This window comes from Nicotiana tabacum, chromosome 23 (genome assembly GCF_000715075.1).
Source record: "Nicotiana tabacum cultivar K326 chromosome 23, ASM71507v2, whole genome shotgun sequence".
Classification (NCBI taxonomy): Eukaryota; Viridiplantae; Streptophyta; class Magnoliopsida; order Solanales; family Solanaceae; genus Nicotiana; species Nicotiana tabacum.
Genome location: NC_134102.1, coordinates 124,544,481 through 124,616,569, shown reverse-complemented (window position 1 = coordinate 124,616,569; position 72,089 = coordinate 124,544,481). Strand labels below are relative to the sequence as shown.

Here is a 72,089-nt window from a genome sequence, read left to right as displayed (position 1 = left end):
GAATTGTGCGACCGCAGAAACTCCCGAAGGGCATTTTTGTCCGAAATTCCCAGCCTTGTATAAATAGATGAGTTTTACAAAATTAGGTCAACTTTTTGACATCAGTAAGTCCTGTAGCCGTTCTTCTTTGCTTCGTTTAGTAGTTTTCTATATTTTGGGATATTTTAACATAGATTTTATCATTTTGACTTTATAATATGAGTTTAATTAGTATTTCTTCTATTTATTCAATTTCAAGCATGAGTAGCTAGATTTTTACTAGGGTTGTGACCCAACCTTAGTGTGTAAACCTTATGTGTATCTAATTAGTGCTTGTTTATGATTGAGTTTTTATTATTTAGCCTTGTTCATGCTTTAATTTATGAAATTAATGGTTGCAAACATTAATTCATGCCTATTTGACTTAGTCTCTACTTGAGAAAGAGAGACTTAGTCTAGAAAAACTTGGTTAACAAGAAATTGGGTCAATCGAGAGATTGATTAACCCACTTAAAGGGTTCAACCTAGAGATAGTAATAACCCGACTTGAGCTTTTATCAACCGTTTTGTGCAATACCTATTTGGACTTGAGAAAGCCAAATTGGGCAAAATCACTCTTTGACCAAGAGGTATTGAGTGTGTAATTGAGAGTTGAGAGCTATAATACACTCTGATTAACAAAACAAATATTAAGGTTTATATCCCATTAGGCAAACACCTAGGTGATGGTCATAGCCCTAAGTGTTTTACAAACTTGAAAAACAACAAAAATAATTATCTTAATTTTTAAAAAATAGAACTAGAAACAAAACCAATTTGTGGAAGTGTAAATTAAGATAGTTCAAACTCATGACTAGAATATTTACTTCTAACTCCCATATAAACTCCCTGTGGATTCGATCGCGACTCTTTGTTGGGTTACTATTATTGGCTTCATGGAATGTGTGAACTCTTTGCATGGGATAGGGTCGTATAACTATGCACCCCGGAAACTTTCCTTGGATCTTGAAAATAGGAAAACTCCTCCTACAAAGCCTTCAATTGAAGAGCCTCCTACCTTGGAGTTGAAGCCATTGCCTCCACATCTTCGGTATGAATTTCTTGTCCCTTTTTCTACTTTATCGGTTATTCTTTCCTCCTGTTTGACTAACGTGGAGGTTAACTCTACATTGGCGGTGCTAGACAAGAGGAAGAAGGCTATTGGGTAGACTTTGACAGATATTTGGGGAATAAGCCCCGCATTTTCCATGCACAAGATTAACTTGGAGGAAAATGCCAAACCATATATTGAACATCAAATGAGACTAAATGAGGCTATGCAAGGCGTGGTCAAAAAGGAGATTATCAAGTGGTTGGATGCCGAGGTTGTATACCCCATTTCCGATAATTCGTGGACTTCTCCGGTACAATGTGTCCCAAAGAAGGAGGGCATGACGGTGGTCACCAATTACAAGAATAAGTTGATTCCCATAAGAATGGTGACCGGGTGGAGGGTGTGTATGGACTATTGCAAGCTAAACAAAGTCACAAGTAAGGATCATTTTCCACTTCCCTTCCTTGACCAGATGCTTGATAGGTTGGCCGGTCGTGCTTTATATTTCTTTCTAGATGGATATTCAGGCTACAACCAAATCCTTATTACTCCATAGGATCAAGAGAAAATAACTTTTACATATCCCTATGGTACTTTTGCCTTCAAGCGGATGCCATTTGGTTTATCTAATGCACCGACGATTTTTCAAAGGTGTATGATGGCGATATTCACAGACATGGTAGAGGACTACCTTGAAGTTTTCATGGATGACTTCTCGGTGGTTGGAGATTCTTTGATGATTGCTTGGAAATTTTGGATAGAGTATTGACAAGGTGTGAAGAAATGAACTTAGTGCTAAATTAGGAGAAGTGCCATTTCATGGCCGAGGAAGGAATTGTCCTTGTCCACAAGATCTCAAAGAATGGCGTAGAAGTCGACAAGTCAAAGATTGAGGTAATTTCTAAACTTCCACCTCCGAGATCGGTGAAAGGCATGCGGAGTTTCTTAGGTCACGCAGGATTTTACCGGCGCTTCGTAAAGGATTTCTCTAAAGTGGTGAACCCATTGTGCAATATCTTAGAGAAAGATGCGAAGTTTCACTTCAATGATGATTGCATAGGAGCCTTTGAATAGCTAAAGTTCAAGTTGATAACCACTCCCACTATCACCGCTCCTAATTGGAGTATCCCTTTTGAGCTCTTGTGCGATGCTAGTGATGTGGCGGTTGGGAATGTTTTGGGGCAACACATCAACAAGATTTTTTATTCGATCTACTATGCTAGTAAGACCATGAATGGTTCCCAAGTCAACTACACCATTACGTAGAAAGAGCTCCTTGCCATTGCGTTTGCAATTGAGAAGTTCCGCCCGTACTTGATGGGTGCAAAGTTTATTGTTCATATGGATCATGCGGCACTTCGCTATCTTATGAGCAAGAAAGATTCAAAAGCTCGGTTGGTGATATGGGTGCTATTGTTGCAAGAGTTTGATATTGACATCCAAGATCGAAAAGGGAGTGAAAATCAAGTGGCGGACCACTTGTCTCATTTGCAAGAGGAGGGGAGGCCGCATGATGGCCTTGAAATCAATGACTCCTTCCTCGATGAGCAACTCTTGGCTATTTTAATGAAGGAGATGCCATGGTTCGCGGATCTAGCAAATTTCCTTGTGTGTGGAATATTCCCAGATGAGTTCTCTTCAAATCGAAGAAAGAAGCTCAAATAGGATTGTCAAGATTATTATTGGGATGAGCCATACCTCTTCCGGATTTGCATGGATGGGGTAATTAGAAGATGTGTACCGGAAGAAGAGCAAAGTGATATTCTTGAGGCTTGCCATTCTTCGCCTTATGGTGTTCACCATGGCGGAGCAAGAACGACGGCCAAAGTGCTAAGTTGCGGTTTCTATTGGCCCACTCATTACAAAGATGCAAGTGATGTGGTGAAAAGATGCAATGAATGTCAACGGGGCGGTGGAATCTAGAAGAAAAATGAAATGCCTCTCACTACCATTTTGGAGATTGATATCTTTGATGTGTGGGGTATTGACTTCATGGGGCCCTTTGTGAGTTCTTGTGGAAACACCTACATTTTGGTCGCGGTTGATTATGTGTCTAAATGGGTTGAGGCTATTGCTCTACCCAACAATGAAGCGAGAAGTGTGGTGGCGTTCTTGAAGAAGAATATTTTCACAAGGTTTGGTACTCCGCGGGCTATCATAAGCGATGCGGGGTCATATTTTTTACAATAAGGCTTTTGACACTTTGCTTAGCAAGTATGGTGTCACTCATAAATTTACGACTCCTTATTATCCACAAGCTAGCGGTCAAGTGGAAGTCTCCAACCGAGAGATAAAGAGTATTTTGTCCAAAACAGAAATGTTAACCGGACGGATTGGTCAAAGAGGTTTGATGATGCATTATTGTCTTATCAGACTACTTTCAAAACCCCTATCAGAATATCTCCATACCGGTTGGTGTTATTGTCATCTTCCGGTGGAATTTGAGTACAAAGCTATGTGGTCTCTAAAGAGGTTGAATCTTGATTGGGATGCAACCACTAACTTGAGGGTTGCACATTTGAATGAATTGGATGAGTTCCGGTACCATGCCTACGCAAATTCATCCATGTACAAAGAGAAGATGAAGTACCTTCATGACAAATACATTCGGAACAAGGAGTTCAAGGTGGGTGATCTTGTGTTGTTATTCAACTCACGGTTGAGGATGTTTCCCGGAAAGCTGAAATCTAAATGGAGTGGTCCCTTTAAAATTGTGGGTGTGACACATTTTGGGGCATTGGACTTGAAGTACAAAAATAATGAAGTATTCCGAGTCAATGGTCACCGGGTGAAGTACTATTTGGGAAAGGTTGATGATGGCCACGTTGTGGCGGTGATTCATTTCAAATGATGGTAATTTGCGTCGTGCCGCGACGTTAAATAAGGCGCTTCTTGGGATGAAACACATGTTTCTTTTTCTTTTCTTTTCTTCTTTGGTAGATAGGTATTATTTTTATACTAACTGGATTTGAAGTGTGTCGTAGGGATGAGTGTACTTTACAGGAATTGTGCCCAGAAAATTGGCTAAATGTGAAAAGAATTGCGGACCACAGTTGTATTGTGCGGACCGTATAATTTTGGTTGCTACAGCAAAAGGTTCTCTACGGACGCACAATTACATTGCGGACCGCACAAGTTGAAGGTGGAAAATGTCAACTCTCAGAAGTTAGTCCGTCAGAGAAATGGTCGATCTGCGGTCGCGACACGAATTCTGAGGTCCGCAACAAAACTTGCGGCCGCACAACTAATTCTGGGGACCGCAAAATTCTAGGGCAACTGGGCCCTCAGGTAACAGAGTGCGGACTACAATGGGAATTGTGCGGCTGCACTCAAGCTCTTTTCCCTTGCAGAACCCGTTGACTATATATAGCAGAAGCTAGGGCATTGTTTCCTTTTTCCCTCTTTGAGCTCACAAAGTGCATAATTTGAAATTTCGTGTTAAATTAGCTTCTCACAAGCCTAACAACTGTTGATCACTCATATCTTGCACAAATTCATATTTGGTATGGATCATCATCTTGATTAATTTCTTTTAATTTTTAGATTTTTAGTGAAATTTTGGACCATTTATCTGATTGAATATATTTGAATAACCATGTGGGATAAATATGTAGTGGGTATCCTAGTAAATGCTCTAAGGGGAATGGGTAAATTGACTTTCATGCTTAGATGTTGTTTCCATGTCAAAATTGTGCAAAAATTTGAAGCCCTAGGTGAAATACGACCTACTACTCATAATTTTTGGAATCTGCGGCCACATAAGAAATTGTGCGGTCCGCAAAAGTTAAAGATTAGGGCACTATAGTAAGGCATGGTTTTGTGACCGCAATGAAAAATGTGCGGATCGCAGAAATCCCATTGCGGCCGCAGAACAACGTAATCCCTGTGATCAGAGAGTTGTCAATTTGGTGACTCTCAAGTGCGGCCGCAAAGCAAATTGTGCGGACCGCAGAAACCTAATTGCGGCCGCAAAACAACCAATTCTCTGTCATCAGAGAGTTGGCATTTTGGTGATATCTCAAGTGCGGCCGCAAAGCAAATTGTGTGGGCCGCAACCCAGTTCTGCGGCCGCACTGGAAAAATGTGCGGTTCGCAATGCCTATTCTGCAGCCGCAATGACAATTCTGCGGACCGCACATCCCTACCCTGCAATCATGTTTCTACAATGTTTTTCACTGCAATCTTTGGTATGTTCTTGCATTCTTTCTTTGTCTAAATTGAATTACAAATAACAATTGCCTTTGTTAGGTACTGAACGTGGTTTGATTTAGAGGACGAGGTGACACTTCAAAAGGAAGGGGTTACCCTTCCCGGCAATGAGGGAAGATACCCTTGCCTAGTGTCCAACAACTTGAAGTTAGAAAGAAGACAGCAGCTGTAAGAGGGAGAGGTATAGACCTTTCCGAGACTAGTTCTTATGCCCCATCTCGGGAAGCATCAGAGGGCAACTCAGCCTCTGTACATGAGCAACTAGCTATCCAATCAAGGCCACCAGGGAGATATCAGCTCAGGGATGAGCCGTCTTCATCACATAGCACCTCCGAGGGTTCGGAGAGTGCTAGTCAGGCTTCAGAGCCTTCCACTACACCTGCCCCCCCAGGCACTAAAGACTTCAGTTCAGGACATCCAGACGATGGCCAAGGGGGAGATACCACAGTTGCCGGTCTTGAGCGGTCGAAGAATAAAGAGGTGTGGGAGGACAGGTTTGTCAGTTTGACTACCTTCTCTAGCTTCTGTAGGTTGTGGCCGGTGAGGTCGCTCACACTTGAGCGACAGTTCCAATTGAAAGATCTAGAAAAGTACAACCCTGCAGTCTTGAGGCAATTCCGAGAGCACAAGGGATGGATGTGTTTCACCCAGAGCGTGGTGGATGCAAAGAAATACCTTGTCCGGGAGTTCTACGCCAATGTGGCACATATTAAGAAAGGGACAAAGGTAACAAAAGTGAGGAACCTCAAAGTGCGTTTTGACCATCATATATTGAACACCTACTTGGGATTTGATGATGTCGAGCCAACAGAGTATTTGGAGAAGTTGGCACTTGGGGATGAAGCTTCCCCGTGGCTAGCTAAAATTCTAGCAGCTCCTGGGGCACCACCACCATGGATCGTGTGGATATTGACGGAAACACTTTGAGTTTTTAGGCAAAGGGATGGCAGACCTTTGTATGCAGCCAACTAGACCCGTGTCTGAATGAGACAAATCTTTCGATCCCGCGGACAGTTCTAGTCGCCTCCATCATGGCCGGGTACCCGATCAATGTGGGTGTCGTGATGTTGGCCAACATCTCTGTGGCCTCCAGGCAGGCTGACATATCCTATCCGTATCCCAACACCATTACTGAGTATCTTACGGATGCGAGGGTGGAGCCGAGAGATTTTGATACGAAAGGTGCGGGCGAAGAAGACCTTTTCATGGTACTCATTGATGGATGCACACAACCCTAAGAGAAAGGGCCAGCCGACTACTACTACAGGCCAGTCTGATGATCCATCGGTAGTAGCTGCAGAGGCAATTGACATGTCATCCACTTCAGCCGAGCCTTCAGCTAGTGCAGCAGCTATGCCTCCACCTCCAACCTCAGTGCCTACAGCAATCCCTGTCACAGGTTCCACCTTGGCTTTGAAGCCGGCGCCGATGCCTAGTGCTTCACTCTCTGCGCTGTAAGTCTCCCAAATATTGGCGAGTCTCTACAACTAGATGCAGACAGGCACCACAAAGTTGTCTCACATATTCAGTACTGTTGCATCACAGTCCTCCATCTCATCACCTCAGATGCCCCCAACAGTGGAAGAAACATTGAAGAAGCTCCTAGACAACTAGAACACTATTATGGCTACACTGGACATCATGGGTCAGTGATCGAAGAGCTGGGGAAAGAAGTTAAGAAAATGAGAAAGACCCAGACCTCAAAGAAGTTAGTGGACAAGCTCCGGAGATAGGTTACCAAGCTTACGGCAGCCGGAGATATTCTATTTCATATGCTGATTGACCCACACCATCTAGGCCCAGATCCCATAGCACCTACAACACCAGCTGGCCAGTTTGAGGAGCCAGATTCTGTTACTGACACTGCTGAGGCAGTGCGTCAGATATTCACCAACCCAGTCACTCCTAGAGTTAAGGACGATGAGATCCAGTTGGAAGAGACTGAGGCTGGTGATGTTGTTGTGGACATATAGATGGCCAGGGAGCCATAGGGAGTTTTCTTCACTCTTACCCTTCCTTTACTATTATTTTGTTAAATATTGGGGACAATGCTTATTTTTATTCGGTGGGGTGGGGGGAGGGGGGAGTTTATTTGATATGATTTGATGATTCTGAGACAATTAGTTTGTAATAACTGACAGTATTTTCTTCTTTTTCCTTATTATGTATATATTCCCTCTTCCCTTCTCTCATTATGTATATATCTTCTCTCATTGTGTATATTCGTATTGCTTTCAATAATTTTTCTTTGTAGCTTCTTTATGTTTGGTTCTCTTACTAGTTAATATTTAATTTAGTAGCTTCTTTTTGATTCAGTAGCCTCTTTTCGATTAGTTGCTTCTTTTTATGTTTTAGTGGATAATAAGACTTTGGTTTTCTTAATGCCACGGTTCTTTCCAAAGGTAGTTTTTGTGTGAACCGGATGACTCTTCCCAACAATGGATGGCGTGACAACCTTCTTAAGGGACTGAGTCCGTTTTTGGTGTTTAGGTAATAATAGTAGTAGTAATTAATAAAAAGACCTAATTAAGTCATGCTCGAAGAGTCAAACATGCTTCACTTGGCATCAACACACTTAACTACGTGCTTATGGTAAAAAATAAGGTTTTTGGAAAGAAATAGCTCTAGTTAGTGACTTTGTGACTCTTGTATTAACTTAGGTAATCATTGAGTGGTTTAATCGAGCCATGATGATTTTCAATCTTGAGTATGGTCGTTGTGGGCCCTTGACTCTATCCTCTTTAACAATCCAGTTGCGTGATGGGTGAGGTATTTTTGTTGCTAGTCTAAGCACCCGTGCGAATGGTCTAGAACTTGCCCCGAATGTGTTTAAGGCTAAAATTTTAAGTTTTGCTTGGTTTGAGAAGTGATTGTAAGCTTTCCTTGATCCGCTTAAATTTTTCTATTGCCTACCAATGTTGTTATCCCTAGTCAACCTATTTGAGCCTTGAGCCTTTCTCATTTGATAACCATGTTACAAGCCTCCCGTTTTGTCATGACCCTCTCTTGGCACCCAAGCTTTCCTTAACACTCTTGTGAGACAATTGGCTAAAAACGTAAGTTTGGGGGAGAGACGAGGAACTTGAAAGAGGTATCAAAGAATAAAAAAAGAGAAAAGAAGTGATGAGAGGCAAGAAAAGGAAAGAACAAAAAGAAAAATACAAAAAGAAAGTGAATAAGTGGAAAAGTTGAAGGGATTCAAAGAAGAGTAATGATACAAAGCATGGAGAAATCAAAGAGGGAGAAAATGAATGTCATGATCAAGAAAGAGTGATGTTAAGTCTCTCTAGTTCCCCAAGGAAAAGAAAGTGCTTCAAGGAATTGGCAAAGCATGAGCCGAGAATAAAAATGGAGTGCTTAAGGAATGGTGAACTCACTCAAACATAGTGTATCCAACCTTGGTCCAAAAGCCTTCATTACATCCTGAAAAATCCCCACGTGATTTCACGCCGAGTGAGCTTACATTAGAGGCGATCTACATGAGGGGAAAGCCTATGGTACTTGAAGCCGTACTTGCGACATTCTCTTGAGAGAGATGAATAAACCTTTCACAAATCTTTGGATTGAGTGCTAAAATTCTTAAGTGAGCTAAGAAAATGGAGAGTAGAAGGGGAGGAGTTTGGGATCCACAATTACCTACATGAAAGAGCGAGCTTCCTTGATGAATAAAGTCAACTCTTGATACTCAAGTGTCACGTTAGAACTATATATGCATAAAAGTTTAACTGGCCACCTTGTTGATAAAACATAAGTAGTGTGGGTAATTATTGGTCCCAATTGATGTGTGAATGGCTCACTCTTGATTGGCTGGAATGGCCCTTAACTGGTGGAGGTGGAAACTATTTTATTTGCTTGAGGACAAGCAAAAACTTAAGTTTGGGAGAGTTGATAAGTGGAGATTTTGACTGCTTATTAGCGCCTTTCAGCTTTTGTTTTAGTGTAAAAGCATTTAATTGTGTTCCAGAAACTCATGAAAAATTACAGGAAATGTTGGAAGTTGGACTCCCGAGATGAAATCCGAATCAACAAGAAGTAATCAAAACACAAGGCAACAAAAGGCACAAGGGCTTGCAAAGTGCGGACCGTAGGATTTCATCTGTGGCCGCAAACAATGAAGAAAAGCCCAACAGGTTTCCTAGCAAACTGCGGACCGCACAAAAATTGTGCAGCCGCAAATAAAGCATTGGAGATGAACTTCAGAGGGTGTGCAAATTTCCAAAGTCCAAGTCCCTCAAGATTCGGGACCGCACAAGAATTGTGCGGCCGCAGAAGACTAGGTTGCAGCCATAGTGATAAATCTGCGGACCGCAGAAACAATGCCTTGCGGCTGCAGTGGAGAATTATACGGCCGTAGAATCGCAACTCCTGCAAGATGAAGACTTATGCGGACCGCACATGGAATTGTGCGGCGGCAGAACCTCCCGAAAGGCATTTTTGTCCGAAATTTTCAGCCTTGTATAAATAGATGAGTTTCACAAAATTAGGTCAACTTTTTGACATCAGCAAGTCCTATAGCCGTTCTTCTTTGCTTCTTTTAGTAGTTTTCTATATTTTGGGATATTTTAACATAGATTTTATCATTTTGACTTTATAATATGAGTTTAATTAGTATTTCTTCTTCTATTTCTTCAATTTCAAGCATGAGTAGCTAGAGTTTTACTAGGGTTGTGACCCAACCTTAGTGTGTAAACCTTATGGGTATTTAATTTAGTGCTTGTTTATGATTGAGTGTTTCTTATTTAGCCTGGTTCATGCTCTAATTTGTGGAATTAATTGTTGCAAGCAATAATTCATGCTTATTTGACTTAGTCTCTACTTGAGAAAAAGAGACTTAGTCTAGAAAAACTTGGCTAACAAGAAATTGGGTCAATCGAGAGATTGATTAACCCAATTAAAGGGTTCAACCTAGAGATAGTAATAACCCGACTTGAGCTTTTATCAACCGTTTTGTGCAATACCCATTTGGACTTGAGAAAGCCAAATTGGGCAAAATCAATCTTTGACCGAGAGGTATTGAGTGGGTAATTGAGAGTTGATAGCTATAAGACACCACGATCAACAAAACAAGCATTAAGGTTTATATCCCATTAGGCAAACACCTAGGTGATGGTTTGAGCCCTAGGCTTTTTGTAAACTTGAAAAACAACAAAAACAATTATCTTAGTTTTATTTCTTAACTTTGCAATCTTAGTTTAAAAAAAAATAGAAATAAAACCAATTTGTAGAAGTGTAAATTAAGATAGTTCAAACTCACGTATTAGAATATATACTCCTAACTCTCATAGAAACTCTATGTGGATTCGATCTCGACTCTTTATTAGGTTACTATTATTGCAATCGACCGTTTTATACCCTTGTTTTGAGGTATGATTTGGACGAGATCAAGGGTCATGAACCAAATAATTTCATCTTATTATTATTGATGTGCGGTGTATATTTTGATTAACACCATAACGCATAAAGATGGATTTCCAAAGTTGAGGAAGAAAATTAGTTTTTCTAACATGAGGGGGAGATATGATAGATAGTTGAGAAAAAGTTACATGGAATGAATTATCATTTGTATATCTAGATGCTCGAATAAGATAATATGAACTTAAAATTCATAAAAAGATAATTCATCTGCAATGCAAAGCATGCCAAACGCATTTGCTGACCCAAAGAGAGTAACTATATTTCACTGCAAATGCTCCTATTAGAATAAGTCCTAGAAGGACAAAATCTATGGTACGTTTAAAGCGTATAGACAAACCGGTTTCAAATAAAATTCTTGATAAAGAAGATGAGCAAATGATCATAATAAGAAGGCAAGTGATCTAAAAGATCACATGACATAACACTTCATAAAATCTTTGGAGAGGTTCAGGTGTCTGAAAATATAAATTGAGAGATTTCTATGTTATGTCTTTATGAAAAAAAAGAGATTGGAACCGATGTAAGATGTTCGTCGACTACATCTATGATAGCGCTAAGTATAGATGAGGATCTTAAGTTTGTCGAATACAAACACAAAATTATTGGCCAAATGAAAGTGATACAATTCGAATAGAAATGGTTCCATATGAAGGACATATAGTTTTGGACATGTAATTCAAACACTTGAAAGTATAAAGTCAATAGAGTGTGCAATCACTTTTATCTATCTTATATGTCTAGCATGCCATGAAAACTTGATATGCATCTAAACTCTATTTATATGGCTTATATGACAATCTCTGAAAGATTTAAATCGCTTAAAGCATATACAATTCTTGGTCCTGAAGTACCACATCCTAAATGTAAATTGTGCACATATGTATCTTGCTATAACTATAAGCATGATAATGTGATAGCAAAAATTTTTACCTTTATAGAGATATTGAAAAGATCATTCCACGACATTATATGAAGACATATTTATCAAGAATGATGATTTCAAGGTGCAACTTATTTATTCAAGTTAATATGGCTGATTTGTTTATCAAATCTCTACCAATGATCTTTTGAAGATGATGAACATGATTGGAATGTGAAGGCTCAAGGATGTGAATTGATGCTCTCATCAGGGGAAGTTAATATGCTTTGTACTTTTTTTTCCTTATAAGATTTTGTCCCACTGGATTTTTCTTGCAAGGTTCTTAATGAGGCAACCAAAACACGTTGTACTCTTTTCTCTAGAACTTTTTTCCCACTGAGTTTTATTTTAGTTAAGGTTTAACGAGGCACATTATCTGTTGAATAGACATTCAAGGGGGAGTGTTATAAATAGAATTATATTTAAGGTGAATGTCTATATTTTAGAGAGATTTTAAGGTTTGTTACTTGGTGGCTAAGTCACTTTTCTCTATAAATAGAGGGTATCTGTTCCATTGTAATTCATCCCAAATCAATAAGAATTTTCTCTCTACTTCTCTATGCAATACTCTTCTTCCTCTTTTATTGTTTCATAACAATGCATTAATTTTTGCATTACAATTCATATATTCCTAATCTTTGAATAATTTGTCATTACACCAAACATCACATGAAGGGTACGTGCACTTTTTTTTTCCGCGGTACGTGCAGGGGCGTATCTAAGCCTAATTTATGGGGACCGTGAACCTATGGTCTCTCCGCCAAACTAGATATTTTATGTACATATTTTTTCAAAATTGATCTAATATTATATGGCGGCACCCATGCTCCAGAACAGCTAAATGGTGCACTTGATTGAATGTTGAGTTATTCACCTAAAGGAGCAGGGATCAATTCCCACTTACTACTTTTTTCCCTTCTTTCTTTAGTGGTGCACTCATGTTATAAAAATCCTAGACCCGCCTCTGCGTACGTGCACCTAAATGGGTATATAGAGAGACAGTTGAGCTATTTAACTTTTTGTTTGAAATTTTTGAATTTGAAATTTATGTTCTTTCACATAAAAATAACATATCTAACATTTGATACATCTCATATGTTCTCGCACTCTAAAATCCACTACCGACCGTCCGGGTGGACCGAATCCAGATGTGATTCCAGAACTGGAATATATGTATATGTATATCAGTGGCTGAAAATTATACTATATAAATAGGGTAAATTTTTTTATTTATTCTTATATGTGAGCTATTAAATTCCCGTGGCATAAAGAAACATTCATGTATTGTGTTGAAGAGCGTTTAAAAGTTGCTTTAGATTATAGGCTTAAATCCCAACTATGACATTTTTTTTTTTTTTAATCTGCTTGTATAAATTTTTGGTTCCAAAACTGACCTATACTGTTAAAGATATAAAATGTATCAATTATCAAATACACAAAGATCCTAGGTACTCGCGTTTTGTTACATTTTTCTGTTGGAGTTTTTCATACTTTCCTAAACGGGAGTATATTTTGCACCGACTTCTTGATAGCACGTAGTTGGATCCACGTGACTGTAATTAGGGATATTGTTCGGAGTCGATTTTTTCCTAAAAAGAAACCAAACTAAGTAAGTCGTTTTTTCAAATATTTGAATCAAATCAAATCAATTAAGTCGGTATTTTATCGATTCGGTTTTTTTGGTTTTTTTGATTATTTATCGGGGGTTTTCTTAAATATGAGACACACTACCAAACGCATATTCCGGCGACCACATTTTTAATGTAACACTATCAAATCAATTGCTCTTTGAGAAATCTACTATTTACCGAGACATATTGATGATAATTAAATCAAATAGTGATGAATAATTTAAGTACTCAGTTAAAAATTGATTATTTTTAACATTAAATAAATTTTTGTACTTAGCAAAAGAAAACTACCAATCAAACTAGAATGTAAAGGCATTGAATTAGATTAATATAATAGCAAAGAACTAGACTAAAAATACAAATGACTAATATGTACCATAAAATTTTATAAACTTTATATAAAAATATACATATATAATAATAAATTTAAATAGCTACTTTTATAGTTGGGTTGATTCGTTTTTTTTCGATTATTTTTTGATTAAAACCAAACTCAAACCAAATAAGATCGGTTTTTAAAATTCAAAACCAAAACCAAACCAAACCAAACCTAAAAATATCTTCTTCTTTTTTGTTGGTTTGGTTCGATTTTCGGTTTGGTTCGATTTTTCGGGTTTTTCTGAACACCCCTGACTGTAAGAAAGAAAACAATAATTAGTAGATGTGACAATCGCTTAGGTTCCTAAATCAATGAATTAATTACACATAAGATAACTTATATAATTAAATAAGTGACAGAATGAAGCTTTGTTGGTAACTTAATTTTTCCTACTAACGAGCTTTGCACGCTGGATGGCTCGGTTAATTTTATAGGCATCTACTGAGATTTCCGTCATAAGACAAAAATGTTCAATTATTTCAAACTTAAAGGATCAAATGGGTTCGAATAATAAAATTTGGGCAAAATTAAGCATATTTCCTAATTAGAGGAACCATTTGGGTTACAGAACTCTCTTTTGGACACTGATATGATAAGTTAAGTCATTTTATACAAATTGAATACTAAAAGCTTATAACATGAAGCTACCTTCCAATGACATTCGTTTAGAATATAATATTTTCTCCGTCTTAATTTATGTAGTACTTTTTATTTTTCGATAGTTAATTGGACTAAATTTTGAAGCTAAATTAGATTTGATCAGCTCAATATTTTAAAAGTAAAATTTTGATATTTAAAAAACTATATTAAAAGTACTATAAGTTGTAATTTTTCTCATGTCAAATATGATGATAAATATAATTTAAATATTGGTCAAAGTTTACCTAGTTTAAATCTCCAGAAATGAAAGTTGACATATAAATTAGGACAGGGGAGTACTAAGTTTTGGTGATAGGTTAATGTGAGATGTCAAGTACTACTAACAAAATAACGTGGGACTAATTTCGAATTAAGTTATACTTGACGGACTAAAACAACATTTTGCATAAACGGAAGAACGTTTGCTTTAGAATCTATTTGGAAAGCCATCGGGTAATTGGATTTGGTGTAATTACTAGGGTAATAATTACACAGCCTAGTAATTATACAGTTGTGTAATTACGACGACCTATTTGTTTGTCATAGTGTAATTACAGTCTAATTACAAGTTTACTGTTTGGTTGTACAAGTGTAATTACACAGTTAGATTAAATTTTAAATACAGTAATTATCAAAACTTAAAAGGTAATATAATAAATGTATGCCTATAAATGTTTATAAGTATAAATGATATTATATTTGGTATTTAAGATATATATTTTTTGTGAATATACATTAATTAGTAATCATATATTTATAACTAATATTGTAAAAATAATTTATATATATATATATATTCCAAATTAATAATATTTAATTTAGATACTTACAAAAACTAAAAATATATGTTTTGTAAGAACATCATGGAATTCATATTTGATAAAATAAATTTATATTTATAAATATGATGTCAAACATTAATGAAATGTTTGATAAAACTAATCTATCAATTCTAACTAAAAAATGAACAACATGCAATGTGAGGCAATATTGCTAAAATAAGTAAATTGGAACCATGAATATAATATAATATCAAAATTCAAAAAAAATAAAATAGTTTAACATATGTCAAATTCCGACATAATAATTGTAAGTTCCACTACAACTTAAGATTAGGAAAGATAATAAGCTTATAACCACATTCAACAACGAAATTCCACTTTAATTGAATCACTCATTATATGCCAAATTTGTTAGTGACTCTAATATTATGAGGTGTAGTTTCAAAAAATAAAATAATAAAATAAATAAAAATAAAATAAAATATAAGCAATTACGTGGAATCACAAAAAGTAAAGATAGAGAAATAAAAAATAAATAATGTACAAAGAAATTAAAAAATAAAAATAAGATTTAAAAAGTAAAATAATAGAAATAAAAATTAAAAAGAAAATAAATAAAATAGAAACAAAAACTAAAAAGCGTGTAATTAACACCAATTCTCGGAGATTCTAATTACAGCCGTTCATAGAATCTGACTTGTTAAAGTGGACCGTGAGCTAAAACTTCGCCGAAACGCAGCTTCTCTGGAGCTTCGATAGAGCCATGGACGCATTGGCAAAGCTGGAGAGAGTCCAGACTCGACTCCTCAAACGCCTATCGAACCTCGAATCTTCTCTTCTCTCTCAACATTTCTCTCAAAACCTCTCTCTATCAACTTCCACCACAACCGAAGATCGCCTTTCCGGCATTCTTCGCGCTAACGGCGTCGTCGATTTCAGCTTCAAACGCGTCCCCTCTGATTACTATGATTTGCCGCTCGAAGCTCGTCGTGACATTGTCAGTGCCTCATCCATTCAACATCTCTGCAAAAGCATTGTTCTGGTACCTTCTCTTTTCGCAATTCGTGTATTATTTTATCGGATAATTAACTCGTAATTGTACCTATGTTTTTAAATCAGTCAATGCGTAGTTGTACAATTCATGTGAGAAAAATGTGAAACTTGTTTTCTCACTTTGGATAAGCAGCAGAAGGTTGCTTGCATTTTAGTACAAGCGTTGTATTGCTATATATAGCATTGTATAAATGCAACTTACTGGACGAAATTTAGCCTTTTTGGATTATGAAAGACGAATTTTTTAGATGATGTGAGTTGGGATAGGGAAAATGTAAAAAAGCGGTAAAAAGTTACTGTGTTGCCTTGAGCTATATTAAGTTTTTGAATCAAATATGTATATGAAGCTTTCTAAAGTAGCAGTGAAGAAACAACCCTTGGTGATCATTGAGATAGTTCTGCCTCTATATCTTCTAACTCATTTTAAAAAAACAAATAATAAAAAGGAAGATACTTCATTGTTTTTTACTACTATAAGATTTGGTTTGTATCATTCAACCGTGCTTCTATTGAGACATGTCAAACACAACTACAGTTATCTTAATCTAAATGATTTTGTATCTGCATAGACTGATACTTGGTGTCATCTAAATCTGCAATTTTGATGGTGAAAATTGTAGGATATTGAGCCTCCTTAACTTTGAATCCATTCATAGTCTCTGATACTCTTTGTCTTCAATCCATGTCGAAATCTTTATAAATTAATAATGCAGGTAAATACTCAAGCCGCATCCAATATTACTGATTGTAGTGATCGTAACAACTCAAAATACTACGTCGTCGTTGTACAGGTAACTATCTGCAACTTTTGTTCAAGATCTAGGAACACTATTCCAAATACTACATAATGTTAACTATTTTGATTAACAGTATGCTGCTCGATTTAATGCTGAGGCTGTAAAGAATTTTCTGTACAATCTCAACGATGGCAAGATAGCCAAGAAAAAGTTCAACCGTAAGTTATATCTCTATATTACAAAAACATGCATTTGGTCTAATACTTAAGGTAATCAGAAAACTGAATTGGATTAGCATACAACTTCGGATAATCGTAACTGTGTATGAAGTTATTGAACAAAGACTGTTATTCTTTTGTAGATAGATCAATGAGAACTGTTTTATTTTGATTGTACCAAGAATAGACTTCCCAGAAAAGTACATTTTAGCTGTATAGATTATCGACCCATACATAAGCAAAATTATCGATATTTATATGAGGATGCATATATTGCAAAACTGAGTGTTCTGCTCTTGTTTGAGTAATAAAAATTCTAACCTTTTCTCTTTCTCAATTTAGTTACAATCTTTAGAAACTTTACAAATCAAACGTTGACCTTGCATATCAAGAGACAGACTGAGAGATGCGTCCTGAACGAGGTCCCTTTTCCACCTATTTAATGGTCAAAATGAAAAGAAAATCGGATACATTTGAGTGTACTCGTGACACACTTCTTTCTTTTGTGGGGTAGGACCATAGCAATTATTTGGGCATTACTTGATCTTGGATGCATTTTTGTTTTTGCTTTAGTGCGTTAGGGAACCCAATGAATGGTAGTTGGAGTGGTGTTAATCTAATATGTTTAGTGCAACTCATGAGTAGGAATGGACCCGGAGTAAGGATAGCAGGTCTACTATCTAATTTACTGCAGTAGACTAACTTCTCGCTAATGCTACTCTTAATTTTGTGATGCCAAGCTAGAACAGCAGGCCATTATTTAAGTTTGACATTGTTAATGGTGTCAGCAGGCCCCTAAATATGTTAGAAGGGGTGTCTGGCAGCATGAAGTTCAGGAACAAATTGTTATTCTAATGTCTGGATGGCCAAAAGAATCTCACGCTGGAAAGATTTGATTGTGCTTCTTTACATAAATGGTTTACTTTAACTTGCTGGATTCATAAAGTTCCTTGAACTCATGTCAGTAACTCTCTTTGAGAAACTCTGAAGTAAATCATTGAGAGGCGCAGTGACTGTTTTAACTGTATTTGGCATTTGGATACATTGCTATACTACAACAAGAATGACTATTGAAAAGCATACTTTTTGCTCAGGGAACGTTGAGCAAACAACGGAGGTTATGATGATGGACTTATTTTGTGCATTCTTCCTCTTCATTCATATATCTTTTAATTACTGACTTGCTATAACCATGTCTTTACTGGGAACAAATAGAGTTTGATGCTCCAACTTTATGAGGTGTAATGTCTTCTGTGGTGTCTGCATTATGTTTGAGTACTTCATATAGAATAATGTTAGCCACTGGATGTTTTTTGCAGTGAGACTGGCTACTGAGGAGACATCAGTAAAGCTGACTGGTTATGAACACAATGCAGTCACATGTATTGGCATGAGAACCAACATACCGGTACTCAGTCTCTTTGTTCTTTCACCGAAATTGTCATAATGTTCCCCAGTATTCTTCTGTTTACAGTTAACATATGAACTGTTCCCATGTCACTCTCCACTTTAGTTATTGAAATGTTGTGCAGCTCATCACACTCATTACTTTCTCTAATGCTGCAGCTGATGTAGCTAATGCCATATCAGCTAGTTTCTGAGCTGCTTCTAATGAATGCCAATATTTGTGATGACATTCTCTAATGCTGCAGCTAATGGTACCTAATTTCCATATCAGCTACTTCTGAGCTGCTTCTAATGAAATCCAGGATTAGGTGGATAATCACACTAATGAAGATATTAACTTGACTGGAACACTCCTGTTGTAATCATTGATTCCTCTAAAGTATTGTTGGTTAAACCACAAAACATCTGTCTCTCTTGCCTCCTGCACTCATGTGCATTACATCAATGTGTATTAGGTAGTGCAGCCTTCTTGTACACTGCTGTTTGCTGTAGCTTGAACAAATTGGGCCCTGAGATCTAGTTGCCTGTGTCTTGATTCCTGTCACTCTCTTGCTTACACCAATTGCTAATAATATGTGATATATGCTGACGGGTCCCCGGTCTACCACATTTAGATGGGAAGTGGACTAATTGGTATGTGTTTTACTCTCCATCATTCTTTTTTATTAATGGACTCTATGCTATTCATTGTGCCAGCTTCTCACTGTTCCTAAAATCTGTATCTGTCAATGTTGTTGATCTAGAAATGCAGCCTGCCAGTTTTTCTCACTTCTTCATTAGCTCAGATTAGAGGCCACTTCCTTGAAGTTTTAGACCCCTTTGTAGAACATTACTACTCTTTTGCCTATAATTAAATTACATAGAGAAGCTTACTTTTTGCAACTAGTAGGCAGACGAGCAAAGGCCACTGAAACTTGCTAAACTAAAGAGTTATCTATAGTAGCTAAACGTAATCTTTAAAGTGATAGGCGAAGTACTTTATTGATGATTCTCTTGCTAGTACGTTATTAAATTCTTCAGCCATAGACATCCACGGTTTAAGCCGAACATCAATTTCTTACTACTCAAACTTGTAATTATTCACCCGATACCTGAGGTTCGCGTTATACTTTCTGTTGCAGTGGAAAGTCCCAACTATTGTGGAAAATAGTGCTTTTCTACTATATCTTGTACTAATTCTTACTAATTTTAACAGGTGATTTTGGATGAAGCAATCACCAAGCTCAATCCTGACTTCTTCTGGTTCGGAGGTGGCGAGATTGATCTTAAAATGGGGATCAGGACATCAGAGTTCATCAATTTTTTGAATCCATTCATTGTCAACTGTAGCAGTGGTTAAAGGTCTCCATTCAGACAAAGTCAGACTCAAAGAGGGAAAAAGACGGGTACTGTCACATGCATTTTTCTCCTCGAGACCTACACAATCCATACACAGTGCTTCTCTTTGATTTTTGCTCCAAAATTGATTTCCAGGTTCACAAAATGATTGTAGTCCGTCAAATAGTTAGGTCCCATTGCACCTGAATTATCATCTCGACCAAATGGATCAATGATCGGTTTAAACGTCATGATATAAGTTGTCCTGCGCTCAGGTTCTTACAAATGGAATTTATTAGGTGCATTTTAAATTACTTTTCCCCTCCTTGTTTCGCATAATGCGATCCGTAGTGACAGCAAATGCTTCTCTCTTTATTGATGTTTGAATTGTAAATTAGAATAATTATTTTACGACATCTAAACCTTTGGTAATTAGGATTTAAGTAACATAACTGTAATTGCAAAGAACTTTTAGTCTATACTGTAGTTTAATGTGTTGTAGTAGGTTACTCGTTACTTTTTTTCAGGTTACCAGTCCTCAATTTAGGAAGTTATTTGTAATTTTTTTAAGTGACTTGATTATGTAAATATATATTCATGACACCCCATGTGAATCCCACATTGATAAAACACAGGAGACATGCTGGATAATTGAGTAAACAAGCCTTAAACCCAAGTGATGTGTTTTAAAATCGTGTGAGCCTAGGCTTAGAACGAACAATATCACCAGTGGACTTGGGTTATTACATATGATATAGGATTTGAACTTGATTAGAGCTTTATATGTTAATAGTGTATAAAAAATTAGACGATTACTTAAAAGTAAACAAGAGACAACAATCTGCAATAAACGTACATAAATATATATTAAGCGTACGTGTTGAGTATTTTCACATTGTCAGTAAATAGAAATTAATTCAAACTATATCTTCGACCTCAACCATGACACTCTTCCAACCCCAAGGCTGCGCGCAAATTGGAGTGTTGCGAACTAAAATTCAAAGACAAGAGTGACAAATAGCAACTTTGTTTGCCTCCCTATGGTTGTGCATATGATAAATGACAAGAATAGATTTGGTTTCTTGGATATCAAATGCAAAAGACCAAAGAAGGGACAGTGCAGAAACTAACACATAACTCTACATCATTAAATAAGAAAACCAACCAACACATTCACGGCAGAGAGACCACCACTCCATTTCACTGCTATTCTTTTTCTACTAGTATATATTTATTACATATACACTTTTTAATTCAAGGCAACAGTTGATTAAAACAACACAATAATATGAGGGACCATATCCACCCACATCATGCCCTAAAACCTCAATCACCATGCATTAATGTAACACGTGACGATAACACTGATATTTCTTGCTAGGGCTTTTGCATTTCTTAGAATTTCTATTTGTACATATATGGAATATCGTATCATATACGAGTATTCTTTCTTATGTAGGATTCTCCTTCATTTGCGAAAAAAACAAACTGAAAACCGACAGACTCACGTATATATATAAACGAGAAAGCAAAATACATATAAGTATGTTTTTTCATCTACTAAGATATAAATATATAAATCTAGTGTTTAGTGTTGTGAATGGGTGGTTTTCGATGGGGTTGAGCATAGTCCATAACCACCACGTCTTCCACAGGGTCTTTTTCAATGGAGTTCACTGCTTCTTCCTCATGTTGTGCTGATGGTGGAGTTTCTAGAATAACTCGTGACTGCCTCCACAACGTCTGCATACAAATATGAATTCTAAATTAAACATTTTCTTTTGTATAAATATTCATGCACATTTAACCGAAGAGTTTGAACTCGTGTAACTTTTATACTATGAACTCACTTAAAAGATAATTATACGTAACCGTCTATAAAAAGTGAGATTAATAACTTAAAAAATAAAGTGAAATACTATGTAGTATATAAGTGAAATACTTAATATAAAGTGAAATACTATGTAGTATATAAGTGAAATACTTAATATAAAAGATGGTCTGTTTACAAGCGTAGAGATTGGATACTTATTGCTCTTGACTTTGTGCATGTCAATACACAATATTGAAAGACGGGATTGTTATTAATAGCTAAAAAGATCAATATGCGATATATTACAAGATGTAAAATCAGCTGAATTTTAAATAGTTTTATTCTTCCTAATGATTAAGTAATTCTTGGGTTACAAGAAAATTTTACTCTTTCTCATAGTATTTGAGTCTAACACTTGATTCCTTCAAGGTATACTCTGTCATACTAATATATTTTCAGTGGCATAAACACCAATTATATCGTGTGTGTGTATATATATATATATAAAGAGAGAGTTAGAGCTTTACCTTTACTTGAGCTCCTTCTTGAATTGTCATGACTTTGTTTCCTGTTATAAGTCACACCACATATTTCGTCATTTATAAAAGTTAAAGGGTTAGAAGTAGGAAAATAAAGAAGTGCATTCATGATCACTTCGAAACGGAAGCAATGAGTTCTTTTCTCTTTCTTCCTTCTCAACGTCTCTATTTATAACTTGTTGAAAATATTGTCACTCTTAACATGGAAAAGTGTGAAATTGAGTTCTAAAATATCCAAGCAAGGATAGTTTAGTTAAGTTACAAAGGAAGAACTATAATGCTACATATTTTAAAATGTGTGGATGTTTTTGCATAGAAAGAAGAAACTCAAACGGAACACTAGAAACTATGAAAATTGATAGGTTTCAACAAGAATGGAAATATTTAACGTGGTGCAAATTAATGAACTAGCTAATCTTATCCAATACCTTTAATTTCTTCTCCATCTTCCTTTCGTGAGACATTTGATCTCTTTTTCCACATAAGTTTTGCATCATCCCGACTTCCACTTCCATTATTTTCAGACGTGATTCTTCCTTCTGTTTTAAATGTGTCCCTTGTCAAAAATGTTACATCCTGCAAACAAAAAGTAAATTATAGTCAAATCAATTTTCTTAACTTACCTAATCTCCACACCAAAAGAAAGAGATAATATATATAAGCTTCAAACAAGAAAATAAAAAAAGAAATATTTGTAAAGCAAACCTTGGCAAAGAGCTGTATTCTGTTTTCTTCATCAGTAGTTGTTGCAAGTGGTCTAGCACTGCATGCATGGAGAGAAAGACAAACCAAAAGATAAACAAGAAACTTAGACATATTGACAATTTTTTCCCCTTCTTTTTCGTTCTTTGCGAGAGCTTATGAATAGGGTATTTATCAGATTTGAGAGAGAATAGTTGTAACTTTGTAATGGTAGCTAGGGTTGTGGGATTGGCAATGAATCATACTGGGGATATATGTAGTGTGGAAAAGGGCAATGAAATGCATTAAATGCAGGTTTTGTAGGGAGGTGAACGTAGTTGTGTCAAGAGAACATGCAGGTGATCCCTTCACAACAATTTTGAAGATATTGGCGGCCTCCCCATGTCCCCTCCTCCTTTTAATTTCTCAATCAGCAAAGGGCCCATTATTTAGACCTCGTAAGAATGTGTATAGTTGAGGTGTGCGCAAGCTGATTTGGACATCATCATTTTTTATATTGTATTGATCGAGAGATTGGACTGTTATCTCTCGTATGATTTTGGGTAATTCTTTGGCACGAGTTAGTTAACTATTAATTGAGTTAGGTCTAATATTCATTTTCTAAACATGTCCATTTTTTCATATGCTACATGTGTTAAACTCATGCTTTTTATTGTGTTTCTCGGTGTTGGACACCATGTTGTGTTATTAAGGGGCTGAACCACACTGTAGTTACGGGTTCGACAGTGTTAAAAAGTTCATTTAGTATGTACAAATAATATATTCAGAATTCAATAAGCAAAATAAATTAATAATATATTATAGTCCAAAACCTATAAAGTAAAAATTTTGGCTCCATCTTTGATATTTTCCATACTCCAATTGTCCAGCTTTAGGCGTAGAAGACTGTTGGACTCAAATCTAAAATAATATTTGGCAATTCTCATTTCATATTTTACGATTGATTATGCTCAAAATCTATTTTCATGGCACCATGTGTAAATAATAATAATTTTTTAAAAAAAAAAAAAAAGAAAGAAAAAAAGAGGAAAGACCTCCAAGATTTTTTTAAAAAATACATAGGTAGAACCATAAGAGCTTCTTCGAATCATTTGCTTAACATCGCACTCTCTTGCCGACAGTGGAAGATAGAATTAGAGTTGGAGCGAATTTTCCTTTAAATTGCCTACGGGCTACATTTTGAGTGAATATCAATTCCTTTTAATAATTTGATCAATCTTATTTGTTATTTAATACATGTTTTAATTAGGTCAATCTTATTACTGGAGCTCAACAATGACAAAAAGAAAAGGAAAAGGGCTAACGAGGGATCTGGAAAATACATGTCAAACACAAAGGTAATTAATGTAGTCAAAATGTGACTTATGATCTGACATGTTAGTAAAGACTTATGCTGTTCTTGACGTGATTGGACTCCTTTATAACAACCCTATCTCCATGTAAGATGAAGCATTTAATAGTATTGCATAATTACATTGATGAATGATCATAACATAACTCATACAATAAATGTAAGAATAAGAGAATTCTAGGACCTGCCCCATGTGTTTCTGCAGGTTTCCTATCCTTCATATCTTTGAGTAAGATTCTCAGCACGGCTATCGTAAATGGCACACATTAATTTCCCCTTATTTTGTAAGTAGTAATTACCTTTGCTATATATGGTGTTTCCTAAAATTATATTGCACAAATTTTGTTATCTTGCTAACGAAGGAGAGTTTTGGAGGAGCAACGATAAAATTATCTCCGTGTGACCCAGAGGTTCGAGTCGAGCGGTGTGGAATCAATTGTTGGCGCTTGTGTTAGGGTAGACCGCATACATCATATAAACCCCTTGAAGTGCGGTCCTTCTTTGGACCTTGCGTCAACACGCCAAATGTTTTCGTAGACCAGATTATCCTTTTTGTCATCTTTCTAAACTTGTCCTATATAGCCCTTTTAAGGTTGGAAAAACTGGTTCACTTGCACATGCATTTGTTCTTTGCTTCTCAAGTTACTGTTCAGATTTGAGATAGGAAATTCAACAGTCTGTTTTCAAATATAAGGATGATTCCTTAATCTTCATCAGTTCGCTCAATATCAGGTTTGAACATAGAAAAGAATATGTAATGAAGTCAGTGATTCAGTTTAATTTGCTGCTTAACTATACAAATGTATTTCTCCTTTCCACATAATAAGGATGTCAAGACTTTTTTTGTCAAACAGTTGGCAATACATTAGATCGACCTGCTAACCACCGAAAGATTTGAGGATGAGAAGAAGCTCTTTGCTCTAGCCTAAAAAACAAAAGGAAAAAAAATAAAGAAAATAAAAGAAACCGAAGAAACAGCCACTCCTCCTTTAATATGCTCGTCATTTCTTTGCTAGTCTTAGACTTGACCATAGCTCATGCAACGCCGACGTCTAGAGGCGGAGCCAGGTCCGTTTAAGTTATTGAGTTCCAAATTAATAATTTATACATATTTAATAAATTTTTAAGACAAATACAGAATCAAAGCTACTGAATTCGGCCGAACCCATAAGACGTATGCTAGCTCCGCCCCTGCCGGCATCATTAGTTATGCTTCCCTTGGGATACGTCCTTTCGGAGACATTTGATAAAATTAAAATGATACAAAGAAAATTAACATGCACAAATCGAGAAATTCCTTTATGTGATAGAGTTCCCATGATATTTTAACACTAACCCTCTCATTGTTGGAAATATTTATCATCCTCGTCAATGCAAAGAAATCTAATTTATCATCAAAAGATTTTTATAAGCACTACTAGCTAGTCTCGACTCATGTTATATTTTTCCTTTCCTCGAATAGATGTTAATACACGATCAAGGGGAGAAGATAAATGGTTCGTTTGCTCTGAATGGTAAAACAGAAGTAAAGAATAGTGCAAAACGAGGACGTGGTTTGTGGTACAATTGACGTTTGTTTACACCAGAATACAGTATATATCACGGCTATAACTATGGGAGCCCATGTGGAATTTTGCAGGCGGAACAAGGATTTCATCCTTATGGGTTCTGATCAATTTTAGAACGACGACTTCAAGTATTAGTGTCAGAGTTCGCAATAATCTAATATTTGTACATATTTAATGAATTCTAAACACCAAATATATTATTTGGGCAGAAACTACTGGGTTCAGCCAAACCTGTAGTTCAACTTGTGCTTCCTCCTTGGCTGCGATAAAAAGGTTTAATTAACTTAATTCTATGTGCATATTATATAAAAATATATATACAATCAGATTATTCATAATGTAATTACAGATAAATCTTATGATAAATACTATAATAACATGATAAAAGTGATAATTAACATGTTATAATAGCTAAAATTACACGATTTTTAAAAAAAATCTTACTTCATAATGTAATTACAGATAAATCTTATGATAAATACTATAATAATAATAAGATGATAAAAGCTAGCGGTAATTAACATGTTATAATAGGTAAAATTACATTGACTTATTTTAAAAATCTTACCTATCAATATATATATAATTTAAATCCCTTAAAATTGAAATGAAAGAAGCAAAAGATGAGTAGGCTTAACATATAAAAACATATGGGACCCTATAAGGAATGGGAGTTTGGGACCTGAGGCTGAGGGAGAGGAAATTATGATTTTTGGGAGACAAAGTAGCATGGCCATACCGCCATTGGCATTTGGCACCCAACACTCCATGACATGTGGGTCCCACTCAAGCATGCCACGTGGCATGTAGTCCCATGTGCCCTAGTCATGTGAAAAATAAACAAAATTAATGGCCAACCTCTCCTACTATACTATTCCCCCTTCTTTCTCCAACAGATGACCATTTTAGTGAATCAAAGAAAATCTCCATTGGAAATCCCTTAATTTGGTGTTTTTGGCTTATTGTTCTTTTGTTGTTTGGTTGGTCTGTTCAGGTGGTATCACCCAGCAGACAGAGTAATTAGTCCTTGTATATCTTAACAATATCGTGAAGGAGAGCTTCAAACGATAATATTCTCTTTGTATGACCTCTATATAGAGTGATGGAATCATTACTAAATACATTTGTGTCGGTGTAGGTTGACTACAACAGACTCTCTTGGAATGCGATCCTTTTCAAGATCCTGCAAAATACGAAATACTTTATTCACTCACAAGCTGCCCTTTATATCTTAAGGGGTAGTTTGGTATAAAAGATAAGGATAATAATCTCAAGATACAATTTGGAATTGTATTTATTCCATATTTGGTTATAAGTAAGTTTTATGCTAAACTGATGGGATAGATATCTCATATATATTCTATCCTTATTTAGTTTACCATTGTACCAAACAATCCCAGATTACAATATCGTGAATGATGTGTACTTAAACTTATAGTGTTCCTGTTTGTGCGAACTTAAGTAGACAAAAGTTGACATTTACCTTCCCCGTCTTTATCCTGTTTTGCCTGGAAATCCCAGTATTATTAGTCCTTGTGTGTATGTCTGTGTATATATGGATAGACTGATAGAGTAATTAAGTTCTTGGTACTGATAATTTTAGTTTACGTATGTCAACCAATAATTTTTCACAAGAAGCCTAATATTGTAACTTAAAAGCTAGAGTATTAATTTGTTATATAATATAACTGATTAAATTGTACTGGTAGTATAAAATTCTAGATATTATCAATAATATAGTTCCATTGCTTGAGGATGAGCAAGAGTCTAAGTGTGGGGTGTTGATAATCGGCTTAATGTATGCATATTTTGATATATACTGCCTCACATTTTGCTCATGTCTCGACGATTTGAGGTGTTTAATATGATTGTTTGTACTAAATTTTGGTATTTCTATGTGTAGGAATCATTCGGATGCAATTTGGGACGAAAGGGCGCGAATTGGAGCGAAATCGGGACAAAATCGCAAAAATGGAAATTTGAGGGCCACAGCCAGCGTGGGGCGCTGGCTGTGGCGCACTTTACAGAGAACAAAGAGTTTGAGCGCCAGGGCCAGCGCCCCACGCTGCCCTGGACGCTCAAGACGGGAAGTCTCCTTTTTTGACTAGGACTCGGTTATTTCGACCCCTAGACGCCCCCAACTCATATAAAAGCCAACCTAAACCTATTTTTAAAAGGGGGACCGTGATTTAAAGGAGGGAAGAGGCACAAAACACTCAAAAGCAAGGATTTGATCAATTCTTCCATCCCTTTCCTAGTATTCATTGATTTTATATTTGAAAACATGATTTTTGATGATTGTATGAACATGAGTGGCTAAGAAACCTATTGTTCTAGGGTCATGGGTATACATGAATGTTGATGTTTGGTGTTTAATTTGACAAAGTTGATTTTATCATATTGGGCTGTTTATTTAATTCTGTTTTTAATTATTTTACTGAGTAGCTAACAGTGAAATACTATCTACGAATCTAGAGTTGAACTCGAAAGTGGGAACTCTAGATTGCATATAGAATTAAATAGAGCAAGTTCTTGAACTCGGACATCGGGGAACGGATTCACAATTAGGATAGAAATATACCTAATTGTCTTGCTTGATTGAAATACAGGAAGTGTAAATGCATTCTTGTTAATATTAATTCCATAGACATATAGGCATTAAGTTAGCTTGAATAGGCGAGTAAGAACTTGACAGATTCTTATGAGTAATATCAACCCTGTCAATCAACAATCCAGATAAATCAATTAGTTATTTTAAGCGAAGAATGCAACATGATTGTTAGATAACTCGTGACCCTGGAATATTATCTCCCATTGATTGTTATTTAAAATTATTTTAAGTATTGTGTAGATTTTTAGTATTTTATTACTTGATAATCTTTAGGTAGTAAATAAGACAATTATCTATTTTATAAGAAATCGCTTGAATCAATAAGCTATTTGAGTTGAATTAGTCAAAAGTTAATCATAAGTGTTCGTGGGAACGATACTTTATTCACTACTCTATTACTTGACGATCATGTATACTTGCGTGAGTGTGTTTGGTCGCAACAAGTTTTTGGCGCCGTTGCCGGGGACTTAGAAATTAGCTACTTGACTGAGTTAAGCTTTTATTACTTTTTAGTTCAAGTTTTAATTTTCAGTTTGCCTTGTTTGTGTTAACGCAGAATCTTCTCTTGAATGCGGAGGACTAGAAGTGCAAACAACCTCCTTCCTTTTGATCCAGAGATTGAACAAACACTTCATAGAGTGAAGAGAGAAGTCGAAGCTAGAACGAGAATAGAAAGAGAGTTGGACATCGTAGTTCAACCACAGCCAATAGAGATGGCAGGTAATGAGGAGCGTCCGGTGATAGAAGCCGCAAGGCCCGATCTTGCTAATATGACTCAGGCTATCGTAAAGCCTGATATCATGGGGCATTTTGAACTCAAACAGTACATGGTACAGGTGATTCAGTCCACAGGGCAATATGTGGGTCTATCTCATGAGGACCCGCAGAGGCACATTCAAAACTTCTTGGAAATTACGGACACTTACAATTATCCGAACGTTTCCAAAGACTATGTCAGGCTGACACTATTTCCCTTTTCATTGTTGGGGGAAGCTAAGGAATGGTTGCAAAAGGAGCCTGCGAACTCAATCCAAACTTGGGATGATTTAGCAAGAAAATTCCTAATTAAGTTTTTCCCTACTAAGAAGACCAAATCGCTGAGGAGCCAAATTCTTGGGTTCCAACAACGGGATGGCGAGACACTTCATCAAGCTTGGGAAAGATACAAGAAGCTACTCAGAGACTGCCCACATCATTGTCAGACTGATGAGGTATTGGGTCACACTTTTGTTGATGGGCTAGACGAGGCATCAAAGATGAATCTTGATTCAGCTTGTGGGGGTAGTTGCATGGAAAGGCCGTATAGTGAAATACAACTCTTGCTAAATAACTTCACTGCTAATGACCATAATTGGCAAGGAGATGGGGACACAAGAAGAGCAATTAAACAGAAGGCAGCCGGGGTGATTGAGCTTGATGACTTCTCAGCCATGAGAGCAGATATTGCAAAGCTGGCAAATCAGATGAACAGAATGACAATGCAACAAACACAACAGATGCAGCATGTACAACAGATGTCTATTTATTACGAACTATGTGGTGAAAGTCATATGAGTGACATATGTCCCACAAATCCTGAATCTATATACTATGTGGGGCAACAAAACAGAGGTCCGATGAATCAGCATGCACAATATGGGAACACTTACAATTCAAGTTGGAGGAATCATCCTAACTTCTCATGGGGAGGAAATCAACAGAATCAGAACTAGTATAGGCCCCAAGAAAATTTCAATCAACCTCAAAAATCACCCCTACAAACAGAAGAGAGTACGAATGACTTGCTGAAGAAGTTGTTGCTTGATAATCAACAGCTCAGGACCGATTTCAGAAATCTTGAGAGGCAAATGGGACAGTTAGCAACAAATCAAAACACTAGACCTGCAGGCGCTCTTCCCAGTGATACATAGAAGAACCCTCAAGTTAATGCAGTTACACTCAGAAACGGGAGGGCACTGGAAGAAGTGCCAAAGAAAAGAAAGGACAAACCTATACCTAAGAGGGAGCTGATTCCTAAGGCAATAAACGAGCCAAAGAAAAATGATGCAAGTTCAGAGCGAATGGAGGCTGCAAGGCCACCACCACCTTTCCCCCAGAGATTGCAGAAAAAGAATGACGATCACATGTTCAACAAATTTCTCTCTATGTTGAGTCAGGTTCAATTAAATATTCTATTAGTGGATGTACTTCGTGAAATTCCAAAGTATGCTAAGTACATAAAAGATATAGTGGCTCACAAGAGGAAATTGACTGAGTTCGAGACAGTTGTACTTACTGAGGAGTGCACTTCAAGGGTCCAAAACAAGCTTCCCCAAAAGCTTAAGGATCCTGGCAGCTTCACCATTCCAGTGCGAATCGGTAATATTGATGTGGGTCGTTCTCTTTGTGATTTGGGTGCGAGCATAAATCTGATGCCATTGTCCTTGTTTAAGCAATTGGGTCTGGGAGCTCCAAGACCAACCACCGTGATGTTGCAATTAGCTGACAGATCCATAGTCTACCCTGAAGGAGTGATTGAAGATGTGTTGCTGCAAATTGGGAAATTTATCTTCCCAGCTGACTTCATTATTCTAGATTTTGAGGCTGATGAACAAGTTCCAATCATATTGGGACGACCTCTCTTGGCTACTGGTGATGCAATAATTAAAGTGCGAGAAGGAAAAATGATTATGAGGGTAGACAACGAAGAAGCAGTCTTCAATGTCTACAAAGCAATTCAACTTCCCCGCCACTATGAGGCAGACTCCGACTAATAGGGAGTTCTTTCTTTCCACCTTACCTTATTTTTGAATTTATTAGGCATCGGGGACTATGCATCGATTAAGTGTGGGGTGGAGGAAATACTCCTTGAATTGTATAATACTCCTTGAATTGTATATAATTTTTAGGGTTATTAAAAAAAAAAATTCTCTCTCTCTTTTATCACCTTTTAGCTTAGTTTAAGACTAACATAGTCTAATTAGCTAAAAAAAAAAAAAATAAACAAAAACTTGGGACTTTTCCCGACGATGGATCTATTGGATAATTTTCTTGAGGGATTAAAGTCCGATTAAAAATACCAAAAAGATTTTCTTTTGTTTTATTTTTGATAGTTAGGTAGTATCCCTTGGTTTTTCTTTGGACGCCGGTTCTTTTCCAAGGGTGTAGCTCGAACCGAGTGTTTTGTTTTAATTTTTTAGAAGTAGGATAAGGGATAAAACTGAGATTGCTCTGAGGTACCTGTTGACATGTTTGGTGTTGGCAAGTTAAGTTAGGGCATGCGCTCTGTCTTCATGCATATATGATTTGAATTGTAATGCCCAAGTAAATTAAGTAGCTTACTCTTTGACGCCTTTTTCTCAGTTGATTGACTTGTATGCCACCTAGTGCAGTGTTGCTTAAAGAATTCTCAACTTGACATGCTTGCTTGACCTGAGAGTCACACATAACCGTCTTAAGTGAGTCAAGTACCATGTGTGTGTAAGGATTATTGATATTCTGTGCTACCCTGTGTAGTCTAGAACTTGCCCTGTGTGTTAATCAACGCGAAATCATTAAGTTATGCTAGTCTAGGAGATGACATAGGCATTTCTTGCTTGACCATAAAGGTGTTTGTCACTGACAAATAGAATTTTTCCATTGCTATCCCCTTTGAGCCTATAGACCGCTTTCTTGGCACCCACATTACAAGCCGTACTCCTACTTTGTTCTTAATGTGAGATTGTTGAACCTTTACCTCCTAAGGAACTTAGTCGCTAGAAGAAGTAAGGTGAGAGAATGGGAAGTGACTTTCGAGTGGAACCATGGAAGGGCCCTTAAGGTGCACTAAAATTGTGAATAAAGGTCACTAGCTTATGAACTTCAATGTATGGAGTGTGTAAAAAAAAAAAAGAGAGAAAATTTTTGGCAAGAAAGAGCAAACAAAAGTTCAAATAATGTAGAAAGACACACCTCCTAATCCTTCTCACTCGTGCTAGTGAAACCATAGAGGTGCTTGATGGAAAAAAGGGCTATGTTAGTTATGGTGTATGACAAGTGAATGGGTTGAGAAGATATTGCGCTTGAAGTGTGAGTGTAGTGTATTAAAGTGCTTAGGAGGGTTAGTCACTATTCCTAAATGTATCCTACTCGTCCCTTAGCCTACATTACAACCTTAAAGTCCTAATTGATCCTAAATTTAGCTAGCTTAGATTAGTAGAGATGTACACTATGGGCAAGCTTATGGTACGACCACGGGATGCACATGAATTCTTTGTGAGAGTGAGTGAATGTTGTTCAATTGTGTGATGTCCTTAATTTATGTTCAATGACATATTTAAATTTACGGACTACTTTGATATTCACTCTTTTACTTGTAGTGAGGGCACTTGATTTCATGACGGATTGGTGAAATTGTACACTTTCTTGTGTTGGTTAAGTGCGTGTGTTGAGGATGCTTAGTGGTAACGAGTCTTCTCTTGAGGTAAGGTGGTTGTGGAGAGGTTGCTTGAGTTGGTTGAAAAACATTGAGTATACTTGAGCTATTTAAAAACGGGAAGAATGTGAAATTTGTGTGTCCATGCCTAATTGCCAACATCGATCATAGTCAAAAGGTAGGTTGTTTAAGTGAATTAATTGTGAGGTCATCTTTCATAGTGCTAAGCACGTTTTGGGGGTGCTAATATAGTTCCATTGTTCGAGGACGAACAAGAGTCTAAGTGTGGGGTGTTGATAATCGGCTTAATGTATGCATATTTTGATATATATCACCTCATATTTTACTCATGTCTCGACGATTTGAGATGTTTAATATGATTGTTTGTGCTAAATTTTGGTATTTCTATGTGTAGGAATCATTCGGATGCAATTTGGGACGAAATAGCGCGAATTGGAGCGAAATCGGGACAAAATCGCAAAAATGGAAATTTGAGGGCCACAGCCAGCGTGGGGCGCTGGCTGTGGCGCACTTTACAGAGAACAAAGAGTTTGAGCGCCAGGGCCAGCGCCCCACGCTGCCCTGGACGCTCAAGACGGGAAGTCTCCTTTTTTGACTAGGACTCGGTTATTTCGACCCCTAGACGCCCCCAACTCATATAAAAGCCAACCTAAACCTATTTTTAAAAGGGGGACCGTGATTTAAAGGAGGGAAGAGGCACAAAACACTCAAAAGCAAGGATTTGATCAATTCTTCCATCCCTTTCCTAGTATTCATTGATTTTATATTTGAAAACATGATTTTTGATGATTGTATGAACATGAGTGGCTAAGAAACCTATTGTTCTAGGGTCATGGGTATACATGAATGTTGATGTTTGGTGTTTAATTTGACAAAGTTGATTTTATCATATTGGGTTGTTTATTTAATTCTGTTTTTAATTATTTTACTGAGTAGCTAACAGTGAAATACTATCTACGAATCTAGAGTTGAACTCGAAAGTGGGAACTCTAGATTGCATATAGAATTAAATAGAGCAAGTTCTTGAACTCGGGCATCGGGGAACGGATTCGCAATTAGGATAGAAATATACCTAATTGTCTTGCTCGGTTGAAATACAGGAAGTGTAAATGCATTCTTGTTAATATTAATTCCATAGACATATAGGCATTAAGTTAGCTTGAATAGGCGAGTAATAACTCTACAGATTCTTATGAGTAATATCAACCCTATCAATCAACAATCCAGATAAATCAATTAGTTATTTTAAGCGAAGAATGCAACATGATTGTTAGATAACCCGCGACCCTGGAATATTATCTCCCATTGATTGTTATTTAAAATTATTTTAAGTATTGTGTAGATTTTTAGTATTTTATTACTTGATAATCTTTAGGTAGTAAATTAGACAATTATCTATTTTATAAGAAATCGCTTGAATCAATAAGCTATTTGAGTTGAATTAGTCAAAAGTTAATCATAAGTTTTCGTGGGAACGATACTTTATTTACTACTCTATTACTTGACGATCACGTATACTTACGTGAGTGTGTTTGGTCGCAACAATATGTTCGTAATAAACTTTTGATTATTCATGTTTGTACGTGCTTAAGTTGATAAGGTGACATTACCTTCTCAATCTTTTTCATGTTTCGCCTAAGAAATCTCACCACACCATTTTGGTGCTAATTAAGAGGAGCCAAATTAGGTATCCCGCCCTTGGGATAGTTTCTTGTCATTTACATAAGATTGGATGTTGTGAAAATCTTGGTGTAGTTTTATAATTTGAAGTTAATAATTCCACTGGACACTTTGTAGTTTTCAAGTAGAAACCATTTAATTTAATTTTACCTATTCTTAGTGTCATAGTTGACATTTTGAGATAGAAGTGAAGGCATGATATAACTTAAAAGACACAAACATATTGAAATACACAGTGGCTGTTTAGAGTTTAAAGTAGAGATCAAAACAACATATTGAATTTTAAAGCACTCGCCGGTTAAAGTAGCGACCTACGGTAAAATAATTTTTAATCATTTAATTTGAATCATTGAAAAGTGGATGGTGATTGATATAATGTATTTCACATATTAATGTAGTCAAGAGAGTTACAATGAATTAAGCAATATTCGGAAAATCATGTACTTGTCAGAATACAGAAAACCAAAAAACTTAAAGAGTGTGTCTGGTACCAAGGAAATATTTTTCTGGGAAAATAAGTGATTTTTTTTTAACTTATTTTTTGTTGTTTGGTTTGGTAGCAAAAAATATTTTTGAAAAATATATAATAGAAACAAATACTATATGAGACGAAATGGGTAAGGGCTGAGGAGGGTGGTAGGTCGAGGTTTAGGGGACAGAGTGGCGGTGGCGATATTAGGGGAATGTAGGAGGGTGGGTGCGGGGGAGGGGGTGGGATAGGATAAGATAAGAAAGGTTGAGAAAGAGTTTTTGAAAATATTTTTCCTCCTTTTGATAACAAAGTCTTTTTGTTCCTATTTTATGGTGTTCCTATTTTTTCTATGATTGTTGTGGCGATACTAATGTTGTCTCCTCTTGTCGTTTTGTCTTTTTGTTTTCTTGAGCCGAGGGCCTTTCGGAAACAGCCTCTTTACTCCTTTGGGGTAAGGGTAAGGTCTGCGTACACACTACCCTCCCTAGACCCCATTAGTGAGATTCTACTGGGTTGTTGTTATTGTTGTTCTTGATAACAAAGTCATCTTACTCCAATTGGAGGAAAATGAATTCACCGGAAAAATATTTTCTAAGATGTTCAAGCCAATCAAATATGAAAAAATTAAAAAATATTTTTCTTAATACCAAACACACCCAAACTCTAACTTGAAAAGAATTACTTGAAGCCTTTCAGGGAAGTATTTTAATTGTTGCCATTCAGTAACTAACTGGAATGTCGTGGTATTAAGCCAATGAAGGCGAATGGATGCAAAAATATTCAAATGTTGGCCATGTATAAGGTTCACAAGTTGCTCGTTGTAATTAACAACTTCAATATCCAACTAGCAGTTTTAAATAGAGAATTAGCATATGCAAGAGCACGTACTGTCTTCGACTTTGAGTTATTCATATAGTTTTTTTTTAAAAAAAATAAGTTTATATTTACTCTAAATACGAACTTATTGTCACTAAGAAGTTGTGTGTACAGTGTTACATCTGCCTCTACCGAATTAGTTTAAACTGTAATTTGTGAAGTGATCATAATGACGGATATCAGTAGTATTTACATAAAAACACTTTTTATTTATTTATTTGAACCATCGTCACATATATATAATAGCCAAAATGGAACATTACAAGGAGGGGAACTTGCTGCGTGACAGAATACACCAATAATAACAAGTGATGACAAGCAATTTAAATACATTTGTTGGTCCTAAGACCTTCTACTTCTATGTCATTGAGACTACGTGAATTGATAAAAATCCCTTTCCTGTGTGGCTCAACAAGAGCTCATATCCTCACGGGGTGAAAACACGAGCCCGAATACTTCTTCTGCCTGATTCTAAATGATGGAAGCTAAAGTTTATCCATTCTTAGTGCTCCTCTCGCTGTTGGTGGTAGTTGAGCTTCTTTCAAAAATAGTGTGTTTGTCTACAAGGTGGTGGCGTGTTTAGCAAGTGCATCTGCCACCTCATTTCCTTCTCTATAATAGTGTTGGATCTGAATTCCTCTCAACCTGACCAATTTTTTGATACTTTCAACTGGTTCTTGCAGTCTCCATGGAGTTGTACAATTGTCGTTGATCATTTGTATGACTAGTTGTGAGTCCAATTCTAAAAGTAGACCTTCAATATTCTGATTACAATACCAATTAACTCCGAAGTGGGCTGCCAATACTTCCGCTGAGTTGTTAGTAGAGAATTAGAGAAGATTGGAGAATGCCATTCCCATTTGCCCAATTCTATTTCTAACAATTCCAACAGCCCTTGCCAAGCCTAGATTTGCCATGCAACTACCATCAGTGTTGATCTTCCATTGATTGGTCCTAGGTCTGGTCCACATAACCATTAAGCTTGTAAGTTTTGTTCTGTAGTTTTCAGCAACGTGATAAATTGTGAGACCCCAGGTGTTTCTCTCTTCTCTTACGTAATATACGTAACGTGGCATGGTTATATTAGGTATATATGATTAGGTATAGCACATTGGGAGAATAAAACTGAAAATGTGTGGTAATATCAAGGAACTAAACTAAAGCTTTAAGTCAAAGGAATCCCTTAAACAAAGGTTCATGGTTAAAGAAATGGCTAGGGTAGCACCCCGCGCGTTCGGAAGGTTTAAGTTAACTTGCACCTGTGGGATAAGACTAAGAGTGTATAATATACTAAGAATAATGTGTTATGAGATATTATAATATCACACTGGTCACATGTTAAGTTTTGGAGTCAAGCAAGTTGCGAAATAAAAGTCGGCAAAAGTTATCGTAAATTTCTCTAATAAATTTTCTAAACTTTGGGTCAAATGTATCAGATCATTTCTCCCAATATATAAAGATTTATGGGACCCACAACCTACCTAATCGAAGGTCTACGAGTCTAGTTTGCAACCAAAGAAATCTCACATCAAACCGACATTGGAGTAAAAAGTTATGACTATTTTACCGCGGACTGTCCGGGCTGAAATCGGATCGCGAATCGGGTCGGGTCAAACAAGTGGTATAAGTCGGAAAATCCGACATTTAAGACCCCAAAATATTTTATCTTCGTCCCAAAACAGTGAGAAAGCTTAAGAGAGGGTTTCATGGTGTTCTTGAGTGATTAAGGTGCGTTTTTAACGATTTCTATCGTTAAAGTTTGCCCCCGTGCCTAGAAGCGCAATCTCTACGCTTTGCAATCGTTTTCCCCTTCTATTAGCTGTGTTTGGAGCTATTTTTGGAAGATAGAAAATTGTTGTTCTTGCTGGTTATTCAGGATTTATACTTGGTTTGCCAAGGTAATCATCTTGGGACTCTTTTATGATCGTTTTAACAAAGTTCTACGGGCGTTTCGTCAAGTTAGGGTCATATGGCAAATCTGCCAATTTAAACTCATTTATGAACTATTTATAGGTGCGTATAAGCTGCATATATATAGTGGTTTTGAAGCTTAGGACGTAAGGAACAACTTTCGTGAAGGAACTACATGTATTCGGATGTTCGTTGGAGAGGTACGTTAAGGCTGAGTTTCGTCCTTCCTTTTAGCACGAATTTTGGGAAATTTCTAAGACGCCAAATGTGATATTTTACTATTCTGTTGCTAGAAAGACCTTCTGTGAAAGGCATTGGTATCGTAGCTAAAGTATTTTCATGATGCTATTAGGTTGATATTCCACTCGTTCGGTTAAAAAGGGTATTCGACATCTATATATGTCATTTTGTCGGCTTTCTTAAATATATGTCCATATATATGAATTCTTATTCGTCTTTGGGTTGTGTGACTTAAAAATAAAGGCATTTAGTATTTGCGATCAGTCCTTCTTCCTTGTTAAAGTGTATTTTAAAATCTCTAAAGTGACACGTCGATTTTAAAATTCTCAAATATAATTTTTATGTTTAAACTACTAAAACATTTAATTTTTTTTGAAATACTTTCTTTTACTAATTATCAAGAAATCGGGTATAAGGACTAAGTGAAGCACCTTAAGCTTTTTATGAACATATTCAGAGTTAAGTTATCTTTCTAAAAGTCGAGTTAAGTTTTCAAACTTATTAAAAAAATATGAGGTTCCACGAGACATTTGTATGCGATACGAAGGTGATTATGGGATTATGAGAATAACAGTACCAATGAGCTAAGGTTGGCTTAGTTCTTGTTATGGCCTATTATGTGCATTCAAAGTTCATATCATACATGACATATTATGCATGGACTTCGAGCTATAATCGGAGGTAAGGGGCCTATTTGCCCGAAAGACTTTATATATTGTACAGATGGCCACAGGTTGGCAATATGATACCGGTTAGCTACCGGGAGAGACCGCCATTGCTAGCATTTGGTTGGGTATGTCATGCATTTATATCAATATAAATGTATTCACGACATACGATTACACGAGCATACCATACATATTTTATTACTATGAGGTCGGATGTCGGCCATGGAGGCTATCAGAGTTTCAGTGTCAGGTGGTATCTTTATTACCTTTTTACATCAGCTATGTATGATTCTACTTTCTGCCTTACATACCAGTACATTTTTATTCGTACTGATGTCCCGTTGCCTGGGGACACTGCATTTTTATTTCGTGCGTGCAGGTCCAGGTAGGGACTCTGATCGACCCCTCCGCTAGGATTTCCGGGTTCAGCTGTGAGTTGGTAAGCTCCACCTCTTCCTGGAGCTTTCATAGGATGGTTACTTTTATTGTACAGTTTGGGTATAGTTGGGGCCTTATCCCGACAGTGCTTATGACATTCTTAGAGGCTATTGTGGACACAATATTCTGGGTTTCTTTTTGCTGCTTTCAGTCTCCAGCCCATAGACTTGGCATGTATATATAGGTGTGTAGGCATGTATGTCTTCAGTCGCGGCCTCGTCGGCCAGCTAGTATTTTATTATTTTGGCTTGTCTACCTATGTTTATATGGCTTATTGTTATTCATGTCATAACCTTACGGTCCAGGCTTAGTATTTCAGATGTTGTGCTGCCCGATCTGTTGGGCCCCCAGTCTAGTTAGCTAGTATGTTTAGTGGCTAACTCGATCGAATACAGTATCGAGTGCCAGTCGTGCCTCCCCTAGTTTGGGGCGTGACAAACTTTTTTCCAATCCCAATTATTCTCCAGTTTAGTGAATTTCCTTCCTATTGCAACTTTAACCTCCCATAGAACTTGATGGCGGATTCTTGCTACAGAAGTGTTCCTCTATCCATATTTCTTTCCACACCTAGCTTTTCATAACTCCCAACAGATAATAATCGGCGATTGTACTAAATAAACTTATGGACAACATTGTTGGGCTTCATACTCCACCACTGGTTTAAAATGTGAGCAATGATCCTATAATCTGTGATGATACCCTGTGGACTAGAAAACTTATCCCATATTATGCGTGTTGTTTCACCTCTAGCAAATAGAAGCTCCAATGTTTCTGTTGTTGGATCCCTGCAACATGTGCACCTAGACACAATATTTAGTTTGAACCTTTGAATTATGTCATCAAGCGGCAGTCTTTTCTTAATCATTCTCCATGCAATTAACGACATCTTGAAAGGAACCTACTTTACCCATACATTGGCCAAGTCAGAAGATGTTGCGTTCCTCCTTCTCAAGTACTGGAAAGCTGACGAGCAGGAGAAGTTGCCGTTTGTTGTTAAACTCCAGATGCCTTGATCTTTGATCAATCTGTTGCCAATGTGCACTTTGAGTAATTTTTGAACCACGTGATTTGGCACAACCTCCTGCAAAGCCTCAATGTTCCATGTGTTTACCTCTACGAAGTTACTGACTTTCGTGTTCAGAGGTTTGCCATTTCCGTAATAAAAATTGGCAATAGGGCCAATTGGGGTCAAAATATCCCACCAGAAATGCAGATTTCCTTCACTGACCTTCCAAAAAATATTTGGCTCTACCTTATCTCTGATGTGCATTAGCTCTCTCCAGTAATTTGAGTCCATGGGGACTCCAATTTTCGACAGGGCATTGGATCTAGGACAATACTTATGGAGCATAAATTTACTCCATAAATTGTCTTCGTTTCTCAATCTCCGCCATCTTTTTGCTGAAAATACATGACATATATCTTTTAGGCTTTTAAAACCCATTCCACCCTCTTCACACGGAAGGCACATATTTTTCCAAGAGCACCAATGATAGCTATTTTTTCCTTCTTTCTTGCCCCAGAAAAAATTGGAGAAATACATCTCCACCTTATTGATCAGTGTCTTGGGAGGTGTCAAGGTTGCAAACAAGTGTAGAGTTTGTGATTGTAAAATATGCTTAATAATTATTGTTTTCCCGCTTGATGACAGGAATCTGCTTTGCCATCCACCGGCTTTGTTTAGGATTTTAGTGGCTAAATCTGTGAACATTGATATCTTCTTCCTACCTATGTATATAGGGCAACCTAGGTAGGTGAAGGAAAATTTTGCATGCATGTACCCTGTCCACTTCCTGATTCGTCTGTTGGTGAGTGGATCAGAGTGTTCTTTAGTTAGGAAAAAGCTCTTCTCTCTATTGATCTCTTGACCTGAGCTTGATATCTTTGTAGCACATTCATAACCATCTTTACTAATTTCTTATCCCCGGAAGTAAATAGAACTAGATCGTCGGCATAACTTAGATGGTTAACTTGTGGCTCCCTTGGGTTCATTTTGAAGCCAACGAAACTTTCTTTGTTGTGTAGGTAATTAAGGGCTCTAGACAGAGCTTCAGCTGCTGGGATGAATAGAGCTGGAGATAGTGGGTCCCCATGCTTTAAACCTCTGGAAAATTTAAAGAAACCATGTCTTGTACCATTGATGATGATGGAATACCAATTATTACCAACTAGATTATGAATCAAGTCTGTTGTCTTCTCTGAGAAGCCCATCTTTCTTAGAGTCGTCGTGAGAAAGGCCCAAGATAACTTGTCGTAGGCTTTGGACATATCAAGTTTTATGATAATATTCCCTCATCCATTCTCCTTCCTGATTCCATGAATAATTTCTTGAGTGAGAAGAATGTTCTCAGTAATAAGCCTACATTTGACAAATCCAGTTTGATTTGCTTTACATAAAAACACTTACAATAGAGAACCTAAAGGAATTTAACAAGCATTAATCGGGAATAAAGTTTTCCAAAACGGTGTCAACCAGTAATAGAATATAGCTAGATAATTAATGCCACAACATCCAAAATGTGTCGGATGGAGTTCATGGTACACTAACTTAACCTTCACGATCAAATAGTCCTACATTCCACATCAATCCACTATCTAGCTCAAAATTAGCCTCACAAACTACTTAGGGTCTGTTTGGTAGGAGGTATTAGAAAAAAATAATGCAAGTATTAGCTTTGTGCATTATTAATCCCTTGTTTGGTATACTTTTTCAACATAAATATTACTAATATTTGCATTAGTTATACATCATATTTGATATTATCCTATGTATAACTAATACATAGCGGACCATGGTATTAGCAATGCAAGAATTTTTAATACTTGCATAAGCATGGTTAAAGATATAATTACCCCTCAAATCCCTCAAAGTGTACAAAATTAAAGAATGTGGAGGGTATTTTTGTAAACAACTAATTATTTTTAAAAAAATTATGCAATGTTTTAATATATCAAACCAAACAGTGGATAAGAAATAACCCCAGTATAACTAATCTCATCATTACTAATATCAGCATTACTAATACACCATATTCAGCACTATTCTTATACCCCATACCAAACGAACCCTTATTGTATTATTCGTGTAGCCCTTTTCTGTGTTATTTCATCCTCTACATGAGAAGTTTGCCACCCCCAACTTCAATTACTAACTCTTGCTTCTCGATCTAACTTGGACTAATCTCTTAGCAGGCAAGAAATTTCCTACTAACCAGACAAAAACAAATATATCTGTTTTGCAACACAAAGGATGTGGACGTGACCTTCACAGCAAAAAACTTGCGTTTACATGATATTCAGAGGTTCATCTTCCTTTGCCAGGGAATTAGATATTCTAGCTTTACTGAAGCCACAAAATATATAGTAGGCCAATGATGCTTCTTTTGACAAATTCACTCCCCTTGAGTCAACATCTTCGACCTTTTTGTCCTTAAAACTCTATATATTTCGCAATCTCCCCAAGCTCTATGATATCACACTTCTAGACACAGTACTTTTTCACATAGGACTGTTTTTCATCACTCTCGCTAAAGTTAAATATTATGGCTGTATACGGTCAAGATCGAGTTCGCTTACGACATGAAAGAACAAGCTCGAAACATGACGATGCAACACCTGCCTTCGAGAACATTGAGTCAGAGACCCCGGAGTCGACCCTAGCCCCGAACGAGCTCGGAGAAACATTGTTGGCATAACCAACGGAAAACCGAAATATCCGTAATCGGGCAGATGTTGCGGCAGAAATCTCGGCGCGTATCAGTAAGGAACCGGCAATCAGCAAATCAAGAGATTTTTTAACTTTTATAGAATTGTACCTAAAGCAGGACTCCTATATTATATAAAGGGGATCTTATAATTCATTGGACATATGGGAGCACGCATTCCAAAGCAATATATTATTATTATCTCTCTTTAAGCGCTTATTCTTCTGTGTCCTGACACCGATCGAAACGTACCTGGCTCGAGGGTGATTAACTTTTAACCTTCCAAAGCTAAAACTGTTTAATTCGTGTGTTTTGCATTTACTTTATCATTATTTATTTCAATTGCAATATAATTTATCGTTTTGTGTCAAATTAGTCCACCTATCCTTAAAACCACTTACAAATTTAATTGTTATCCGATTTTAAGGGTAAACAACTGCATACTTTAGCGATACGATAAACATGCGCTCAGGAAATATCCTCCTAGTATGTACTGAAAACTTCTGGATGTGAATATACATTTGCTGCTGCAAAAGAAGCTAAACAATGAGCCCTTTTCCCCTTCTCTTTCTCCCTTATGGCAATAGTAACTACAAATACTTGCAGAATATTGAAATAAGAAAGTGAATCAAGAATGATTTAGGGACTTTGAGTCGTCCCTTATGCAGTAACTGAATTGGACACTAACACAGTCATTAAAGTGATTGAATTCAACTGATTATTAACATCATATGCCAGAAGATTGCGACATTTGTTTTTCTGAACTATACGCAAGTATATGCTATACATAATTATTTCCAATAAAACCTTTGATAAGATCAAAGAAGCGAAAGAGGATATTAGCAGGATAGAGAAGTGACACAGGACAATAAACAAGGGAACTGTAAGCAAATCAACGAACGTTACTAGCGTGAAAGCTACAGCTCGTTCAGGTCCCCGAATGTGTTTTCTCCACTGTAAGTAACATAAAGGAAACCATCTTCATCCTTCTTCTCGTCATAGATTGCAGACATGATTGCCCCTGCAAAACCAAACAGTTTGCTCACTTCATTGTAGAAGAGACTATTATTCCCAGTTGCTATGGCAACTTCTAAAAGCCAGATATTAGTGAGTAGGAAATACCTGTTGGCGGTAGGACATTGTCAATAAATATGAATATTGCCTTTTCTGCACTCAATTTGATTCTCTTGCGAATGACATAGACAAATTGCCCAACTGTCAAGTCAGCTGGCACGAGATACCTGTAGTTTTGCGAATTAGAGAACATGAATGAAGTTTTTGCTGGAGTTCAAAAACCAGATCTTAACAGAGTATCTGTTCCTTTGGTAATAAAGATAGTTGTGTCAACAGCAATGATGAGATGATGAAAACAAAGCTACTGGAGATCTGAACCACTGGAAAATGGAAATCGAACAAAGCTACTTCAACACCAGGCTAATGGTGGTAAAAGTTATCCGAGACGGTCATGGTTTCAAATTTTAGAACGACAACTTCAAGTGCTTATAAATGGGTTCTAAATTAAATACTTGTACATACTTAATGAATTTCTTAATACGAATATAATGTCTGAGCATAAGCTATTGGGTTAGGCCAAACCCGTAGCTGGGCTTCTAGCTCCACCCCTGAAGGTTATCGTGGTGTCATGCTGGCAGGAAATTATTAGGGGTGACGTTCGGTACTTCGGTGCGGTTTTTAAGAACTACAATTCGGTATTTCGGTATTCGGTATTTTAATTGTGCATACCAAATACCGTACCAAAATAGTTCAGTACGGTTTGATATTTCTTGTTTGGTTCGGTACGGTTTCGGTACGGTTCGGTAGCCAACCAAACTAAACTGATCTAATTTTCGGCAAAACTGTTCATAAGGTAATTCTGGATTTCTAGCTAATAATTCTAGCAAAACTGTTTTTATTGCATAATTTTGGATTCTTATTTTCTAGCTAATAGTTTTTGTGTCCCCACATCCGATAAAGGGAAATTAAAATGTTACATAGAGGGCCTAAACGAGATACATAGTTTTACTATGTCTTGGTCAAATTGTTGTGCAGTGATCCTTTGCAAGTATGAAAAATTCCACAAAAACAAAAATTACACGATAAGTAACTACAAAATGATGAATAACCGCATAAGGAAAGATTAACTAGTAACCAAACAAGAAAAAACAAATACATATCATAAGCTTTAATATGTGTTTACTAAGTTGATCCACCTGATGCATAGCTGGACTAAAGGGAATTCTGAAACCTAGGGTCCTATGTTAGGTTGGGCTAAATCTTACCGGTCTACTTGCTAGGAGTAACAAGTTCGAATTGGGCTGAGAAGTGATAACTTGGGCTGGGCAGTAGGAAGGCTTACTTAAATAATTTGGTATTTCGGTATTTCGGTATATACCGAAGTATTGAAAGTTCAATACCGAGAACCGTACCGAAATACCGAACTTTTGAAAAACTTATACCGAAGAACCGAATTAATTCGGTCCGGTCCGGTTTTTCGGTTTTTCGGATTTTATGCCCACCCCTAAGAAGAACAGATTTACAAGAGAAGAAAAAAGGGTTAATCAAGTTAGTAGTAGATGTTTGTAAATTCGTAAATTCGTTTTCAACATACAAGAGATGACGATATTATTTTTTTTCAGCCTACAAGAGATGACAATATTCATCTCAACATATAACATGAATGCCACCAATTATCACCTAAATTCAGATAGCAAAAGTAGATGTTTGGAATAAGGCAGCTGGAAGGATGATCGAGTTATGGAAAAGGTTAATTGCCAATCTGGAGGGAAGAAAACAACTAAAAAGGGACACAAGACATAAAGGAATAAAGGATAAACATTTTCCAGAGGTAAGAGTTTTCTCCCTTCGTCGTAGCAAAACCTAGCATAGATGTAAGTAACAAGGAAAGGTTTACTTGCAGCTTGATCGGTGCTTACTTTTTCTTGTCGATGTTGGGAATATCACTTTTTTCAGCCTTTTCAACTATCACCTGCATATTACATAAATAATGTGAAAAAGAAGCATTGCAAAATTCTGGATGATTGGAAAATATACCAAACAAAACAAATACTAAGCAGTAACTCTTGCGTTCCAATTGGACACCACTGTCGTTGAATACATGTCCAGTTTGAGTTCAAACAAGTCTCAACTATGATAATCATATAGTCAGCACATAATACCAAATCAAACAACTAATAAGCAGCAATTCTTGAGTTACAATTAGACGCTACCCTCCTTGGCCTGATGTCCAGTTTGATTTGAGACAATTGTCAACTATGGAATAATAAGGTATTCTGCAGTGAACAAACTACTGTCCAATGAGGATTCACATATCCGATCGCAACTTGCTTGGGATAAAGGCGTAGTTCCAGTTGTTGGTGGTGTTCTTTGATCCACCAGAAAACATTAATATGTAATTTTACACATGACAATCTACACTGATCAGAATCTACACCATTCTCTTAGGTGTCAGCAAGTGATTGACAGTCTTGCTCTATTAACTTTGGATGTGACTTAGTTTCAAGGTTGTTCATCAATATTTAAACCGCATAATAGTCCATGTCAGGTCAAATCTACATACTTTTGACATTAAAACTTTTACTACACAAACATACTACTTCAACAGTTCGACTTTTGCGATTCTTTCATCTCTTATTTAAGTTCAGGTCTTGCTGAACGGTCAACTGTACCTAGTATCATTTGTTCTTCCTTCAAATCGTTGAAAAACACATCCAACTACTCATCTCCAGGAAGATACCTTTACCAAATTCACCTCTAAAACATTTCATATCCGTTTCAGTACACAAGAAAGCCTCTTAGGTCTTTTAGTTACAACTATGAGAGACAGAGGTTGGACTTTGGTATAAGAAAAGCAAACTAAAATTCTTAGTTGTCGACTTGACAAGAATGAAAACGCCAGTGATAGTGGAGTGTTCTGGAACAAGAAGTCTAGCAAAAACAAGACTGATGTAGGTACCAAGGAGACATTTTTACAAGAATGTGTTACCTCTATTGTTTTTTATCAAACTCAAAGGCTATGTCTCAGTGCCTTCAATAATTTCAGGGTGTATTATCCTTTTTTATTGTGCATTCAAGCCTCAAATTCATATGGGAACATACATTGCCAATAAAACGGAAACACTCCCATATTCTTCAAGAACTTTCTCATACTCTTCCCTATCACCGCACAAGTACACCAATCGTGCTTTCTTATCTAATGAGATTGTAGTTCTCTGTCTCTAGATATAGAACGTGCAGTTCTATGGCAATTTTGGTTTGGCAGTGAAACAAGGAAATGTCAATATTAATCACATCATACAATCCTTTCTCCATTGTATAAGTCACTATTGTTTGGAAACATTAAATAACAGAGAACTGCTCATGAGAGGCAAGAAGAAAGTGATGAATTTCGAGAACTCCACTATATAACTTGCAAATTTGTTTTAAAGAATAATCTCTATCATGCATTCTTAACACTAGACAACTTAGCATTTAGCCATGTCAATGACTCGAAAAGCAACTACAACAACAATTACGCCTCAGTCCCAAGCAAGTACGAATCGGCTATATGAATCCTCACTGCGCATCTCAATCTCATCTACTTCTTCCCAGATCAATATTACACAAAATAAAATAAATAAAGAGTACTAAAAGTTATGTGATGATGTCCATGAAATTATAAAGTCACATTACTATATTCACATTGAAACAAGCAGCTACCACAGAAAAATAATACAGCAACATAAGACTCAATTCTCACCGGAATCCTATCTGAGTATTTTTCCCTAATCCTAGCAGCCTCGGCGCGCCTCTTCTCTGAACATTCAAAACAACAGCGTCAAAAAAAAAAAAACTAACACCCACAATTCTTTTTCACAACAAAAGAACATAACACAGCAAAATTTACAAAAATAAAAACCGAAAACGAACCAAGATCATGCTCCTGCTTGAATGAGCTCTTAACCATTTTCCTGAATCAAAACAATAAAAGAAGCAAAATTATTGCCTTAATTAACATATTATCCACTACCAAATAACCCAATGTTTTTACAAAACAAACAGCTATTACTTTAAAGTAATCATCTTTTGACCTAAACTGATACAAAACCAAAGTAACTTTAATTCTACTGCTTCTAAAACAACCTCATCAAGAAAATATTCAGCAAAAAACTATCAGAAAATAAAACAAATATAACCCAATTTGATAAAGCGAGAATCTTGAACTACTAATAGCAAAATAAACATCAAAATTCAGAAAACGAAAAGTATAATAACGATCAGAAGGAGTAAAGAACTAACCTTTTTGTAAAAGAATGATCGTCAATTGAGAGAAAAAAGATAAACAATGAAGGTTGAGTAAATGATGACTTTGCTTTTGCTTTGTTTTAGGACTCTATACTATGTTTAAATAATCATTATCCAAAATTGTTTTATTTTAGTTTTCACGGCACTGTTGGGAAATATTCCTGTGTAAGTGCTCTCACGTAGTAGACGTGGGCTTCAAAGAAAAAGCAAAAAAGCTTAATTAAATTGGACATTATTTCCTCTTTTTTTAATTATTTTCACGAGGTATCCCAATTAATACGAATTTTTGTCAATTAAGTTTTTTTTTTATTTCTAAGGTTTTGATATCTAATTATCCATTCTCAAATCAAAGTAACCTTGGGAGTTGGAGGTAATTTCAAATAATACAAAAATTTACACGTCTAAATGCAAGCTATGCAAGAGTTCTTTTGTGATTTATTATTTAATTTTTAAATGAAATTTTAGCGTAGCCTCATGTGTTATCTAACTTTGATGATTTTTGCCTTCAAAAAGAACTTTGCTGATTCCTCCACCCCCCCAAACCAAATCTAACTTTTATGATTAACTAATGTTTATCTATTGTTTCAAATTTAGGAAGAATCTTATAGCCTATTTAACCAAGGTTCTAAAATCAGTTTGTTTTAAAAAAAACTTTAAACAAAATAATTTTGATAAAAAGTAGTTTGTGTTGGAATAATCAATTTGAAAAGCTTTTGAGCAGTAATTAGTGTTTGGCCAAAATTTTAAAAAACTACTTCTAAGTGTATTTTCTCAAAAGTGTTTTCAAAAAAGTATTTTCGAAAATAAGTTTTTTTTTTTTCTGTTTCTCAAATATTGCTTCTGTTTCTACTCAAATATACTTTTTTCTTCCTACAAGCTTGGTCAAATACCTCAACTTTAAAAATTAAAAAAAAAACACTTTCTTATGAGGAAAAATATTTTTAGCATCGAAAAAACTTTGGTCAAAAAGCTATTAACCAAAGATCTATTACAACATAGTTATGCAATGGCCTTAATTCTTGCTTAGGGAATTTTCAAGATAAAAAACTAGAGAGTTTAATAATAACGCTTTTAATACAAGGACCACTATTGAAACGTGTGTAAACACACACAAAAAGACGTGTCCTATATAGAACAAAGAGGATATACCTTTAGAATCCTCCGAGTGTACTGCTTTCTTTGTCTTCTATCCTCTTCGCCGTTTGGGAATGTGAAAGTTTTGGATTACTACAATGAAAAATAAAATATTCGTATGTATTTTATGACATTTATAATTTAACTATTAATTAAGGTATATTCAAATAAAGATTGTGATAAGTTAGTTTTTGATCCACGCATCTGATTCAGGTAAATGTTTTCCTTACTTGAACTGCTCCAACTTTATGAACTATCAATTTAACTAGGAAATCTCTTATATCAACTGCCTATGCTAAATTGGCTAAAATCATAACAGTTAAGTTTTATGAAATGCATAATGTAACTCAATTAACATAAAATATTAGATGCTATTTCTTTTTTAAAAAAAATAGTTAACCATCCACGCTCATGGGCAAAAAAAATATTAGCAAAACAAGTACACCAAACAAAATTTAATTTTCTAATCTATTCCTTCAATTAGCATGATCTTGTACTTTATCTTCTTAACCATTTTACGCGTTAAATGGCATCTTAATTATTAATAATTCATTAAATAGAACATTAATTTCAGTAGTAAGAATTTGACAATGTAACTGGACTTACACTTGCTTCTCCGGGCTTACTAAAGTTTTAGCTTAGCCCAATAATTACCCACCTCCCGCAGTAGAAATGAGGGAGAAATGCAAATTAGCCACTAATTAGAGATTTTTTACTCTTTAGCCACTGTTTAAAATATATTTACTTTTTAGCCGGTGCTTAATAAGCTTTTACCTGACCGGACGAAAATACCCATGTGCTAGACATGGGTGATGTGTAAATATTAAGGACATGGTGTCCTTAACTTCATGAATGCTATGTAAATATTAAGGACAAAGTGTCATGTATTTGCACCTTTCGCTGTTAAACTTTAGGACATCATGTCCTTAACTTCATATGTGCAGTGTAAATATTAAGGACATTGCGTCATTAAATTCATATGTGCAGTGTAAATGTTAAGAACATTTGTATTTGCACCTTCTGTTGTTAAACTTTAGGACCTCATATCCTTAACTTCATATGTGCAGTATAAATGTTAAGGACATGGTGTCCCTAACTTCATGTGTACAGTGTAAATATTAAGGACATAATCTCCTTAACTTTATGAGTGTTGTGTAAATATTAAGGACATGGTGTCCTTAACTTCATGAATGTTGTGTAAATATTAAGGACAAAGTATCATGTATTTGCACCTTCCGTTGTTAAACATTAGGACATCATGTCCTTAACTTCATACGTGCAGTATAAATGTTAAGGACATGGTATCAATAACTTCAAGTATGCAGTGTAAATGTTAAGAACATAATGTCCTTAATTTGTATTTGCACCTTTTATTGTTAAACTTTAGGACCTCATATCCTTAACTTCATATGTGCAGTGTAAATGTTAAGTACATGGTGTCTCTAATTTCATATGTGCAGTATAAATGTTAAGGACATAATCTCCTTAACTTTATGAGTGTTGTGTAAATATTAAGGACATGTTGTCCTTAACTTCATGAATGTTGTGTAAATATTAAGAAAAAAATATCATGTATTTGCACCTTCCGTTGTTAAACTTTAGGACATCATGTCCTTAACTTCATATGTGCAGTGTGAATGTTAAGTACATGACGTCCTTAACTTATGTATGCAGTGTAAATGTTAAAGAAAAATGGGTGTTAATTGGAGAGAGTATACTCACGCAGAAGTCCAGAATACAATGGTTAAAGCTAGGAGATATTAACTCTGCTTATTTCTTTGCTAATATTAAGAGTAGAATTGCGCAGAATCACATTAGCAGACTCATTTTTGAAAGTGGTGAAGTACTCCCAACAACATAGGCAATTGAAAAAGAAATCAGTGGGTTATATATGAAGTTGTTAGGGACAAATGCTAATAAGCTTCCTGCAATACACCCACAAGTTATGGCAGGAGGCCCTATCCTTAATCGACCTCAACAGATTCATCTTACTACAACAGTTACAGTGGAGGAAATTCAACAAGCTCTAAATGATATTGATGATCTGAAGGCCTCTGGTTGTGATGGGTTCAATGCTGTCTTTTTTAAAAAGTCCTGGCCAATCATAGGGAAGGAGGTTTCAGAGGCAATTTTCCAGTTCTTTAATAAAAAGGAGTTCTACAAAACTATAACTGTACCACTATCACACTCATCCCCAAGGTACAAAATCCATCATCTATTAAAGAATTTATACCAATATTATGTTACACAATGATCTACAAGCTAATATCTAAAACAATAACGACCTAGTGAAATCCCACTAGTGGGGTCTAGGGAGGGTAGTGTGCACGCAGACCTTACCCCTACCCCGAGGGAGTAGAGAGGCTGTTTCCGAAAGACCCTCAACTCAAAAAGACGAAAAGAGACAATATCAGTATCACCAATAGAAACTATAGGAAAAATAACATCATGAAAATGAGAAATTAGTTGCAAAGAAAACGTGATAGACAATACATAGACCCGACACTATGAAAAAAAAAAGAGTAGTAAGACACAACCTTGCCACTAGTTGATATCGATAAAAACCCTACCAGACTAGCCTCACAAAGGTACGAAGTAAGGGAGACTCAACAATGTACCTCCTAACCTACAACTCAAATACTCGACCTCCACAACTTTCTATCAATAGCCATGTCCTCGGAAAAATGAAGCCTCGCCATGTCCTGCCTGATCACCTCTCCCTAATACTTCTTAGGTCGTCCTCTACCTCTTCTCGTGCCCTCCAACGCCAGCCGCTCACACCTCCTTACCGGGGCATCTAGTCTTCTCCTGTGTATGTGTCTGAACCATCTGAGTCGCGCTTCCCGTATCTTGTCATCAATGGGAGCCACGCCCACCTTCTCCCGAGTATCTTCATTCCTAATCTTATTCATCCTAGTGTGTCCGCACATCCATCTCAACATCCTCATTTCTGCTACTTTCATCTTCTGGATATGTGAGTTCTTAACAGGCCAACACTCAACTCCATACATCATGGACGGTCTAACTACCGCTTTGTAAAACTTACCTTTGAGTATCGGTGGCACTCTCTTATCACACAAGACTCCATATGCTACCTCCAATTCATCTACCCCACTCCAATACGGTGTGTGACATCCTCGTCAATCTCCCATTCCATCTGGATAACCAACCCAAGGTACTTGAATTTGCCACTACTTGGTATGACCTGTGATTCAAGCCTCACTTCCACGCCCACTTCCCTCGGCTCAGTGCTGAACTTACACTACAGGTATTCTGTCTTCGTCCTACTCAGCTTAAAACCCTTAGACTCAAGGGTCTGTCTCCAGACCTCTAACCTCTCGTTAATACTGGATCACAACTCATCAATTAGAACTATGTCATCGGCGAATAACATACACCATGGCACCTCCCCTTGAATATGGTGTGTTAACACATCCATCACCAGGGAAAATAAGAGCGGGCTGAGCGCAGAACCTTGGTGTAACCCCATAACAACTGGAAACTGCTTAGAGTCGCCTCCTATAGTCCTAACCCGAGTCTTAGCCCTATCATACATGTCCTTAATTGCCCAAATATAGGCAGCCGGCACGCCTTTTGCCTCTAAGCATCTTCAGAGAACTTCTCTAGGAACCTTGTCGTATGCTTTCTCTAAATCAATAAATACAAGCTAATATCTAAAGTGCTTACAAAATGAATGCAAAGTGTAATGGACTTTCTGGTAGACAACAGTCAAGCAGCTTTTGTACCTGGGAGGGTAATTACTGACAATATAATACTGAGCCATGAGTTGGTAAAGGGTTTTGGAAGGAAAGGGATATCACCAAGGTGTATGCTAAAGGTAGACATGTAAAAAATATATGACTCAGTTGAGTGGGTATTCCTAGAACAAGTAATAATATCTCTGAATTTTCTAGCTATGTTTGTTGGTTGGATCATGATTTGTGTGAAGACAGTTTCATACTCAATCACTATTAATGGGAAGCCAACTAAACCCTTTGAATCTAGAAAAGGATTAAGACAGAGGGGCCCTTTATCCCCATATTTGTTTGTATTGGTAATGGAATATCTGAGCAGGCAGCTAAAGACATTAGCACAATAGCCTAATTTCAACTTTTATCCGAAATGTGCTAAGTTAAAACTGACTCAGTTGGGATTTCCATATGACTTACTTTTGTTTTCTAGGGGAGATATAGTTTCTGTAAAAATGCTCTTTGACTGTTTTCAAAGCTTTTCAATAGTTTCTCTAATAGCAAATTTAAGCAAAAGCTCAGTATTTTTTGGAGGGGTCACACAGGTAGAACAACATGAAATATTGGCTATTCTGGGATTCTCTAAATAGGAACTTCCCATAAGATATTTGGGTGTTCCCTTGAGTTCAAAAAGGGTCTCAGTGATGCAATGTCAAGCCCTGCTGGATAAAATGATAGGAAGGATCAAGTCATGGACTAATAGATTCCTCTCTTATGCAGGCAGAGCTCAATTGGTTAAGTCTGTCCTGTTTTCCATTCTAGTATACTGGTCCCAAATTTTTGTGCTACCTACGAAAGTGATAAAACTTATTGAAGCTAACTGTAGAAGATTCTTATGAACTGAAGGTGTTGAACTATCTAAAAAAGCTCTATTGACCCGGGATAAAATCTGTCTGCCTAGATCTGCTGGTGGCCTAAATATACTTGACATCTCCGTGTGGAATAAAGTTGCAATGTGTAAACTGTTGTGGAATCTTTGTCAAAAGAAAAATAAGCTATGGGTAAAGTGGATTCATGTGTACTATGGGACAAACAAGAATTTGATTGAAGATGTTCCCCAACAATCGTCATGGATGGTACAGAAGATATTAAAAGCCAAGAGATACTATATTGAGGCAGGTTATGGGGTGCAGGATATATACAACATGGAGAAGGCCTCTATAAAGGAACTTTACAACAAGTTAAGAGGGGAATTTTCAAAGGTAACATGGAGGAAATTGGTGTGCAATAACCAAGTCCTAGCCAAATGGATCTTCATCTTAAGGATGGCAGCACACAGAAGATTACTCACAAGAGATAGATTAATGAGATGGGGAGTGATAACAGACAAAACCTGCCCTCTATACAACCTGGAAGATGAAAGTATAGAGCATGTGTTCTTTAAATGCGAGATTTCTGCACAGATATGGAAACACCTATTACAATGGCAGGGTATTAAGAGAGACCCTATGTGCTGGGATGAGGAACTAATGGGCTATTTAGAATGCAAGTGGAAAGAGTCATGGAGCTGCAGTATATAGAATGTTGTTATTTGCAACAGTTTACTATATGTGGAATGAAAGAAATCAAAGAGTATTCACCAACAAACAACAAGGAAAGGACGACATCATCAAAAATATAGTTCAAGAGGTGCATCATAGAGGAGCAATGAAGCAGAGGATTGCAAAGTGGTTGGAGGGGCTAACTTTCTATACATTATAGCTAGGATTGTCAATATGAGAGTAGTTGAGGCGATTGTAGTGTAGAGTGATAGCTAGAGTTGGGGCTTGCTGTCCAACTATCAGTTTTTTTTTGTTGTGTGCACATAACTCTATTTGGTAAATAAAAAATATTTTACTTGCAAAAAAAAAAAAGGACATCATGTCCTTAATATTTACACAGCACTCATGAAGAAAGGGTAAAAATATCTTTTCGTATTAATTTTAATAGAGTAGTGGCTATTTTTGCTCAACATTAAAAATATTGGATAGAAACTAAATACCATATTAAAAAGTGGCTATCCCACTCCATTTCTATTAGAAATGACACCAGGTAGCCGTTCTAGATGGTTGTTATTTAGAAATTAGCCAGTGTATCCCAAATTTAGTTTTTCAATTCGATTTTTGAGGACACAAAGTCCTGAATTTAAGATTTTTAGTTCAAATTTTCAGGACAAAAATAAATACTAATTAATCCTGTGTGTACTTCCCTCCTCTGACAAGTACATAGACGGTGTTTGAATCGTTGTGTTAATGGATACTTTATGGTTTTTAAATTTATGGGACTTACCCATACAGCCAGACGAATTTATTATTTATATTTTCTAGCCGTTATATATTAATTATACACGACTATACATATATTATATATTTGTCTGTTTTTGTTTTTTGATAAATAAAAACAATTTTATTAACCAACTAGAAGTATTACATCAGGAAAACTTGCATACTGTAAACACAATTTTAGCAAATTAGAACTCTCTATCTCCTATAACTTTTGTCTCTCGCTAAAACTCTAAACATGATAGAAATTCAGGAATTATAACTATGTCATGATTTTAAGTTGCGTATTTCCTCAATAGAATATCTCTTGGATGATGATTTGAACAACAACTTCTGTACTTCTGCATTTACCTTGAAAGATCATTTGACTTCTCTCTTTCCAGATTTGATATACACTCGCAGCTACTGTCATTCTGAACAAATGTGCATTGGCAGTTTTACATTTACACTTAGGTGCACCAAAATTGTTTCAAATGACCCTCCTCCAAGATACCTACTTAAATGTAACAAATGTCAGCGAACCATAAATTGCATTTGAATGTAATTTATAAGTAGCATGAATACAATTAATAATCAGCTTCAACGAATGTGGATTGTGGCTTGTATGAGTGGGCCCAACTCCCCCGGGTAAAACTCAACTTCTTTATCTAGCATTTGACCAAATGTCCAAATCCTTATAAATTTCAAATTTCTATTTGTCATAACTTGAAAGCCTACAAAGAGCTCTAATGGACAAGTTGTAATAACCAATTTTAGTTTAAGCAGTTGAGTCTATTTAAGTTAATTCTTCTAAATTTAATTGTATTGACAAATGATGTTAATGATTTTTACATGTTCAGTATAATTTAACCAATTTAAAGGTGCAAATTGACCTATTATGGCTCGCTGCTAGATTTCTCTATAATAGTAATTAAGCAGGTACTAAAATTAAAAATGCTACCTTATGCCTTCCCGAACTGAGGATTGTTACATAAATAACCGGCCAGATTCAATGTTTACTTTCTCTAGTCGGTATACATATATTATACATATATTATACATGAATTATACATATATTATATATAAACTATATGTATATTGATTTACTTTTTATTTGTATTTAGGCCGAAAATATATATGGACCCTTAAAGTGGCACTATTTGTTTTTTATTTTGATACCTCAACTAAATCTTGTATCTATTAGAGTAACTCTTATTTGCTTTTGGACGCAGCAACAAGTTATAATGCTGATATGGCTAAAAATACCGAACATCACAATTTTTTTATAATTAAAATATTTAGAGAATATTTGGGAAAAACGTAATTAAAGAGAAATTGTTTGATCCGTCAAATAATTCTAAGAAATGATACATAGAAATAATAATAATTTAAGCTTAAGTAGATTATCATAATGAGATTAAGTACTTGACTGTGACCTTGCAATGCATAATTTCTGGGCAACCTTGTTAATTTGACTAAGCTTTTCATTTCTGGATACTAATATCTACTCCTTAGACAATAATGGAACTTGACGCGTGTAACCCTACTCAACCATAGACCTCATTAATTCTGATTTTAGAAGCTATTGACATTTGAGCAAGAGATGTAAACTAATATAATAATATGGTCTGATCGTCTTTGTTAGGAAACTTTACCTTTCACTATGAAAATTGTGGTAGAAATTCCGATTTAATTGAATTTTAACGTGGGTATCAACACCGAATTAAAAATAAATAAATAACAATCATCATCTCTCACTAAGATTAGACTTTGACTATGTGGGTTTTCATTTGCCACTATCTAATCCTAGAAAGGTATATATCATAAACCTCGACTTGCTTACTTTTAGTGTGTATTATATTATATTATATTCGGCAAAATAATTGTTGATTAATCATGGCTGAAGACTTATACATGGATGGCTGTAAGACTTTGATTGATCAATCATGGAAACTGTTTTGGGGTTTAACTTTCTCAATGACTCCTACGTCCTAAGGGAGAGGGTTTGATTTTGGTAAGTATATATCTGCACACAATGTTTACATCTAATTTAATAATTTAGTTTTAACAGTTAAAAATTAAAGTATACATATTACTTAACTATAATTAAGCGACAAAATACTTTATGTATATGTATGAAGAAAATATATCATATTTATTTATTTGGTGTAAACATGAAGGGACGTGTGGTAAGATGTATAAGAATAGTACTGAATATGGTGTATCGGTAATGTAGGCATTAGTAAGATTGAGATTAGTTATGCTAAAATTATTTCTTATTAATTGTTTGATTTGGTGCATTAAAAATAACATGTATTGCATATTTTTTCAAATGAATTGTTTGTTTACAAAATTATTCTCCATATTCTTTAGCTTTGTTCCCCAAAAAGATAATTATGACTTTATACATATTTATTCATATATTAAAAACTATGAATAATACATAATTACCCGATTGTAGCTATTTGTCAGTTGCACCATTGTAATTTGCGAGGATCCTATGACCTCCTATCCTTGTCTATAATGTATCATTTACCTCCTTTAGATAAATACCATCACAATGGAAGTGGATGATAGAAGAGCGTTGCCACGTGTCAACATACTAAAAACAATAAAAAAAATAAGATTATTTTTTATATTACACCCACCCCACTTCCCCCGCGTCTTCTCTTCTTCCCCAAACAAACCCAACAGAGACCGATCCACCCACCCCTAATTCATCCCACCCCTTTCTCCTTCCGTCAACAACCTATGCGGAAAAAAAATCCATCTCAACGCCATCACACAAAGTGGAAATGTACGAAATAGAGGCATCTCAAAATGCACGAAATTATTTTTTTCTAATTGATTGGCTATGCCGTTGCCAAAAAAGAGAGGACAAAATGAACCTTATGCAAGCTTTATGGATCTTAAGGAAGAGTTTGTAAAATATAAAAAATCTGGTCACATTATAAGGAGGATGACATAGAATGGGGTTATATTTTTCAGTCGCCGGACATTTTTTCCGATCGCTGGATATGTTTTCGACCAGATTCCTTTCTCTCCCTACGTTAGTGTATTGTTTGGGTTCAATATTGGGAAACTCCCTTTGATTTAAAATCTTATAGAGTTTCTTCTTATTGTTTAATCTTTTAGAAATTTTAATTTATGAGATTGAAGTGAGCTCTATCTTATAAATCTCCATTGTTTCAGGTGAGGAGTTAATGAAGAAGAAAAGAGAAAAAAAGGAAAAGGAAAAGGAAAACATGGAAAAAAACTGTAATAAAAAGTAGGAAATACATTTAAAAATGCGGTAAAATTAAATTTTTAACTTGTGTTTTGTCTCACTCTCCTCAAGAGAGTGTATATCACTCTCTACGCCACATCAGCTTAAAAGGTGGAGTTTTTATATTTTGAATACATAGAGACGGTCAAAGGATCCCACAAATTACAAGGATGCAACTGGCAAATAGCTACAGCAAAAATGGGGTAATTATGTACTATCCCTAAAAATTATGATATTGTCAATGTATTGAGTTATTATGTATAAGAATAGTATTGAATAAGATGTATAACTAATATATTAAAAAATACTTAAAAATCACTATACCAACAAATATTAATAATATCAAAGTTAATATATATATATATATATATATATATATATATATATATATATATATATATATATAGTATTATAGTATTTTCATTACCATCTACCAAACGGCCTGCAAGTTTTTTAGCTTTTGGCATTGATTGAATGCTTCACCATCAATGATTAGGTCAATCAAACATTACGGCTCATTAAAGGATTAAACATTTGTTTGGTCTCTTACTGGGCAAGTGCTTATCCGTCCCATGCCCAAGAATTACTACACAAATAAAAAGTTTATGTTGCCACTAAAGCATTGGTTTAATAGTTTATGGTTTGTTTTTCTTAAAAAAAAAAGAGTGGGAAATGAAAGGAGCGAAAGCCTTGGCTTAATACAGATGCTAAAATCGAGAAATCTCCTACTCAAATAATATAGTGTATATGGTCAAAATCGGATTTGCCATTCGTATGACTAATCGAGATTAAAACATGATAGGTCAAGGTTCAACCTCGTGTTATAGATAACCATGGTATGAAGTTAGGTTGCCGAGTTCGTGACCCAGAGACCGATCAAGATCGAGATCGGTCAAGATCGAGACCGAGCAAGATCGAGACCGAACAAGATAGAGATCGAGCGAGACCGATCAAGATCGAGATCGGTCAAGATCGAGACCGAGCAAGATCGAGACCGAGCAAGATAGAGATCGAGCGAGACCGAGGGAAGCTTACCGAGACAAATAACGAAAAGCCGAAATATCCGCAATCGGACGAGGATCGCGACGGAAATCCCGGCATGTATCAAGAAGAGGCTGATTAATTAGCCTATCATGAGATTCCTTACTGTATTTAGAATTGTATCAAGAGTATGACTCCCTTACTATATAAAGGGAGTCTAATTATTTGTAAGACACATCACATTTACGCAATACAAAGCAATATATTGCCTTCTTCTAGCTTTCAATATCTTGTTACTCTCTTCTATATCAGTTGAATCTTCACTTGGTTTGAGGGTGATCAAACTCGAGGGCCAAGGCTATTCGATTCATTTGGTTTGCATTCATTTCTTTTACAGTCAATTTCAATATATATATATATATATATATATATATATATATATATATATATATATATATATATATATTCTCAATTTGTGTCAAGTTACATCACGTATCCTTAAAATCGCGTATAAATTCAATTGTTATCCGTTTTTTGGGTAAATAGTTTGGCGCCCACCATGGGGCTAAGGATAATAGTGATTGCCTGGTACTAAATTTCGTAACACACACTATTTGACACTTGTTCTTGTGAGTATCTTTGATTCCACGCTAAAATACAAAAATGTCAAACTCTCAATCAATACCTCTATATGTTGACAACGAGTCCGGTCACCAAGGTGAAAATAACAGCATAGTGCCCGGTAACGAGATACCGCCTGCTGATCCCGCTGAAATTCCGATGGCAGATCCGATCGACGCTAATTCGCATGTGGCTATCAATGCAAATGTGCTTACCGACCCCGAAAATAGCATTCGTGGTGGAGCCCGATCGGTAACTCGGAACACACAAAACATTAAAGGAGACAGGATCAACCTACAAATAATCTTCTAAATGTTGCAGGCTCAACAAGCCGCGATATCACAGCTGTAAAACCAAAACCATGCGCCAAGCAGGATCGAGCCCGAGCCGTCCCAAGAAGTTGTTCACAGGGTCAAATTTGAAGGAAAAACAGGAGGCCAAATAGCAACCACATATGCCGGCCTCGACCCAACTAGATAAGTAGGGGACTGACGAAGATGATGATTATGGGGTCCCTCGATATTTCATAATCCCCGATGACTTCGACGCCACTAAATCAACGATAGAAAAGCTGGAGCAAGTCATACTAATCAAACATCTGCCTGAACGAAAGGTATACATGGGCACGGGGTTAACTCCCGAGCTCATGAATAAACTTATTCAATTTCTTATAGCTAACATGGATTGTTTCGCTTGGTCCTATCTCGACATGATAGGGATCCCACTGGAAATCACCACCCATAAACTAAGCTTGGACCCGAAGTTCCATCCGGTGAAATAGAAAAGAAGACCCCAATCCGAGATCAAGCATGCCTTCATCAAAGACGAGGTAACTAAGCTTCTTAAAATAGGGTCCATCCGGGAAGTAAAATACCCCGAATGGTTAGCAAACGTAGTGGTAGTCCCTAAAAAAGGAAACAAACTTAGAATGTGTGTAGATTACAAAGATCTAAATAAAGCATGCCCCAAGGATTCTTTTCCTTTACCTAATATCGATCGCATGATCGATGCCACAGCCGACCACGAGATCCTCAGTTTTCTCGATGCCTATTCCGGGTACAACCAAATATAAATGAACCCGGATGATCAGGATAAGACCTCGTTCATCACTAAATATGGAACCTACTGCTATAACGTAATACCATTTGGATTAAAAAATACTGGTGCCACGTACCAACGCCTAGTAAACCGGATGTTCGAAGAACAAATAGGGAAATCTATGAAAGTGTACATTGATGATATGTTAGTTAAGTCCCTGCGAGCAGAGGACCATTTGAAGCATTTGCAGGAAACCTTCAGTATATTGAGGAAATACAACATGAATCTAAACCCGAAAAAATGTGCGTTCGGGGTCGGGTCAAGCAAATTTCTTGGATTCATGGTATCCAACCGAGGAATCGAGATCAACCCCGACAAGATCAAAGCTATTGAGGACATCACGGTGCCATGCACAGGTTAATCGGGTGCATAGCCTCTCTGAGGCGATTCATCTCGAGGTCCTCCGATAATAGCCATCGATTTTTCTCGTTGCTGAAGAAGAAAAATAACTTCACATGGACCCCGGAATGCCAGCAGGCCTTAGAAGAGCTTAAACGTTACTTATCGAGCTCGCTGCTGCTTCACACGCCGAGAGCAGACGAACAGTTGTACTTATATTTGGCAGTATCAGAGATAGCAGTAAGTGGAGTCCTAGTCCGGGAAGAACAAGGTACGCAATTTCTAATTTATTATGTTAGCCGGACCTTAGGTGAGGCCGAAACTAGGTATCCCCACCTAGAAAAGTTGGTGCTCGCTTTGATAAGCGCTTCTAGAAAACGAAAACTGTACTTCCAATGTTAACCCATATATGTTGTAACAACTTATCCACTTCGAAATATTATGCATAAACACGAGTTTTCGAGGCGGTTGGCCAAATGGGCCGCAGAAATCGACGGATATGATATTGAATATCGACCCCGAACAACCATTAAGTCTCAAATTTTGGCAAACTTTGTGGCTTACTTCACACCGACCCTAGTACCCGAGGTTGAAAGAGAGCTGTTGGTAAATTTGGGTACGTCCTCGGGAATCTGGACCCTCTTTACGGATGGTGCTTTGAACGCAAAAGGGTCTGGACTCGGCATCGTACTAAAACCACCCACAGGCAACGTGGTTAGACAATCTATTAGAACTATGAAATTAACTAACAATAAGGACGAATATGAGTCCATGAATGCAGGTCTCGAACTAGCCAAAGGCTTGGGAGCGGAGGTGATCGAAGCCAAATGTGACTCCTTCCTCGTGGTGAATCAGGTTAACGGAACCTTCGAGGTTAGGTAAGAACGAATGCACAGATACCTAGATAAGTTACAAGTAACTTTACACCGATTTAAGGAGTGGACTTTGCAACATGTGCCTCGAGATCAGAATAGTGAGGTCGATGCCCTCGCAAACTTAGGGTCATCAGTCGAGGACAACGAGCTCAATTCGGGGGCCGTCGTGCAACTCATGAGGTCAGTAGTCGAAGAAGGCCACACCGAGATAAAATCCACAAGCTTGACCTGGGATTGGAGAAATAAATACGTAGAGTATTTGAAAACCGGAAAGCCTCCCTCGGATCCAAAAGAATCGAGGGCCCTACGCACAAAGGCAGCACGATTCACCTTGTCCGAAGACGAAACCTTGTTCAGAAGAATGTTCGATGGTCCACTAGCGATATGTCTGGGATCGGGAGACCCCGAGTATGTTCTGAGTGAAGTTCACGAGATCACTTATGGAAACATTCCGGTGCCGAATCATTAATTAAAAAGGTAATTAGAGCTGGCTATTACCGGATCGACATGGAGAATGATGCGAAATAGTTTGTTCGAAAATGTGACAAATGCCAAAGACATGCACCGATGCTTCACCAACCCGGGGAGCTACTCCATTTGGTCTTGTCACCGTGGTCATTTATGAAGTGGGGAATGGACATCGTTGGCCCTCTTCCATGGGCATCAGGTAAAGCTCAATTTTTTTTAAATATCACTGACTATTTTTCTAAGTGGGTTGAAGCACAGGCCTTCGAGAAAGTTAGGGAGAAGGAAGTCATCGACTTCATTTGGGATCACATCATATGTCGATTCGGGATGCCATCCAAAATTATGTGTGATAACGGGAAACAGTTCATCGGTAGCAAAGTAACCAAATTTCTCAAAGATCATAAGATCAAAAGAATTCTATCAACACCTTATCATCCTAGCGGGAACGGGCAAGCCGAATCGACCAACAAAACCATCATCCAAAATCTTAAGAAGAGGCTAACCGACGCCAAAGGAAAGTAGAAGGAAATTCTGCCTGAAGTTCTTTGGGCATACCGCACAACCTCAAAGTCCAGTACCGGGGCTACCCCATTCTCATTAGTTTATGGCGTTGAAGCTCTAATACCGGTCGAAGTCGGAGAGCCGAGTATCAGGTTCCGATATGCAACAAAGGAATCAAATGACGAGGCCATGAATACGAGTCTAGAACTATTGGATGAAAGGCGTGAAGCCGCCCTCGTTCGATTGACCGCCCAAAAGCAACGGATCGAGAGATACTACAATCGAAGAGCCAATCTTCGATATTTTAACGTCGGGGACATAGTGCTAAGGAAAGTCACCCTCAACACCCGAAATCCGAATAAAGGAAAATTGGGTCCGAATTGGGAAGGACCGTACCAAATTCTCGAGGTCACCGAAAAAGGCTCCTATAAGCTCAGAACGATGAATAAAGAACAACTATCGAGCAATTGGAACATATCTCACCTAAAATGGTATTACTGCTAAGGTACGACCCTTTTCATTTCCCTTTTATTTCATACTAACACTTGCAGGTAGTCAACAAGAAACGACGATGGATTTTTCGGCGAACGGCACGAAGTATTTAGGTCTGAAAGCAAATGTTGCACTCTTTTTTACTTAGACCGGTTTTGTCCTAAATGGGTTTTTCGGCGAGGTTTTTAAGGCAACAATGAATCGTGCTAACTTAGAATCAAGCCCGATTATGAATCGACACCGAAGATCAATTCAACAATATCTGAGGTTCCTTTGCAATCAACCACAAATACTAGGGGCTACCCTCGGATATGCATTGTCTTCGAATATCAACTCTAGCGAGGAAACTACTTCATAAAGGGAGGGTCTCGATAGATAGGATTTATTGTAAGGGCCAAACGGTCAAAATGAACCGTGCCCATGTAGATTTCTCGAGCCCTGGCATAAAATATGTACACATGTATGATTGTTTCGATCGAGAATAAATAGAAGTACTTTCCTTGCAATCATTTTATGTTTTAAATTTTTTCTTCTTCACATCCTCTTAAAGAGCTTCGTACTTTCGAAAATGACAAGCCCAAGGACAATACATAACCATAATGCGAACGACCACCCCCTCACTTGGGGACTGTCATCTAACTCAAACAGCCCAAGTCATCGGTCCTCAGGGGTAAAAGACCTATTAGGTAACTCCCCGATTTCTAAAGGCCACGACCACCCCCCTCGGGGGCTGTTATCTCGGACAAGCCCGGATGACTCAAAAAAATAAGCCCAATGGGCAGTTCCCAAACTAAAAGGCTACGGCCAATTTAACACGGCTCAGAGACGTCTGAAACCCGTAAAAAAAATATGCCTTCAAAAAAGAGAAAATATTTCACAACCGGTTCTAAAGACTGCCCTCAGAAAATTCATAAACTTAAGATATTTTCGGGGAAATATCTTCGGTAACATCGAACCCCAACAACCAGAAAGGCAATAAAAGTAAGATTTGTTCGAACCCTCGAACACAACCTCATTGTTTCATGCTAAGGCATTTCGACCTTTGTGAATACAAGTAATAAAGCAAAGGAAACATTTGAGAGCCGAAAGGGGAAGAAAAGCCTTATATATATATAAAATAATTCCTACAAAGGCCAGATCGGCCTAATACAAAAATATTAACCTAATACAAAAATTTACAACAGGCCAAAATGGCCTCAAAAAATATGCAAAAGAAAGCAAAAAATAGAAAGGCCTAAGTGTCCTGGACTTCATCGGGGGTAGCATCTCCATCCTTGGGATATTTCCCGTCTTCGTACTCGCTTAAGCTGTCGAAGTCTTCCTCAGGAAAGGCTAGTTTCTGGGCCCTAGTTTCCTCTGCTTTGGCATTCTCGATTTCAGCCATAATATCGAAGCCCTGAGCATGAAATCCCTCGAGGGCTTCCCTTCGAGCTTGCCATTTTGCATGATCCATCAGGCCTGGATGGCCTCGGCATCGACCTTAAATTGGGCCACTTTAGCATCAGCTTTGGTGTTGGCCACGGCCACCTCAAATCTGACTACTTCGAGTTCATTAGCTAAGTTTGCCTTATCAGAAACAACCAAGTACAGCTGAGATTGAAGCTCCTTGATTTTCTCGACCTGCACCGGGGCCTTCTCTTTTGCAGCTTGGAGCTGGGTCTCGGCCGACTCCAGTTGTGCTTGGACGATTTCCTTTTTTGAGGCTAAGATGTCCATATTCTTCTTGAATTCTTCAGCCTCGGCTTGTATTGTATCTACTTGTTTCTGAAACTCCCCGTTCTATTCTAGCCTCTGCTAGACCTGCAGGATCGGATCGTTAGTTACTATCTCCAATTCATCTTCACTATCGTGAAGCACTCAGAATACCTGCTCGGCCATCTCGGCATGCTCGTTCCGAGCCGTTACTAAATCGGCCTGAAGCTTCTCACTGAGAAGCTTGTAGGTTTCACTTTTATCAGTGAGGTCCCGGACCTCGGCTTCATGATGAGTTAATTCCTCCCGATATCGGAGGAAAGCCTCGTGATGCAGCACCGAAGCCTGTAAGCATAAGGGAATATGTTATGGTTATTTACAACTTTAAAAGTTAGAATATATGAGAAAGAAAAGACACACGAATTTACCCGATTTAATGCTTGTTGGGCTTCATTGAATAGGCAGGGCATTTCCACCACGTCCATCATTGTCTGATCTTCTTCGGTCACCAAACACCGAAGGTAACTAGCGACCCCCATGGGGGCAGAGAAAACCCGGGCATCTTCCGGGATAGAAAAAGCTATTGACCGTCTTCGGTCACGATTAACACTTAGGGTCGAAAATCGATCCACCAGTTTTGGGCCCGATGAAGACCCGGTGGCACCCGACGACGGTTCCTTCCTTGGTACCGGCAGGTCACCGAGCCTGGTGACGTCTTCCAAAGCATTGGACTCAACCCCATCCAAAAAGCCGTGGATATCAGTCACCCCCTGAGGACTCAACATATCGGCCTCAGGGATCATGGCATCCAAAATCTGAGGAGACCCACTGATGTCGACCGCTCTAAGTTCGTCTATTAGGGCACTTTCTGCAACGCGAGAACCATCGTCCCCGATCTCTCTCTCGACCCCCCTAGTTTGGGGCTGGATGGGCTCTATCATTTCTGGCTTGGAAGCTTCATCTAGAGCTCTCTCACCAACCTCCTCATGACGGGATGTTTCAACTTCAGCACTCGTCGGTTCGAGAACTTCCTATACGGTGACACTAGCCCGCACGTGGGCCACCAGTTTGGAATTATCTTCCTCTTCTTCTTCAGACTCATCCCTTAATCGGCGGATTGAGTCCGAAGACATAGCAAAGGTGTCCCCTTGGTCTTGCGAGACCTCATCACCGGTATCTACTTTTCCGAGCCCGGGGAACTCGGAGCCTCTTTCCTTTTCTTCTCTTTGGCCTGCTTTGGAGCAGGTGGGTGGGGAAGGACTTCTTCATCACCACATGGGGGCCTCATTACAATATCCTTCCCGAGGCCTACAAAGGAAAAAAAAAATGAGTAAGCTCGTGAAGAAACCCGAACGATCACCGTTCTAAGAAAGAATCTTACCATGATTGCGGACCCTTCGATAACTCCATCCAAGCACGCTCTGAGTACGGCCTCTGTAACACAAGGCCTTCGACCCATTTCTTAAGTTCCGAAATTAGGTCCAGCATCTGGGCCACAGCTGCGACGCAAAAAAACATTAATGAAGAAAGAAATAAGAAGAATAGCAATGAGATTAAACCTTCAAAGCGAAGTACTACTTACGTTTCATGTTCCATTTCTCGGGAAATGACATATCCTCAGCAGGGATCACGTCCGAAGTCCTTACTCGAAACATCGGCCCATCCAACCTCGGTCCCGAGCTTCATCTATGCTCGAGAATGGAGCCTTACTGGCTCGGCGAGCAAGCTTGATTAGCCTCCCTCGATAGAGTCGGGGACTGTAGAGGCGCATAAGGTGGTCGAGGGTAAAGGGACATCCCTTGATTTTGCTTACAAAAAATCGGAGGAGAATTACTATTCTCCAGAATGAGGGGTGGATCTGGCCTAGGGTCACATCATACCTCTTGCAAAAAGCAATGATGATGGGTTCTAAGGGACCCAACGTGAAGGGGTAAGTATAAACACTTAGAAACCCCTCCATGTGGGTAGTGATCGATTCCTCGGGCGAAGGAACCACCACATGCTTATTGACCCAGTTGCAGTCCTGTTTAACCCTAGTGAGGAGGTCTTCGGTAATTGTGCATATATACCTCGAGACCGGCTCACATCGGCCCGGTACCGAGGAGGTCTTTTCGACCCTAAAATCAGTAACAGTCGGGCACCCTGCTGGAACAAATTCCTCAGGGTGAGGTTCCGCCGCAGCCTCACCGCCGGCGGGCCGTGATGAAGAGCAGCCTCCTTTTGCGGTACGGTCTTAGAAGTTTTCACCATTGAAGAATAAGAGAAAAGAGAATTAATATAGTAATTAATGAGAATTCAAGAAATTTGGGTGCAAAAGTTGTAAAGCAAAGGGATTTTGGTAGAAAAGGCAAGAGTAGGAAGAGCTTTGAACGTAAAAGTTTGAATGAGAAAAAGCTAGGGTACTTATGGCTTGCTGGTGACGGTTCAGAACCGGTAGTGGCCGACCAGCAACTGACAGACATTTAATACCTTGATAGCTGGACCGCCAGGATGATTTGAGTTGTTTCTTATGTCATGATCGGGTGTATCAGTGACGTTCGTCGCTTACGTCATTACCCATCGAGACGGAGCTTGGAAATTCATATAGTTTCTCGTCATCTTCTTTCCGAGAAATGAGGGAACTATCTGTATACGGTCAAAAACGGGTTTGTCCTTCATATGACTAATCGAAACTAGAACATGATAAGTCAAGGTTCAACCTCGTGTTATATCTAACCATGGTGCGAATTTAGGTTGCCAAACTCGTGACCCAGAGATCGATCAAGATCGAGATCGGCCAAGATCGAGACCGAGCAAGATCGATACAGAGCAAGATAGAGATCGAGCGAGACCGAGGGAAGCTTACCGAGACAAATAACGGAAAGCCAAAATATCCGCAATCGGGCGAGGATCGTGGCGAAAATCCCGGCATGTATCAAGAAGAGACCGAATAATTAGCCTATCATGAGATTCCTTACTGTATTTAGAATTGTATCAAGAGTAGGACTCCCCTACTATATAAAGGGGGTCTGATCATTTGTAAGACACATCACATTTACGCAATACAAAGCAATATACTACCTTCTTCTAGCTTTCAATATCTTGTTACTCTGTTCTCATATTAGTTGAATCTTCACTTGGTTTGAGGGTGATCAAACTCGAGAGCCAAGGCTATTCGATTCGTTTGGTTTGCATTTATTTCTTTCATATTCAATTTCATTATTCATATATATATATATTCTCAATTTGTGTCAAGTTACATCACGTATCCTTAAAATCGCAAATAAATTCAATTGTTATCTGTTTTTTGGGTAAACATACATGTGTAAAGAATGGAAAGAGATGTCATCGAGAAAAAAAAAAGAATAGATTAATTATTTTAACAAAAAAAGATGACAGATATATAAAACATCAATTTGACCTTCTGGCAAGACAATGTGTAATAAGCAAAGTTAATTTCCTTGGTCACAAAGAGCAGGGTCGGCCCGACGTATCTTGGGGCCTAAAACCAAACTTTAATGAGGGGCCTTAATATTTTTAATTTTTTTTACTACTACAAGTTTCGGAACTCGAATTAAACAACTTACAACAAAAATAAAATACTTTATCTAAGTTTTTAGAATAAACTAATCATCTTCTACCATGTCTTTCACCATTCGCCAATTTTTGAATATAATGTATAGTAGAAAAATGTCTTGAAAAATTATCATTCGGAAAATTTGTGTCAATAATTCTAATCGGTCCCTTTTCTACTAATAGACCTCTCAACTTTGTATCTACATTAGTCTATTGACTAGGATCATATATATTTATAGGATTTGAATTATCTATTTCATTCATAAGCTCTTGATTTTTTTGAGGATCTATTTCCGACTTGTCACTTGCTTGTTCTTTTTCTACTTGAATATTATTAAATTTATCAAGAGCACCTTTTTGAGAATGTATTAGATTTTGAATTCTTCTTCTTTTCTTGAGTTTTCATAACCAGATTCATACTTTATATTTGGCATACTTATCTTCTAATAAATAATCTAAAAATACACTAAATAGCAAAATATTAAATTTTAGATGAGAAAATAATAAAAAGATAGAATGATAGAACCTGGTTCAAGAACGGATAACTTGATATCAAATTAAATTTTCTGCTCGAGTATGCTTGTCGTAAGACTTGAATTATGAAAATAGAACGAATAAAAAATACTCCATTATTTTTTGAATCAATACATTGAACTCTGAAACTCCACAATAATGCTTGATCTTTGGCTGTTGAAGAATGAAGGTATGAATTGAAGAACAAAGTATAAAAATATAATATAGTGGAATAGTGCACACGTCTATTTTCACTTTGCTCGAGAATGTTGTGCTCGAGAAAGTTGTGGTCCACTATCTCAAATTTGTGTTCTCTTTTTATGCAAACTTCCCACGTATTGTTTCACTTTATAGTTTTTTTTTTTAATTTTTATTTTATTATATATATATATATATATATATATAAAACCAAAAATAGCCCCCCATAAATGTAGGGCCTTTACTTGGTTTATGTACGGGCCGCCCCAGACAAAGAGATCAATTTGGTGTAGAAATGTTTCACTTTACATTGCTCTCTTCTCAAGTCACTATTTTCTATTTCCTTATGTGTTTTTCCTCTTTCTAAAAACAAAATGGAATGTCATTGCTTTTTCATATTGAATATATTAAGAAATATGCAATTTCGTTTGAAAGTCTTCTTTTGATGTATTGTTAAATTTATGACCTGTGAAACTCTCTCTTTAAGAAATGAATAACTTGAAGTCACAGAGGACAACATTGCGAAGCAAAGGGACACTCTTTTTCGTAAATGTTTTCCATTCTAGGCCCCCCCTTCACCCTTTTGTTCTACAGGTTTTCGACAAATACAAACAGATTTAGGGCTCGTTCTTTCGAAGGGATAAAATATAAGATTATTTATTTTACGTTTGGTTAAAATAGTTTATTCTGAAAGTCTTTTAAGGACGCTAATGTTAAAACTGAAAATAAAAAGTCATCCAAGTTTATCTAATACAAAACAAAACACATATTTAAATTATACTCCATATATTTTATTTTTAATACAAATAAACAAAACATTCATAAAATTATTAAGCCTTTAACAGAGTTATGATAATATTATGATAGCGAAAATATTTTCAAAACTAATATCATAAAATATAGCTATGTTGAAAAGACAATTATCTCGCTTGCAAACATATCTAAGCGAGATTAAATATGTGACAGGGTACCCGATATTGTAATCATTGTTAATCATCACGAAGAATATACGGCCATGTGAGAGTGTATTACTAATTTAGTACTCTAATAATTTGTTTAACTGATACAAATTGTGACTCAGATCTTACAAATATTTCAATTCCGGTGAATGATGACGTCACATCCTCAATCCGAATAATTCTTAACAAATTAGTATTCACAATTTGTGAGGGTTGTTCTAACTATATAAGAAATTATTGAATAATAATAGCATAATAAGATAAATAACTTACTTCAAAAATTCCTTACAAAATCGCTTACTATTTTTAAATTTCAAAAAAAGATTAAAAGAAAAAAAATATTCATTAAATAATATATCTTGTTATTATTTAATTCCTATATAGTAATCTCCACATTATATCCGGTAAAAAAAATCCTGTTGCTATCCTACTTTCACGTTACTATGAAATATCTAGTGTATAAATATTCTTTCCCGGTTTTCTTTTTTTATTAAGGGCATCAAGTATTCTTGTAGGCATTGTAAAAATTCTATTGTTTGAATTTCTTAAGGCAAAATATCTTTGGAGTCACTTAAACTTGCACGTGTTGGTGAACCCGATAAACAAACTTATATTTTTTTTATTTGAACACCACTACTTGATCAAAACCTATATTTTAAACACTTTCACTAGAGCGTGAACCTCAACTGCGCTGACAAGGATTACACATCACATGCTAAGCCTTTTATTGCTTGACATGTGTAATTAGTGAGTCCCATTTTAAATATTTTTTAAATTAATTTATCAAAATTTTAAATTCATTATCTTTCTCTTCTTCTCCACCGCTATCAAAACAATTTTAATAATTGTATTGTTAAAATTATTGATTCAAATTTAATATTTATTGAGATTTTACTAAGATTTATGTATATATTTGTACTCCGCGTCGAAAATTAGGAGTTCAGATAAACTCGTAGTCGGTAGACTATATCCGCCCTGACAGTAGAGAACTTGTTTTAAAATTTAAGTTGCAGTGAAGTAGTAACAATTCAGCTTTAGAAAGTAGAAACATAGTTTTAATCCACCAACCATCTTACGCAAACAATAAGGTAGTTTATTGCTAAAAAGTTAGAAAAAACGTAATTATATTTCTTACAGATTCTTAATTAAGTTAATTCATTTCCCAAGATAATGCATGTGCGGTTTTAAATTTATGTGTGTGTGTGTTTATTTAGCGACTGTATCAGCAAATATTATAAAATAATTAAAATAGAAAAAAGAAATATCGTATTCTTAAATTGATCTTAAAGTGCCAACTTAAACACATTTTTTAAGATGAAGCATTTCAGTTAAAAATGAAAAAG

The 72,089-nt window shown here is 36.8% G+C and overlaps 3 protein-coding genes across 6 annotated transcripts; 1 reads left to right on the top strand and 2 right to left on the bottom strand.

Moving 5' to 3' along the window:
- Nucleotides 1-15,705: 15,705 nt before the first annotated feature.
- Nucleotides 15,706-20,029, top strand: LOC107803140 (uncharacterized). Of its 4 annotated transcripts, none has more exons than XR_001651964.2 (6): nucleotides 15,706-16,088; nucleotides 16,813-16,890; nucleotides 16,970-17,054; nucleotides 18,374-18,462; nucleotides 18,917-19,094; nucleotides 19,657-19,795. XR_001651964.2 is itself a non-coding variant. In XM_016626778.2 (6 exons), exons 1-5 carry the CDS (start codon nucleotides 15,810-15,812, stop codon nucleotides 19,798-19,800), a joined length of 675 nt encoding a protein of 224 aa, XP_016482264.1. In that variant the 5' UTR covers nucleotides 15,709-15,809; the 3' UTR covers nucleotides 19,801-19,846; nucleotides 19,935-20,029. The 4 variants fall into 4 exon arrangements, 3 of the variants coding, with proteins under 3 accessions (XP_075102753.1, XP_016482264.1, XP_016482263.1); XM_016626778.2 differs by lacking the exon at nucleotides 18,917-19,094 and adding an exon at nucleotides 19,935-20,029 and having other exon boundaries at nucleotides 15,709-16,088; nucleotides 19,657-19,846; XM_075246652.1 differs by lacking the exon at nucleotides 19,657-19,795 and having other exon boundaries at nucleotides 18,917-19,649.
- Nucleotides 20,030-21,146: 1,117 nt separating this feature from the next.
- Nucleotides 21,147-23,183, bottom strand: LOC107803142 (uncharacterized). The gene is made up of 4 exons (XM_016626780.2): nucleotides 22,836-23,183; nucleotides 22,559-22,706; nucleotides 22,119-22,159; nucleotides 21,147-21,521 (listed from the first exon to the last, which is right to left on the bottom strand). Exons 1-4 carry the CDS (start codon nucleotides 22,944-22,946, stop codon nucleotides 21,360-21,362), a joined length of 462 nt encoding a protein of 153 aa, XP_016482266.1. The 5' UTR covers nucleotides 22,947-23,183; the 3' UTR covers nucleotides 21,147-21,359.
- A 20,277-nt stretch (nucleotides 23,184-43,460) lies between these two features.
- Nucleotides 43,461-48,196, bottom strand: LOC107813623 (autophagy-related protein 8f). The gene is made up of 6 exons (XM_016638904.2): nucleotides 48,061-48,196; nucleotides 47,692-47,732; nucleotides 47,522-47,577; nucleotides 45,699-45,751; nucleotides 43,888-44,006; nucleotides 43,461-43,786 (listed from the first exon to the last, which is right to left on the bottom strand). Exons 2-6 carry the CDS (start codon nucleotides 47,726-47,728, stop codon nucleotides 43,683-43,685), a joined length of 369 nt encoding a protein of 122 aa, XP_016494390.1. The 5' UTR covers nucleotides 47,729-47,732; nucleotides 48,061-48,196; the 3' UTR covers nucleotides 43,461-43,682.
- Between the last annotated feature and the right edge of the window lie 23,893 nt (nucleotides 48,197-72,089).

Coding starts and splice junctions, on each gene's coding strand:
- LOC107803140 (XM_016626778.2), top strand. CDS start 15,810: ATGGACGCATTGGCAAAGCTGGAGAGAGTCCAGACTCGACTCCTCAAA. Junction 16,891..16,969: donor ACTACGTCGTCGTTGTACAG/GTAACTATCTGC, acceptor TTTGATTAACAG/TATGCTGCTCGATTTAATGC. Junction 17,055..18,373: donor AGCCAAGAAAAAGTTCAACC/GTAAGTTATATC, acceptor TGTTTTTTGCAG/TGAGACTGGCTACTGAGGAG.
- LOC107803142 (XM_016626780.2), bottom strand. CDS start 22,946: ATGTCTAAGTTTCTTGTTTATCTTTTGGTTTGTCTTTCTCTCCATGCA. Junction 22,707..22,835: donor GAATACAGCTCTTTGCCAAG/GTTTGCTTTACA, acceptor TTTTGTTTGCAG/GATGTAACATTTTTGACAAG. Junction 21,522..22,118: donor AAGAAGGAGCTCAAGTAAAG/GTAAAGCTCTAA, acceptor ATTTGTATGCAG/ACGTTGTGGAGGCAGTCACG.
- LOC107813623 (XM_016638904.2), bottom strand. CDS start 47,728: ATGGTTAAGAGCTCATTCAAGCAGGAGCATGATCTTG. Junction 44,007..45,698: donor CCCAACATCGACAAGAAAAA/GTAAGCACCGAT, acceptor GCAAAACTACAG/GTATCTCGTGCCAGCTGACT. Junction 43,787..43,887: donor CAATGTCCTACCGCCAACAG/GTATTTCCTACT, acceptor TTGGTTTTGCAG/GGGCAATCATGTCTGCAATC.